Source organism: Barbus barbus (genome assembly GCF_936440315.1).
Source record: "Barbus barbus genome assembly, chromosome: 1".
NCBI lineage: Eukaryota > Metazoa > Chordata > Actinopteri > Cypriniformes > Cyprinidae > Barbus > Barbus barbus.
This window is the reverse complement of record NC_136729.1, coordinates 31,324,755-31,386,850: the sequence shown is the minus strand read 5'-3', so window position 1 is coordinate 31,386,850 and position 62,096 is coordinate 31,324,755. Positions and strand designations below refer to the sequence as shown.

The window sequence follows — 62,096 nt, the reverse complement described above, 5'->3', positions numbered from 1 at the left end:
TAATACAAATTCTGGATTAAATAATATATCAAATAAGAAACAGCAATTGAAGTTAAAAACCTCTGTCAGTCCACTGCTGTTAGGCCTACTTTCATAATATAGAATTTAATTGTGTCATTTGTTTCAGTGTTTCTTCCCCTAAATGTTCCAGAAAAATAAAAAGGGACCATCTGACTCTTCATGTTGTTGCAACCGTCCCAACATGCTGTCCCTTACCACAACATTGATACACTTGGTTAACTGCTAGTTGGTCAAACTAGTTCTTAAGACAGTGACTAAGTTCATGCAACTGGCCTTAGTTCAGTAACCTTTCACAGATGTTAACAGAAGTAGGCTATTATTAAGTTTTAGTGTCTTGATTCTGATTAAATTAATATTTTGCAGTTCAAATGTATTGTCATAATTAACCAAGACAAGGTTGTTACATGTTACTTGAATTTTTTTCTTCTTCCATTTACTATTCTTTGTTTTTATACAGACAATTTAACTTATTAAAGACCATGTCTATGCACAAATCAAAATTATATTTAAGAATGGGTTTAATTAATATTGTTGGGGGTCAGTTGCAACATTGGACTTTGTCTATTCAAGTATAAAATTGTGTGTATATAATTGTGTTGCATCTTTTACCCCATGCAACACTGAACTCTGATACTACGACCCCCACCCCCCACCAGCTCCCCAGTTCCCCAGGACCCCCCCCCCCCCCCCATACACACTTAAAAACTGTGACCTGTCACTTGTGCAGCATTGGACTGATCACTACCTCATCCAGCATTGACTGCTAACTACCTCTTCGGATAGTCTGATAAAAGACTGTTCTCTTGTCACTTTAACAGACTGCTAAGCTCTTCTTGCACTACACATATATCTGCACAGTTTTGTTTTATTTAACTGGTTTGCACTCTATCTGCCATGTGCCTTATGCCACTTTATCTATCTCTTTCTTTATTTTTCTACAATGTCCTCATTTGTATTTCTGTATAGTTGTATGTACATATGTTTAAACTGTATTTATCTGTATTTGAACGTCTACTGTCAGTGTCTTAAATGTTAACTGTATGCTCCAAGGGTCTGAGAGTAACGCAATTTCAATTCTCTGTATGTATGTTCCGTACATGTGGAAGAACTGACAATAAAGCAGACTTGACGACTTGATAATCATATGTGCACGTGTTAAAGAAATGTGGGTGAGTAGCCGACTGATGTTGCTTTATTGTATTAAAATCCTGGCTTTCTAATGCAAACAGTCTCTGAAAAACTAAAGGAAATGCAAAAAGTGTTGCAACCGTCCCCACTCTCCACTACTTTGAATCTTTAGTCTTTCGCAAACATGAGACGACGCGGGGACGCGCCGGCCCGGTGTAACGAACAGAGCTGACATCCAATCAGAAAGCAGTCTGCAGAAAACGCAACAATACGTAATTAACGCGGAAGCGGATGTGCTTCAATCCTGCACACCACCGAGCCGACAGCGTGCTGCATCTCATCTATCGGTATTTGCAGCAAACATTGTGGAAACAGTTGTGATCTGTGTTGTGATGGAGCTGCTGACAGATGCGCTGTACTGGATCGGTGCTGTCGCTGTGGCCTGGGTCTCGCTGAGCTCTCTGTGTTGTCTGCTCAGCGGGATTCGCCTGTGGATTGTGGGCAATGGAAATTTGATGCGGGCAACCAAACTCGGGAAATGGGCAGGTTGGTACACACTGCAATGACAGATGTCGAGAACACTTTTATTATTATCAGGCAGACCGCTTCAACTACCAGCCATCAGTTACTGTGTGTCATTATTGTAACATGACGGTCGTATGATGTTTCATTGTGAAGCACTTCATACAACATCTATCAAAACGAGGGCTGGAGCTTAACTCTTTTTATCTGTGTTACACTTTTTATACTGACTACCACTGAGACCGTCTAATCCGCTTGACGGATCCACCTCGCTATAATACTGTTTCCGGGTCCTCTGCTGCTTTGGTTGAAGATCTCGGTGCAGTACTCGTCCCTTGTTGTTTGAATAGAGCTTGAATGGAGGGACTAGAACCAAGTATTAAGATGTTTGATTTGCTCTCTAGGAACCACTGGTGTAATGAATGATTGCAGTACAGACATAAAGACATAACATCTTTAAAGAGTTGTTACTTTACAGTAATGTTACTTTATGGATAAATATTTAGTGGTTAAAAACAAAAGAAACCATGAAATTCACATTGAAACTTTGTGTAAGTTCATTTTTTTTTAAATACATTTGCATTTTCAAATTTTGGTCACAATTTAGTTTGGGGCTCAGTTCTCAGTAATAACCACCATCCACCAACTATGACTTTTGCCTCAATAAACTCCTAATTTGGTGTTTATTAATAGTTAGTAAGGTGGTTTTTAAGTTTAGGTATTGGGTGTGGATCTAAAATATGGTCACAGTGAACAGGCAATGTGTTAGTAATATGCATGCTAAAAAGCAACTAGTTAATAGTGAGAATTGGTCCCTAAACTAAAGTGTTATACAATATATATATATATATATGTATGTGTGTAAATATACAGGTGTATCTAAAAAAATTTGAATATCGTGAAAGTTTTATTTTTTTTAATTATTCCAAAAAGTGCAACTTTGATATATTTTCGATTCATTACATGTAAAAGTAAAACATTTCAAAAGTTTTTTGTTTTTTTAGATTATAATGATTAGAGCTTACAGCTCATGAAAGTGAAAAATTCAGCATCTCATTACATTTGAGCTTCATTAAATGACCATCCCTACAGTATAAATTCCGGGTATCTCTTGTTCTTTGAAACCACAATAATGGGGAAGACTGCTGACTTTACAGTGGTCCAGAAGACAATCATTGACGCCCTACACAAAGAGGGTAAGTCACAGAGGGTCATTACTGAAAGGTGTGGCGGTTCAAGGAGTGCTGTATCAAAGCATATTAAATGCAAAGTTGACTGGAAGGAAGAAATTGGGTAGGAAAAGGTGCACAAGCATCAGAGATGACCGCAAGCTTGAGAATACTGTCAAGCAAAGCTGATTCAAACACTTGGGAGTGTTTAACAAGGAGTGAGCTGAAGCTGGAGTCAGTGCATCAAGAGTCACCACGCTCCGACATCTTCAGGAAAAGGGCTACCAAGCCACTTCTGAAACCGAAACTATGTCCGAAGCCTCTTACCTGGGCTGAGGACAAAAAGTACTGGATTGTTGCTCAGTGCTCCAAAGTCCTCTTTTCAGATAAAAGTAAATTTTCCATTTTGTTTGGAAATCAAGGTCTGGAGTCTGGTGGAAGACTGGAGAGGCAGTGTGGCAGTGAAGTCCAGTTTGAAGTTTCCGAAGTCAGTGATGATTTGGGGTGACGTGACATCTGCTGGTGTTGGCCCATTGTGTTTTATCAAGTCCAAAGTCAATGGAGCCTGACTTTTGGCCAAGGGTTTATCATACGTGGAGTTCCAAAAGTCCATCATTCTGTAGAGTTTAGACCAGTCACCCCATCAACATGCTTTGCTCTGATTTTGACTTTAGCTCATGTTTAATCAAACGACTTTCTGGCTAATTTTTAAACTACTTTTAAATGGCAGCTGTCAATCCTCTAATAACAAGTACTGATCATATCAGAGATTATCTGATCATCTGTGAAAATCTCTTGTGTATTTGTTACAGGTACTTAAATACATTTAGATTTGACCAATTTAAATCAATGCTTCTCAATATTTTTGTCTCAAAGGACCCCGCAGCAGATATGATATGAGAGATTATTTTAATATATTAATAATGATGCAACTATCTTGAAAATTCACTGAGACCCTTTAGTGGACCACGGTCCTGGTTTGAGAACCATTGATATAAATTGGAGATGTACAGATTGCAGTTTTCTTGGCCGATTCAGATTTCCTATTTTTTTTGTGAGCGTGACCTGCCGATACCGATTTTTGCCAATTCCGATTTTCTTTCTAAAAACTATAACTGACAGCATATACAAACAAAAAACTATCCTTTTTTAATGCAACAATTGCCCCAATCTGGACAAAGTTACATATGTTCTCTCACTTAAACAACTCTCAAAATAAAGTGTTCTTTGACTAGAAAAGAGGTAGAAATAACAATTAACTGAATATAGCTGCGAGCAGCGATGACGGGCCCAAGCCGTCAGCATACGCCACCCCGGTGGCATCGATAAAACGGTGCCCAGCGAGCACAAGCATCACAGTAACCCTCTGGCAGTTTGGTTTTAAGGGATACGGCAATTAAAGGGTTAATCCAAACCATCAACTCTGTGAAACACACACACACACAGAACATATAAAACTTTAAATTCTGTGAAAATATATTTTTCATTGGTAGTTGATGTTAGTTAATGCATTTACTAATGCTAACAAATGAGAAATTATTATAGTTACCAAAGCTTTTAATGATTTATAAGCATTTTTTAATGATTTATTTTTCCATTAACTAACATGAATAATTTTTTCTAACACAAATTAATAAAGTAAAAAATATATTGTTAATATTTAATGTTATTTGTGAATTAACCAATGTTAAAAAACAACATTATTTAACTGTTGTTAATTTACATCATTAATAAATATATACCATTTAATGTTGATCAAAATCAATTCCAAAATGTGTTAATATATTATTACATTTTAAAGTTTTATCTTTTGAACATGACTATTTTTCTAATATAAAAAATATTTTGTTCATTGTTAGTTCATTGTAAGTTCATACTATCAATGAAGAATTAACATGCTGTAAAAAATATATTTTTCATTGTTAGTTCATGTTAATTAATGCATTCCCTACTGTTAACAAATGAGACTTAATTATAAAGTGTTATCAAAACCTTTAATGCTTTATAAGCATTTTTTAAGGATTTTATTGAGAAGTTTAAACAGACCCTCTCTCTCTCTCTCTCTCTCTCTCTCTCTTTCTCTCTCTCTCTTTCTCTCCCCCTCCACACTCACTGAACTCACACAGTCAGTCACCCACCCAGTCACCCACCGCAAACATTAGAAGCACAGAGACAGGAGAACTCTGATAGTTTTTAAATTTTCTCCTCCGCATAGTGTATTGTAAATTCATGAAATTAATCACATATCCTCAGACTGTATTGTTCTATGTAATTTTTTATGAAGTGTTTGGAAGCTGCTCTTAAAAGAAAAAAAAAAAGAAAAGTTTTCTCTTTTTTACTGTAACTTTAATAAATTGCCATTAAATCATCGTTCAAGATATCCTAAATCCGTCCGCAATTTAGCATCTTCAGTATTTTGGCATCATAAGAAAATATGTTTGGTGTGATTTACGTGTTTCTGTTTGGAGGAGTATGAATTTGTTTACAGCCTGTTTAAAAACAAAACCCACATTAAAATAAATATAGCCGACTTCCTGTTGGTCGTAGCTAATGACTGTAAATTAGAAAGTTGTCCGGATTAATAAGAACAATTTATGTACCGAGTTTGGTGTCTGTAGCTATCATTATATATATATAAACATTAATAATTATATACCATTTAATGTTGATCAATATTAATTCCAAAATGTGTTAATATATTATTACATTTTAAAGTTTATCTTTTGAACATGACTATTTTTCTAACATTAAAAAGATTAATAAATGCTTTAAAAAAATTGTTCTTTGTTAGTTCATACTATCATGGAAGAATTAACATGCTGTAAAAATATATTTTTCATTGTTAGTTCACGTTAATTAATGCATTTCCTAATGTTAAGAATTGAGACCTTATTTAATGATTTATAAGCATTTTTTAAAGATTTTAAAAAACAGACCCTCTCTCTCTCTTTCTCTCTCTCACCCAGCTCCTCAATCCACACAGTCACTCACACAGTCACACCCCACCCCACCCCACCCCCACCCCTCACTCAGCTGCAGGCTGACAGGGAGCTCTCACTCAGATGCAGGCTGGCAGGGAGCTCTCACTCAGCAGTCTAACAGCTTTCTGATAGTTTTTAAATTTTCTCCTAAGCATAGTGTATTGTAAATTCATGAAATTAATCACATATCCTCAGACTGTATTGTTCTGTGTATGTAATTTTTTATGAAGTGTTTGGAAGCTTCTCTTAAAAGATAAAAAAAAAAAAAAATTATCTTTTTTACTGTAACTTTAATAAATTGCCATTAAATCATCGTTCAAGATATCCTAAATACGTCCGCAATTTAGCATCTTCAGTATTTTGGCATCATGATAAAAAATGTTTGGTGTGATTTCCGTGTTTCTGTTTGGAGGAGTATTAATTTGTTTACAGCCCGTTTTTAAAAAAAACCCACATTAAAATAAATATAGCCGACTTCCTGTTGGTCGTAGCTAATGACTGTAAATTAGAAAGTTGTCCGGATTAATTAGAACAATTTATGTACCGAGTTTGGGGTCTGTAGCTAAAACTAACCCCCTCATTTTTGACAAAAGGTGGCGCTATAGAGTGTCTCTTCCACGCCCGTTTATGAGCTTTTTCCAGTGTCTAACTATCATTAATACTGATATGTGTGTTGAGTTTCATGACATTCTAAACATGTTATCTGCCTCAAAATCACCAGAAACGAATTTTCAACTTTGACACGTTGCCATGGCAACATAATTTTAGATATCAATATTCCCTTCACAGTTTTACATCGGCCGTGTTTTGACATTATTCTGGTGAAGTTTGAAGCAAATCGAGTAAAAATAAGATGCTGAATTCAAAGCATTTTGAAAACGACACACTTCCTGCAGCCAGTTGGTGGCGCTATAACTTTCAGTCATAATAGTCACATCTATCCGATCGGCATCATACAACGAACAAACCACTGGAGTTTGATCTACATCATACAATGTATGTGGACGTTATTAGGCATTTCCTGGGTCTCATTTTTCGCCATAACTTCATCGCCTCGCCACGGGCAAACCGTTCGACATATCAAAAATATCTTCGCAATTTAGCGTCCCCAATGTCTTGAGATCATGTTCACCGAGTTTGGTGGCAATCGTATGGAAATCCTCAGAGGAGTATATCAAATTCCAGAGCATGCGCTTTTTAAACAGCCCTGAATAGCCGACTTCCTGTTGGGCGGAGCCTAAGACATGCTGTGCGGAAGTTGTTCGGCTCAATGAGTTCTATATGTGTACCGAGTTTCATATGAATACGTGCAAGTATGTGTGAGCTATACATCAAGTTTTCTGACAATTTTCCAGGGGGCGCCGTAGAGCCCCTGTGCCACGCCCGGGTCCCAGCCTCAGCGGCGTCCTAATGGCCGCAGGTTCCAATGTGCGTGCCAATTTTCGAGAGTTTTCGGGCACGTTAAGGCCCCCAAAAGTGCCCGGATGATTGAAATAAAAAATAAATAATAAAAAAAAATAATAAAAAAAAAAATAAATATAGCTGCGAGCAGCGATGACGGGCCCAAGCCGTCAGCATACGCCATCCCGGTGGCATCGATAAAACGGTGCCCAGCGAGCACAAGCATCACAGTAACCCTCTGGCAGTTTGGTTTTAAGGGATACGGCAATTAAAGGGTTATTCCAAACCATCAACTCTGTGAAACACACACACACAGAACAACATATAAAACTTTAAATTCTGTGAAAATATATTTTTCATTGGTAGTTGATGTTAGTTAATGCATTTACTAATGCTAACAAATGAGAAATTATTATAGTTACCAAAGGTTTTAATGATTTATAAGCATTTTTTAATGATTTATTTTTCCATTAACTAACATGAATAATTTATTCTAACACAAATGAATAAAGTAAAACATATATTGTTAATATTTAATGTTATTTGTGAATTAACCAATGTTAAAAACAACATTATTTAACTGTTGTTAATTTACATCATTAATAAATATATACCATTTAATGTTTATCAAAATCAATTCCAAAATGTGTTAATATATTATTACATTTTAAAGTTTTATCTTTTGAACATGACTATTTTTCTAATATTAAAAATATTTTGTTCATTGTAAGTTCATTGTAAGTTCATACTATCAATGAAGAATTAACATGCTGTAAAAAATATATTTTTCATTGTTAGTTCATGTTAATTAATGCATTCCCTACTGTTAACAAAAGAGACTTAATTATAAAGTGTTATCAAAACCTTTAATGCTTTATAAGCATTTTTTAAGGATTTTATTGAGAAGTTTAAACAGACCCTCTCTCTCTCTCTCTCTCTCTCTCTCTCCCCCTCCACACTCACTGAACTCACACAGTCAGTCACCCACCCAGTCACCCACCGCACACATTAGAAGCACAGAGACAGGAGAACTCTGATAGTTTTAATTTTCTGCTCTCCATAGTGTATTGTAAATTCATGAAATTAATCACATATCTCAGACTGTCTTGTTCTGTGTATGTAATTTTTTATGAAGTGTTTGGAAGCTGCTCTTTAAAGATAAAAAAAAAAAGTGTTCTTTTTTACTGTAACTTTAATAAATTGCCATTAAATCACCGTTCAAGATATCCTAAATCAGTCCGCAATGTAGCATCTTCAGTATCTTGGAAGCATGTGAAAAAATGTTTGGTTTGAATTTTTGGTTTCTGCTTGAAGGAGTATGAATTTGTTTACAGCCCGTTTAAAAAAAAAAAAAACACATAAAAAAAAAAAATAGCCGATTTCCTGTTGGTCGTAGCTAATGACTGTAAATTAGAAAGTTGTCCGGATTAATAAGAACAATTTATGTACCGAGTTTGGTGTCTGTAGCTATCATTATATATATATATATATATATATATATATATATAATCATTAATAATTATATACCATTTAATGTTGATCAATATTAATTCCAAAATGTGTTTATATATTATTACATTTTAAAGTTTATCTTTTGAACATGACTAATTTTCTAACATTAAAAAGATTAATAAATGCTTTAAAAAAATTGTTCTTTGTTAGTTCATACTATCATGGAAGAATTAACATGCTGTAAAAATATATTTTTCATTGTTAGTTCACGTTAATTAATGCATTTCCTAATGTTAAGAATTGAGACCTTATTATAAAGTGTTATCAAAATCTTTAATGATTTATAAGCATTTTTTAAAGATTTAAAAAAACAGACCCTCTCTCTCTCTTTCTCTCTCTCACCCACTGGCTCAATCCACACAGTCACTCACACAGTCACTCACACAGTCACTCACACCCCACCCCACCCCCACCCCTCACTCAGCTGCAGGCTGACAGGGATCTCTCACTCAGAAGCAGTCTAAGTCTAACTCTCTGATAGTTTTCAAATTTTCTCCTCTGCATAGTGTATTGTAAATTCATAAAATTAATCACATATCCTCAGACTGTATTGTTCTGTGTATGTAATTTTTTATGAAGTGTTTGGAAGCTGCTCTTAAAAGATAAAAAAAAAAAAGAAATGATCTTTTTTACTGTAACTTTAATAAATTGCCATTAAATCATCGTTCAAGATATCCTAAATCCGTCCGCAATTTAGCATCTTCAGTATTTTGGCATCATGATAAAAAATGTTTGGTGTGATTTCCGTGTTTCTGCTTGGAGGAGTATTAATTTGTTTACAGCCCGTTTTTAAAAAAAACCCACATTAAAATAAATATAGCCGACTTCCTGTTGGTCGTAGCTAATGACTGTAAATTAGAAAGTTGTCCGGATTAATTAGAACAATTTATGTACCGAGTTTGGGGTCTGTAGCTAAAACTAACCCCCTCATTTTTGACAAAAGGTGGCGCTATAGAGTGCCTCTTCCACGCCCGTATATGAGCTTTTTCCAGTGTCTAACTATCATTAATACTCATATGTGTGTTGAGTTTCATGACATTCTAAACGTGTTATCTGCCTCAAAATCACCAGAAACGAATTTTCAACTTTGACACATTGCCATGGCAACATAATTTTAGATATCAATCTTCCCTTCACAGTTTTACATCGGCCGTGTTTTGACATTATTCTGGTGAAGTTTGAAGCAAATCGAGTAAAAATAAGATGCTGAATTCAAAGCATTTTGAAAACGACACACTTCCTGCAGCCAGTTGGTGGCGCTATAACTTTCAGTCATAATAGTCACATCTATCCGATCGGCATCATACAACGAACAAATCACTGAAGTTTGATCTACATCATACAATGTATGTGGACGTTATTAGGCATTTCCTGGGTCTCATTTTTCGCCATAACTTCATCGCCTCGCCACGGGCAAACCGTTCGACATATCAAAAATATCTTCGCAATTTAGCGTCCCCAATGTCTTGAGATCATGTTCACCTAGTTTGGTGGCAATCGTATGGAAATCCTCAGAGGAGTATATCAAATTCCAGAGCATGCGCTTTTTAAACAGCCCTGAATAGCCGACTTCCTGTTGGGCGGAGCCTAAGACATGCTGCGTGAAAGTTGTTCAGCTCAATGAGTTCTATATGTGTACCGAGTTTCATATGAATACGTGCAAGTATGTGTGAGCTATACATCAAGTTTTCTGACAATTTTCCAGGGGGCGCCGTAGAGCCCCTGTGCCACGCCCGGGTCCCAGCCTCAGCGGCGTCCTAATGGCCGCAGGTTCCAATGTGCGTGCCAATTTTCGAGAGTTTTCGGGCACGTTAAGGCCCCCAAAAGTGCCCGGATGATTGAAATTAAAAAAAAAAAAAAAAAAAAAAAAAATAATAATCCTTAGAAGAACAATAGGGCCCTGCGCCTTACTGGCTTGGGCCCTAATAATCCTTAGAAGAACAATAGGGCCCTGCGCCTTACTGGCTTGGGCCCTAAAAATAATAATCCTTAGAAGAACAATAGGGCCCTGCGCCTTACTGGCTTGGGCCCTAAAAAGGAGTTGCTGTATATAACAATACAGATATAATTTCCCACTATTTGTTTGTTTCTTCACTATTATTGTTTCTTAAATTGTCACTTTTTCACTAACCTTAATAAATGTGTGATCTTTCACATCTAATTCTTACATTGTTTTTAATTCATTCAGTTAGAATAATAAGAAACTGTAGGGCTGTAACCATTCAAATGAAATCAGTATCAACAAAAGAAGCTGCATCTGAAGTGGCATTAGATGTATTTTCACGGACTGTTTGTTGAAGCTGAGGTGCAATAAATGCATTTGAATGCATAAAGACTTGTGTTATAAGACTGTTTTAAATATTATTATTTTTTTTAATTTTCATCAGCGAAATTGAGCAGAAACAGTCAATATTGTGTCTAAAATGTAAGTCACTTAATTTTAACTTGTTTATTGAACTACTATTGTATAAGATCACATTGCAATCGTGTTGAAACATTTTGGTCGTGCAATGTTGGGTACCTAAATCATATATTATACATTTATTTTCTTTTCTTTTTTTACTACTGCAGTATGCATCTATAACTTCCTGTGTGTTCTGCACGAGCCTCATCTGGCACGATATAAATACATTATCAGTCGCCGTAAGTGTGACGTCACAACAGACCAGTCCGGGCTGGCCATGTGGAAAACCGGCTAATTCCAGTTCCTGGCTGGTCGATCGATGCATCTCTAATATAAATAAAACATGAGCTGTCTTGTTTCAAAAATTAGGATTTTTAATGCATTAAAAAAAAAAGTCTTCATAAATGTGCCCCTTTTAATCTTGAAAATGGGTTTCAAATATTGTATATGAATGTAAATGAAACCCATTGGCATATTCCATACCATTTGTGCACTGTATTCCAGGATTGAATTCATACAGTTGTGTGTAGAACAAATGGAATTTCAAGTTGTTTTTCGCTGCTAATCTTTTAGGGTTCTGCAATCACTGAGTAAGTGATTTTAAATGTAGGTATTATCAGGTACCATTTATGAATGAATCATTCATGACTGGATTTGTGAACCAAATCCAACTCAAAAGATTTGTTTTGAGTTGTACTCATCAGTGTACTCATTCAGGTCCACACAGACCTGAATGAGTACACTGAAACTGTGACTGCTTACATCAAAAAGTGCACTGATGATGTGACAGTCACCAAGACCATCACCACACGTGCAAACCAGAAGCCATGGATGACAGCAGAGGTTCGTGGGCTGCTAAAGACCAGAGATGAAGCATTCAGATCAGGAGATAAAGCAGCCCTCAAAACAGCAAGAGCCAATCTGTCCTGTGGCATCAAAAAAGCAAAACGGTCATATGCCCAAAAAATCAACAACCACTTCACAGACAGCAGAGACACACGGAGCCTGTGGCAAGCCATTCAGACCATCACTGACTACAAGCCCCCGCCACAGGCCTGTGATGAGGACACATCCCTCCCCGATGCACTCCACTTTTATTCACGGTTTGAAATGCAGAATGACACACCTGCACAAAAACTGCCCACACCTCCCAACGACCGGGCGCTCTGTCTGTCTCCAGCCGACGTAAGGAAGACCCTATCTAGGATTAACCCACGCAAGGCTGCGGGTCCTGACAACATACCTGGCCGTGTTCTGAGAGACTGTGCTGCACAGCTGACAGATGTCCTAACAGATATCTTCAACACCTCGCTGAGTCAGGCAGTCGTCCCCACGTGTTTCAAATCCACAACAATCATACCGGTACCAAAGAAATCACCTGTGTCCTGTCTCAATGACTACCGTCCCATAGCACTGACTCCAATCATGATGAAGTGCTTTGAGAGGCTAGTCATGCATAACATCAAAACCAGCCTCCCCAACACACTCTACCCGCTCCAGTTTGCATACCGTCCAAACCGCTCTACGGACGATGCAATTTCCTCCACCCTCCACCTGGCTCTTACCCACCTAGAAAATAAAGACTCCTATGTTAGAATGCTGTTCATTGACTTCAGCTCGGCATTCAACACAATAATCCCACAACAGCTCATAAATAAGCTAAACCTGCTGGGCCTTAACAATTCCCTTTGTAACTGGATCCTGGACTTTCTAACCGGAAGACCTCAGTCAGTCCGTGTCGGCCACAACACCTCGAGCACTACCACACTGAGCACAGGTGCCCCACAAGGCTGTGTGCTTAGCCCGCTGCTCTTCACGCTGCTGACCCACGACTGCACTGCCAAGTTCAGCTCCAACCACATCATCAAGTTTGCTGATGACACAACAGTGGTAGGTCTCATCAGCAACAACGATGAAACGCACTACAGAGAGGAAGTGGCACAAACAATCTGTCCCTCAATGTGGAGAAGACAAAGGAGGTTGTGATGGACTTCAGAAGAAACTCCGTTGACCACCCCCCACTGACCATCGACAGCTCGACTGTGGAGAGAGTCAGCAGCACTAAATTCCTGGGGGTGCACATCACAGAGGATCTCACCTGGACCACCAACAACATGTCACTCTCCAAAAAGGCACAACAGCGCCTACACTTTCTCCGCCGGCTGAAAAGAGCAAGTCTCCCTCCACCCATCCTCACCACATTCTACAGAGGCACCATTGAGAGTGTGCTGACCAGCTGCATCACTGTCTGGTACGGGAACTGCAGTGCTGCTGACCGCAAGACCCTCCAGCGGACAGTGAACACAGCTGCAAAGATCATCGGTGCCCCTCTCCCCTCCATCCTGGACATCTTTCTTACACGATGCTCCAGCAAAACCAACAGCATCGTGAAGGACTCCACCCATCCCTCCCACAGTCTCTTCCAGCTCCTACCATCAGGAAGACGGTACCGGAGCATCAGAGCCCGCTCCGCCAGACTGCTCAACAGCTTTTTCCCCCAGGCTGTGAGAGCCCTGAACTCAAACCACCCCGCCCCCCTCTGAAACCCCATGCAAACCCCTACCTCCTGAACATGGACCACCCCCCACCCCAAACCTTACCACACCAAAGAAAAACTGTATGGAACCATTTTTTTTTTATTTTATTTTTTTTATTCTTATTCTTATTTTTCTTTACACTATGGACACTCTCCTCTATGTGCACTATGGACACTTTACACTATGGACACTTACACTTTACACTATGTGCACTATGGACACTTACACACACTGCTGCGTGTGCACAATCTCACAAAAGACTCAGCAATATATGTATGTTTACATGCTCATGCACTACAAATCATCCTGCACTGTTCCCCAACCAGCTGCTGACTCAAATGTCTCTCTTTGCACATGTACAGTATTTGTAAAGCATTCGTATAGTTTGTATTTTTTATCTTCTATTTTTTAGTTTGTATAGGGTAATATTTATGTGAAGCATTCGTATAGTTGTATTTTTTATCCTTTATTCTTTTAGTTTGTATAGGGTAAATACTTATATATAGTATACTTATAGTTAATCTGTCAGTAGGCTAGTAGTGTATAGGTTTATAGTGTTTTTTACTTCATTGTTTGTATGTCTGTATTTATGTAGCACCGTGGTCCTGCGAGACACGACATTTCGTTCCACTGTATGTCCCCACATGTAGCGGAATGACAATAAAGCTCAACTTGAACTTGAACTTGTTTATAAACCCCACATTGATACTTCTCTTATTATTTAAACAAGGAGACCTTGGGAGGTTGTGAATATATTTAATGAATAACAGCTTAAAGGGGTCATCGGATGCCCATTTCCCACAAGTTGATATGATTCTTTAAATTTGAAGCCCTTTAAATTTAGGCTGCTACTTATACTTGCCCTTGAGCAAGGCACCGAACCCCAAACTGCTCCTCGGGTGCCGCAGCAAAAATAGCTGCCCACTGCTCTGGGTGTGTGTTCACTGCTGTGTGTGTGCTCTTAGGATGGGTTAAATGCAGAGCACAAATTTCGAGTATGGGTAACCATACTTGGCCACATGTCATAACACTTTCACTTTCTACACAGAGCATGTAAAGCCAAACCACAGCTTTGTGTCATTTGTTTTTCAGGTCAGGTCTTTTCAAAGAACTGCTTGATTCATTCTGCTCATGTTATTAGTAAAGGTTATCATTGAATAACAGCTTAAATTTTAGTTTGTCCCTAATATAAAGCTGTTGTATCAATTCAATAGATTTGGTGAATAGTGCATAAATCATGTGAACTATGTTCATGTTTTTTATAATGCATCTTTTTGAGATGAGAAATTTTCACTTGCATTAGTTATTCATTAGTTCAGATTAAAGCAAGTAATTTCTTCAAAATGTCAGAAGGAAGAATCCCTTGAAGGAATTTAGCCGACACACTTATATAACATAAGACAGAAATTTATAAGAAATATGCATAGACAATAAATGTGGTTGTTTTAACATTAACGTTGTTTTAAAGGGATAGTTAACCCCAAAATAAAAAATTGCTCTAATTTGCTCTTAATTTACCCTCAGGTCATCCAAGATATAGGTGACTTTATTTCTTCAGTACAACAGCGAAAAAGATTTGGAGATTATGGTCATTCATAAAATGCAAGTCCACAGCTGCCATCATTTTGAAAGTTAAACAGGCAACAAAGAAATAATACCTGTGGCTCTTGGTGATATGTTGAGGTCTTAAAGGGTTAGTTCACCCAAAAATGAAAATTGTGTCATTAATTACTCACCCTCATGTCGTTCCAAACCCGTTAAACCTCCGTTCATCAGATGAGGTCTGAGAGCTCTCCCATGTGGTGCAGCTGACACAGAAGAGCATATGCTGTTTGCGTTCAGTGGATATCCTTCAAAATGGCACTAGGGAGGAGATGAATTTGAATAAAGTCGTTTTTTTTCTTTTCTTTTGCACATAAAACGTATTCTCGTTGCTTTGTAAAATTATGGTTGAACCCCTGATGTAGTAGTAGTAGTAGCCCTTTATATCACATGGATTATTTTACCGATCTCCTTGCTACGTTTCTGGACCTTGATCTTGTTGTCTATGCAGGGTCAGAGAGCTCTCAGATTCCATCAAAATATCTTAATTTGTGTTCCGAAGATGAACGGAGGTCTTATGAGTTTGGAACAACATGAGGGTGAGTAATTCATTTTTTGGTGAACTATCCCTTTAAGAAGTTAAAATGATCAGTTTCTGCAAGACGTGTGAAATTTGTGCAAAGTGTGTGCAATGCACTGTGCATTGTTTAAGCTGGCTTTCAGTTTAATATAATAACAAAAAACTACATTTTGGATTTTTATTCAACTAAGCTGGGCACACTGTGATCTGATCTGACCTGTATTTTTACTGTAACTGACAGATTCTGGCCAAAAAAAAAAATTCTTCCAGGATTGGAACGGGACTGGATTTTCTCCCAGTTTTTTTTGTTTGGGATTGGGACGGGAGGGGTTTGAAAATCCACTCCTGTGTCACCCTTTACTCAAGACCCTTTAGATTCCCAGGCCCATGTTGGTGCTTCTTCTCTTCAGTTCACCTCACTCATTTTCTACAGGGTTCAGGTCAGAACTGGAATGGTCATAGCAGAAGCTTGGTTTTGTGCTCAGTGACCCATTTTTGTGTTGTTTTTGAGGTTTGTGTTTGGATTATTGTACGGTTGGAAGATCCAAACATGGCCCGTTATAAGATTTCTAACAGATTCAGTCACTTATTGATTTTTTTTTTATCTGTTGGCATTTGATATAATCTATGATGCCATGTGTCTAAACAAGATGTCCAGGACCTCCAGCAGAAATATAGGGCCACAACATCAAAAATACAGCAGTATATTTCATTGTACACATGGGGCACTTTTTTTATCCCTGTGTTCACCAAACCCATCTTGAGTGTTTGCTACTAAAAAGCTCATTTTTTAGTTTAATCTGACCATAGAAGCCAGTCCCATTTGAAGTTCCAGTTGTGATTGCTGGTGTTTGTTTTTTGGATGAGCTAGGAGAATTTTTCTTGAAACCCTCCCAAACAACATGTGGTGACGCAGGTGCTGTTTGACGATTTTTTATTATAATTTTTTTTTATATAAAGGTTTTCTGACCCCAAGACTGAACTATTTTCTGCAATTCTCCACCTGTGGTCCTTGGAGAGTCTTTAGCCACTCAAATCCTCCTCCTCACCGTGCATTAGGACGATATAGACACACATCCTCTTCCAGGCAGTTTCGTAACATTTTATGTTGATTGGAACTTCTTAATTATTGCCAGTAATTGTGTCCAATGTGTATTTGAGAAAAAACATTTATTTCATAATGATGTTTCCCCCCCCATTTTAAAATCTTATTATCCAATGAAATGTTAGATTTTTGTAAATTATTTAAATAAAAGATCAAAAGGATTAACAATGCAGATTAATTTTCACCGCCGCCTTTGATCATATTTACCAAGGGTGCCGATATTTTCGGCCTTGATCGTAGATAATAGGTATAGGTTTTAGGTAATAATGTTGCAAATAATGTTCAATTTCTTGCACTGACCAATCGTTTTGCTTCATAAGACCTCTATAATATATATTCAGGAGCGATTTTTGTTGCCTATATATGCTTTTTTTGACTTTCAAAGTCATGGTTGCTGTGGACTTGAATTTTTAGAATCGCCAAAGACCATGGTTTCCGATTAAAAACCTTTTTTTACTGTTCTACTGAAGAAAAATTCACCTCCTGCTTGGATGGCCAGAGGTTAAATACATTTACAGCAAATTTTCAACCAGTCAGTTGAAAGTTGCACTTTATATATGCTGTGTATATGTATGTATGTATGTATGTGTTAGGGCTGCCCTTGACTAAGGATTTTTCTGGTCGACTAGTAGTCGTTCATTTTAAGCATTAGTTAACTAATCGCACGTTTATTAATAAACCATTTAAATAATTATAATGAGCCTTTAATTGCCTATATAGCCTAATAAGCTCTCAAGCACACGCTTAAAGCTTGCCACAGCGCACCGGTAGAAGAAATGATTATGAATGTGTCAGTGAAAAACAGTAAGGAGGCTGCATTAACATTTTAATAATTTGATTAACTAGTGCTTTCTTTGTAGAAGTCGACCGATATGGGGTTTTCTCTGGCCGATGCTGATATTTAGAAATCAGGGCAGCCGATGGCCAATATATGATGCCGATTTTTTTTTTTTATATAAAAAACATTATATATACATTAATACTTTAATGTATACTTTTAATACTTTAATACATTAATAAATACACAAGTAATCAAAAATCTATTTTTTTTTTGTGCACAAACTTTCATAAATAAAATAAATAATATAATAAACAAGAGTAGTGTTACACAGTAGCACCCAGCAGCATTTCTTAATTTTTGGTCTGAAGTGAACAAAAGTATATACAACAACTGAACTTCACTTGAACACTTGTTCTGAGTCTGAACTTTTTTTTTATTGGGTTAAATTCCATATTTGCCCATATTAATATTTCCATATTTGTCTTTTGTAATATTCACTAATGTTATATGCTTATGTGAATTACAAATGCTCTCTACTTATACCCATTCAAACATATTGACAGCGCAGAGTTGAGAGCTCCATAATCCACGTGACAGCGTGTCGCAGTTCTTCGGAAACTCGCCACTGCTTTCACAGGGATGTTCAGTTTAACCGGTTAACCGTTAACCGACCGTAAGAATTTTGACCGATTAGTACGATCAGTTAAATGGTTTAAAAGTCTTTTTTTCAGTAATTTTTCAAAATATTTAAAAAAATTGGGTTTTTTAGAGAGCGAAAGATACAGAGAGAGAAAAGTCGTGTATAAGTCGCATTTTATTATTTCATTCAGAAATAGGCTTAATGCCGACGCAAAATGTTTACAAACATTATAATAAACACTGTAAACATAGCTAGGCTATTTTAGTTCTCCTCACTCCATAACAAATTCTTTCAATTAACAGTATTTAGAAAAGAACAAGATTTAAAAATATAAGAAGCTAGCTATAAACGACAAGTCAAAACGAATGAATTTTGGCTAAAATGTAACTGAAACCAACGTTGGGTCTCTCATTCGACACAAATCAAATGTTTCCGTATTCGCAATGTATTTGAATGCCAAAATATTATTTATGTACTTCACTCGCGTTCCAATATCCACGTAAAATGTTTTGCATAACATCACGGGTGCGGGGATAACGCTTAACTGCACAGATTTGACTACATATTTAAACTGAGCAGTGTGTTTTTTTCCCATATGTTTGACTGACTGTATTTTATTATGATAATGAACAGGCTGCATTATTGTCAAGGTAGCAAAGCTTAACTGTGTGCGCTCATGTGCCATCGTTAGCTGAAGTTGTGTGAGAACACCGCATGGCTGCAGAGTATGAGTGGCTCTGTCTCACACGCAGCCTCAGAGGGAGAGAAATTCTCCAGTACAGAAACAGAATTGATAACGTCGGAGCTTATCTATACAATGCAGGCTACAATAATAATTTAGCCGCTCGGATCGTTACGAGGTTTTGGTACCCGTGCTTAAATGCAGCATTAGCCTAAACTAGAGCTCATTGAGGGCTCGTTAACTATACAGTTCCAAAAAGTTACACTCATTCTTTTTCCAAATGTTATTCTCATTCTCTCTCCAAAAGTAGCGTCATATTTAACCAATGAAATACAAGACTAGATTAAGAAGGAAGGATAAGAACTTGTCTAACCATTTTCTTGGGGACCCAGACAGCAAGCAGTGTTGTCTGGGCCAACACTATGTTGCTGTCTGGGGAGTTACCAGGTAGTTCTCTCTTCAAAAAGTTAGCAGGCAGAGGGGGACATCACAGGGTTATCCGTTGTGCCAGTGGAATGGCAATCTGCTTGCCGCACAAAGCAGCGTCACAGTTGCTTGCAGACGCACCTGTATATTAATTGGCCTAATTTTGCAGCACAGTTGGCCGATGCGATTAATTAAAAAAATGCCAAAAATCCGCCGATCAATCGGTTGACCTCTATTTCTTTGTTTTCAGTTTAAGAGATGAAGTCGGCGACACTGACTCGTCATCTCCAGTCGTGGTTTCATAGGGCTACTGATTACATAATAGGAGAATAGGCTATTTGTTTTCCATTTAAATTGGTTCGTTTGAAAGTAAACATTTCACTTTCTCTAGATATATTTTTAATTTATGTAAGGCCAAGATATACATGGCGTTTCGATCTTAAGTTTACAGACAGAGACGGCAGGAAGCGCATCCTGTTTGCTTTCATTATTTTACAAAAGCGCATTTTGTTATTGTGACTGCACACAAAATAAACGTAGAGTCTTTACAGATTTAAAAGATGTATTACTCTTATCTGTATGACCAAACATGAGGGAGTATTTTAACATCAAGTGTAGGCACCGGCGCCTCCATCTATCCTTCAGTGAGCGCTAATGTACAGCTTCCACACTCCACACAGACACTTGAACAGCACACATTTATCTGTTAACATTAGATTGAGCGGCCATATAAAGTTGCTAATATTTATATTTCAGGTCGATGAATGCTAGGCGAGTGTTTGGATGTCCTGCCTGATGTAGCTACTGTATTATAGCCATTAACGATCTGTCCGTCATGAACTGCGTGACTTCACCAGTGGATTTAATTATTATTATTATTATTATAATTTTTTTTTCAGCGAATAATACAATTTTGGTCGACTAATCAGTCGACTATTAGGGGGCAGCCCTAAAATAAATAAATAAATATATATATGCCTGAACATGAACTGAGGAAGTGCAGCTTTACGTCTCATCCGCGTCCTCTGTAAATGTGTGATTCATCTTTATTCCAAGGAATTCGCATGGTACACTGGCTTGTCATTTACTGAGAATTTGAGCCAAAAATACTGAAATGGGCGTACTACACATACGTACAGTCACAGACATTTCACCACGATGACATAACATAATTATGAATAAATTAAATGCAGTATTTCAACAAGAAATGTTGTTGATTGCAAATCTCTGACATTGCTTTAATTGAATGCTCTTCTCTTGTGCACATTGTTCTGAATGCTTCATTAATAGATATTTATGAATTGCTGTAACGCTACTGTACTGCACACTCGATCGCAGAAGACATTCACATAGTTCTCCCCCTTTCTGAAAATATCTTGCCTCAGGGAAAAATAAATGCATCTCGCTCTATTTTTAGAGCAGCCGATTTTAAAACCGTCCTTTTGAACAGCGCTGCTGATGTGAAGCAAATAAAGCCGTCGAGAGAGGCACGTGGCACCCCATGCTATTTAAAGAAGCATGTTACTGGGAGTGGGGGCCCAGGAGACACTTTGAATCCTCTACTGCGGCATCCAATGAGGAGGGAGGATCCCGGTTTACGGACGGAGAGGGGTGTGCTATTACATAACGCTGCAAACATGGGAACATCCAAGGGCAGTGAGGGATAGCACTTTGTTTTTCTCAAAGTTTTCCAGGTTGCAAAGAGAGAAACTTGGTGGAGAACTGTCTGCTTGTTACAATCCCTTGAAAAAAAATTGACTTGTTATGGATTAGTAAGTAAACCGTACTGTTAATGAACATAATCGTTAATCGCTTGAGCAATGAGTTCCACAACGTATGTAGAAAATGAAAACTAAAACTGCATTGTTGACAGCTAGCACAATGCAACAGTCGGGCGTATAAATAATCGTGTACCATTCTTCATTCTTGTAGATTCATTCACTTGCTATTCATTGTGTGAACATGCAGCTGCAGTAAATGCCTCATCAAATGCATGGCTTCTCTGTATGGCTGCATGTACGGCCTGGTCCGTGAGCCCGGGGAGGAGGAGTGCAGTGCATGTGATGCCGGGGGAAGCTGAGGCTCGTTTGTATTCAAGTGCTGCAGCTGTTCCAGACGAGGCTGCAGTGCTTGCCTGGTATTTTTAATCTCCTGTTCTTTTTTTAGCCTTCAGTTCAGAATATTTAGCAGCAGCAGCATCAGTGTGCGCTGTGAGGGGGTGTCTTCTCTCTTATAAGATCATTTTTCAGTTGACCATACTCCAGCTTTTAATCTTTTGATATGTAGCTTGAGAAGGTCGACAAAAACCCCCCTTTTTTTTTCTTTCATGTTTGTGATAACTAACAGTTACTAATTTGAAATTTAACGGGGTGTTTCTCTGTTGCTGCCTCACATGTTTGCAAAACTGAAATGCTTCTAACCTTGTGGTTTAGTGAAGGTTTATATTGCATTGTTCTTTGTTGTTTTTCATGTGCCAGACAGGAAGGGGCTGTGTCTGAATAATGTACAGTTTGTGTGAGAAATTAATGAATTCACTGAGCTGTTTAACGTCATTGTTTAGCTCTATACTTTAAAAAATAACTTGAATCACACTGACCCAAATTCCTCATCACTAGGTTTGGCATCACATTCCGAAGATTTTTCTCTGACATTTTCTAACAGATGATGCTCAAAATTTGTGAATATGCAGGCTTGGAGATATAATGCAGAAAATATTGCATAAAATTGTTGGAAACCTTTTATTGGGGTAGGTTTAGTTGTTACTTTTTCAGCACAATGCAAATAAAGTGAAAATTGTGTATAAAAAAAAAAAAATAAATAATAATAAAAAAAAAAAAATATATATATATATATATATATATATATATTACACACACACACTACTGTTCAGAAGTCTGAGATCAGAACATTTGTGCAAGGATTTATTAAACTGATCAAAAGTGACAGTAAAGGCATTTATAATGTTGCAAAAGCTTTTAGGCAAGGCAAGTTTATTTATATAGCACATTTCATACACAGTGGTAATTCAAAGTGCTTTACATAAAAGAAAGTGAAATAGAACATGCAAAAAAATAAACATGGAAATAAAAATAATAAAAACAAGGAATTTTAAAATGATATAGAAATAGATTTAAAATAAATTTAAAGAAAATGATTATACTTAAAATTCATTCCAGTCAGTTCGGACATATAGCACAGTGCTCATTCAACAAATGCACAGTTAAACAGATGAGTTTTGAGTCTTGATTTAAATGTGGCTAATGTTTTAGCACATCTGATCTCTTCTGGAAGCTGGTTCCAACTGCGGGCCGCATAATAGCTAAAAGCAGACTCCCCTTGTTTTGTGTGAACCCTTGGTATTTCTAACTGACTCGATCCTAATGATCTGAGTGGTCTGTTAGGTTTATATTCAGTGAGCATATCAGCAATATATTTAGGTCCTGGGCCATTGAGTGACTTATAAACAAGTAAAAGTACTTTAAAATCAGAATCAGAATCAGAATGAGCTTTATTGGCCAAGTATGTTTACACATACAAGGAATTTGTTGTAGTGACAGAAGCTCCACAGTGCAACAGAAGGACAGTAACAGGACAGGACACAGGTAATGAAACAAAATAACAGGAAATAGCCAATGACCAATGTACAAAGCAGCAAAAAAAAAGTAAAAAATACACAATATATAATATAGGCGACTATGTATGTACAGGTCAAGTATGTGCAAATTAGAAATGAGAAAATAAAATAAGTGAGTGTGGTGAATGGATAATGTATTAGTTGTGTGTTCTACGTTTATTTATTGAGTGTTCATGAGATGTATTGACTGAGGGAAGAAACTGTTCCTGTGTCTGGTCGTTCTGGTGCTCAGAGCTCTGTAGCGTCGACCAGATGGTAAAAGTTCAAAGAGGTTGTGTGCTGGATGTGAGGGGTCCAGAGTGATTTTACCAGCCTTTTTGCTCACTCTGGATAAGTACAGTTCTTGGAGAGTGGGGAGGGTTGTACCAATGATTCGCTCAGCAGTCCGGACTACCCTCCGTAGTCTTCTGAGGTCAGATTTGGTAGCTGAGCTGAACCAGACAGTTATTGAGGTGCAGAGGATGGATTCAATGATGGCAGAGTAGAACTGTTTCAGTAAGTCCTGTGGCAGGTTGAACTTCCTCAGCTGGCGAAGAAAGTACAACCTCTGCTGGGCCTTCCTGACAATGGAGTCAATGTGAATATCCCACTTCAGGTCCTGAGAGATGGTGGTGCCCAGGAATCTGAATGACTCCACTGCAGTCACGGTGCTGTTCATGATGGTGAGTGGGGGGAGAGCAGGGGGGTTTCTCCTGAAGTCCACGATCATCTCCACCGTTTTGAGCGTGTTAAGCTCCAGGTTGTTGAGACTGCACCAGACAGCCAGCTCCATAACCTCCTGTCTGTAAGCAGACTCGTCACCGTCCTGGATGAGGCCGATCAGTGTGGTGTCGTCTGCGAACTTCAGGAGCTTGACAGAGGGGTCTTTAGATGTGCAGTCGTTGGTGTAGAGGGAGAAGAGCAGTGGGGAGAGTACGCAGCCCTGAGGAGCTCCAGTGCTGATGGTTCGAGTGCTGGATGTTAATTTGCCAAGCTTTACTAACTGCTGTCTGTCTGTCAGGAAGCGGTTGATCCACTGGCAGACGGAGGTGGGGACGGAGAGCTGAGTTAGTTTATTTTGAAGGGTTTCCGGGATAATGGTGTTAAAAGCAGAGCTGAAGTCCACAAACAGGATCCTCACATAAGTCCCTGGTCTGTCCAGATGCTGCAGGATGAAGTGCAGTCCCATGTTGACTGCATCATCCACAGACCTGTTTGCTCTGTAGGCAAACTGCAGGGGGTCCAGTAAGGGTCCAGTGATGTCCTTCAGATGAGCCAGAACCAGTCTTTCGAATGATTTCATGGCTACAGACGTTAGTGCCACAGGTCTGTAGTCATTAAGTCCAGTAATTTTGTGTTTCTTTGGGACGGGGATGATGGTGGAGCGTTTGAAGCATGAGGGGACTTCACACAGCTTCAGTGATCTATTGAAGATCTGTGTGAAGATGGGGGCCAGCTGCTCAGCACAGATTTTTAGGCAGGCTGGTGACACACCATCTGGACCAGGTGCTTTCCTTCTTTTGTTCTTCCTGAAGACCTGGCACACATCGTCTTCGCTGATTTGAATTGTAGGTGTGGGGGAGAGAGGGGTTGCTGGAGGTGTGAATGGTTGTGTGGAGGGGTGTTCTGGGCGGGTGTGGGGTGATCGTTCAAAACGACAAAAGAACTCGTTTAAGTCGTCTGCCAGGTGTTGATTCTCCAGAGTGCTGGGGGGTGGTGTTTTGTAGCTGGTGATGTCCTTTAATCCTAGCCACACTGAAGCCGGATCGCTGGAAGAGAATTTGTTCCTGAGCTTGTCAGAATAATTCCTCTTTGCCACTCTGATCTCCTTTTCCAGTGTGTATTTGGCCTGTTTGTACAAGACTTTATCCCCCTTTCTGTGAGCATCTTCTTTGGCCTGACGGAGCTGTCTGAGTTTGGCAGTGAACCATGGTTTGTCATTGTTGTAGGTTAAATGAGTGCTGGTAGGAATGCACATGTCCTCACAGAAACTGATATAAGATGTTACAGTCTCTGTGAGCTCGTCCAGGTCATTTGCCGCAGCTTCAAAAACAGACCAATCAGTCAGGTCGAAACAGGCTTGTAAATCCCGCTCTGTTTCGTTAGTCCATCTTTTAACAGATCTTAATACAGGCTTCGCAGACTTAAGTTTCTGCCTGTAGGATGGAATAAGATGAACCAAACAGTGATCAGAGAGTCCTAAAGCTGCTCGTGGAACCGAGTGATATGCGTCCTTTATTGTTGTGTAACAGTGATCCAATATATTACTGTCTCTGGTGGGACATGTAACATGCTGTCTGTATTTTGGCAGTTCACGGGAGAGATTTGCTTTATTAAAGTCCCCGAGAATTATTAAAACAGAGTCCGGGTGTTGTTGTTCACTCTCTGTGATCAGATCAGCGAGTTTCTGTAGAGCTGTGCTCACGTGCGCTTGCGGTGGAATGTAAACACTCACGAGAATGAACGAGCAGAACTCCCGCGGCGAATAGAACGGCTTGCAGTTAATGAAGAGCGTTTCTAGATCTGAACAGCACATCTTCTTTAACACAGTTACATCTGTACACCACCTCTCATTGATGTAAAAGCATGTCCCGCCGCCGCGCGATTTCCCCGTTGATTCTGTGTCCCGATCTGCTCTTATCAGCTGGTAATTAGGCAGATGGATCGCGCTGTCTGGTATGTCGCCATTCAACCAGGTTTCCGTGAAACATAGAGCAGCAGAGTTAGAAAAGTCCTTGTTTGTCCGGGAGAGCAGAAGGAGTTCGTCCGTTTTGTTGGGTAGAGAGCGGAGATTCGCCAGATGGATGCTAGGCAACGCCGTTCTAAATCCGTGCTGACGAAGTTTCACGAGCGCGCCGGCTCGCTTACCCCGTCTGCGCCTCCTGTAGCGTTTGACCAGAGCTATGGCTCCGCCAACTACAATGTCCAGCAAAACGTCCGAAAAATCAAAAACCGGTAGAAGATTTTGTGGTGTGTTCTGCTAAATGTTCAGCAGATCATCCCTGGTAAAGCTGATCTTATTTGAAAAACAAAAAACAGGAAAAACAAACAAAAACAATACAAACACTGAGTAGCAACGCACAATAGCTGCCATCAGCGGCGCCATTTTGGGTCAAAAAAAAAAAAAAGAAAATCAATAGAAAATCAATCCTAAATGTAACTGGAAGCCAGTGTAAGGACCTGAGGACTGGTGTGATATGCTCAGATTGTCTGGTTCTATTCAGAATCCTGGCAGCAGCGTTCTGGATGAGCTGCAGCTGTCTAATGGTCTTCTTGGGAAGGCCGGTGAGGAGACCATTACAGTAATCCACCCTGCTGGTGATAAAGGCATGAACAAGTTTCTCCAAGTCTTGACTGGAAACAAAACATCTAATTCTTGCAATGTTTTTGAGATGATAGTATGCTGATTTAGTTACTGCTTTGACATGACTACTGAAACTAAGGTCTGTCTCCAGAATCAGCCCAAGATTTCTGACTTGATTTTTAGTTGTTTGACCCCTAGAGTCAAGGTATGCATTCAACTTGAGAACTTCATCTTTGTTTCCAAATGCAATGATTTCAGTTTTCTCCTTGTTTAACTGAAGAAAGTTCTGGCACATCCAACTGTTAATTTCATCAATGCATTGGCAGAGGGAGTCAATGGGGCTGTAGTCATTTGGAGATGAGGCTAGGTAAATCTGGGTATCATCAGCATAGCTGTGATAGGCAATTTGGTTCTTCATCATTATCTGACTTTTAAATAAATGCTGATCTTGTGAAAAAATATTATCATGGTTTCCACAAAAATATTCATCAGTACAACTGTTTTCAACACACAATAATAATAATAATAAGACATGTTTCTTCCCTTTTGCCTTCAGAACTGCTTTAATTCTTCATGGCATAGATTCAATAATTGTGTTGGAAACAATCCTCAGAGATTTTGGTCCATACTGACATGATAGCATCACGCAGTTGCTGCAGATTTGTCCATGATGCGAATCTCCCGTTCCACCACATCTGGTGACTGTGGAGGCCATTTGTGTAAAGTGAACTCATTGTCATGTTAAAGAAACCAGTCTGAGATGATTTGAGCTTTGTGACATGGTGCATTATCCAGCTGGAAGTAGCCATCAGAAGATGGTACACTGTAGTCATAAAGGGATGGACATGGTCAACAACAATACTCAGGTAGGCTGTGGCATTTAAACGATGCTCAATTGGTACTAAGGGGCCCAAAGTGTGCCAAGAAAATATCCCCCACATCATTACACCACCACCACCAGCCTGAACCGTTGAGACAAGGCAGGATGGATCCGTGCTTTCATGTTCTTTACGCCAAATTCTGACCCTACCATCTGAATGTCGCAGCAGAAATCGAGACTCATCAGACCAGGCAACGTTTCTCCAATCTTCTATTGTCCAATTTTGGTGAGCCTGTGCGAATTGTAGTCTCCGTTTCCTGTTCTTAGCTGACAGGAGCGGCACCCGGTGTGGTCTTCTACTGCTGTTGCCCATCTGCTTCAGGGTTCGACGTGTTGTGTGTTCAGAGATGGTATTGTGTATACCTTGGTTGTAACGAGTGGTTATTTGAGTTACTGTTGCCTTTCTGTCATCTCTAACCAGTCTGCCCATTCTCCTCTGACCTCTGACATCAACAAGGCATTTTCGTCCACACAACTGCCGCTCACTGGATACTTTCTGTTTTCTGGCCCATTCTCTGTAAACCCTAGAGATGGTTGTGCGTGAAAATCCCAGTAGATCAGCAGTTTTTGAAATACTCAGACCAGCCCGTCTGGCACCAACAACCATTCCATGTTCAAAGTCACTTAAATCCCCTTTCTTCCCCATTCTGATGCTCGGATTGAACTTCAAGTCGTCTTCACCACATCTAGATGCCTAAATGCATTGAGTTGTTGCCATGTGATTGGCTGATTAGCATTTTGTTACCAAGCAATTGAACAGGTGTACCTAATAAAGTGGCCGGTGAGTGTGTATGTATATTAGGGGTGGCACGGTACACCGATGTCACGGTTCGGTACGCACCTTGGTTCGGGGGTCACGGTTCGATACGATTTCGGAACAACAGGAAAAAAGAAATCTACTATGCTTGTGTATATATAGTTGAAGTGATCGCGCGCGCACACACACTCATGTCTGGTTTGCTATACTTTTGGGGACTCTCCATAGGCGTAATGCTTTTTCTACTGTACAGACCGTATTTTCTATTGCCCTACACCAACCCTACACCTAAACTTAGCCCTCACAGGAAACTTTCTGCATTTTTAGATTTTCAAAAAACGACATTCTGTGTTTTTGTTAGCTTGTTTACTCATGGGGACCTCAGAGTAGGTGAATAGAAAAACAGGTATACACACACACACACACGCGTCACCATTGGAACGCGACTAAAGTACAAAGCCTAGAATTTACATAATAAATAATAGTTCAGCATTCAGATAAGTTGCATCGCAAATATGGAAATATTTGGATTTGTGACGATTGAGAGAGGTAGGATACACGAGCATAAAGCTCCATTTTGCAAACAGTTGAGTGCGCAAGCCTTAAAGTATACTCCTTTGTCAGTCTATGTGAGAGACGCATTCAGAATCAGCACATGGTCACTGTCTAGTGGGCTTTGCTTTCAAGTGCGCAACTCATGGTTAAAGGGATCCCCGGGTATTAAGACACATGTATAGTTTAATATAACGTAAATGATGTCTCTTATATATTTAATATTATATGACATATTTCAGTAAGATACATAATTTGTTATTGTAACGTAATAAATGTAATATTAATATGTAATTTAAAGAAATAGTTTAATTTAGCTCAAAGGGAGTCATTTATGATTTTATAGGGAATTTGAACAGAATCACGGTTTCTCGGCAGCGATTCATTGACCGAGCCATATAACATCAACTCTGCACTGGATATTAAAATCCCAAATATAGTGAAAACACTATTTAATAGTACAGTAACAAGATCAGCAGTTTAAGACATTAACTTGTAAGCGCAAAATACAAGATACTTCTCTTTTCAATATAAGGCTTTATTTGATAAATATAAGACATGTAAACTAATCTAACACATGAACATATTCACATGTTGCAGAAAGAGAAAGCGAGGAAAGGATGAGTTTAAGAGAATGAAAATGCGATATCCCAAGTTTACAGCAATATGTGCTATTGCGAAGACCTGAACAACCATCAATCACTTATTTAACCCTCGCTTTGAGTTTCTCAATGAGGCTAAAATTTGTAGTAAACTGCACCGACTCCGCAAAAGTCTGGAGGTTACTTGCTTGCTTTGCCTCTGGGATTGCCTTTTGTCGTCGTCGTCATGGGGGGTTTTCCCAAGTTTGCTGATTGGTTGGATGTTCAGTAGTCGTTGAAATGACGTCTTGGGCGTTGACTGCAAATGCGGAGTTGGTCTGTTTGAAGCGAGTGCAGTCGGAGCTGAACTTTGCAGCAAACTTACATTAGAACACGAAACTCCACGGAAAGAAAATAAACTAAAAGAATAAGAATAAAAGGACGTAACGAGACTAGGTGGTTTTTCTTCTCATCATGGTAGAGGCTGGCACGTGGGCCAGAGCACGCTCAAAGAGCAGCGTCAAAACACAGTGGCAAAAGAGAAGAGGAGAGAGAAGAGAGCTAAGAGGACCAAGAGAGAGTTTGATGGTGTCCTGAGTTTTTAAACTCTGCTTTCAGACCATCCCATCTGGACGTCTTGACCAGTTAGATACTGTCCTTGCTTGGGGTGTTGCTCTGTTCCTCCACGCAATCAATAAATCAACATGTTATCTGTTCAGTCAGAGGTCCGAACTTTACAGGCTCTTGCAAAGTATACTTTTGAACATGATTTCTATAACAAGACTGATGCATTTAACAAAGAATTGATTGGAAGAAACATTTAAAGCATGATTTTTCAAACATACCAAACACGCATCTGAATCCTTCAGCTATTCAATAGTGATAAAAAAAACGTACATAATATTTGATTAAAACATGATAATCTAATGTGTGGGTTACAAACATAATATAGGTTATTTCTATGCAGAGAAATAATTCATAAGTCCTTTTAAGTTGATTTTTAGTGCATATGAAAAGATTGTCTCTGTGTGGTTCTATGGAGAATAAGAGGCATGTTCTGTGACGACCAGAGAGAGGTTAAAAGGTATGGGGGGAGAACAGCCCAAGAGAGTCTGTAGCTCGTGATTTTCAAGTCTTGATTATAATATGTGTGTGTATATATATATATATATATATATATATATATATATATATATATATATATATATATATATATATATATATATATATATATATATATATATATATATATATATATATATATATATATATATATATAAACCAGTCTTAAGTCGATGGAGTATATTTGTAGCAATAGCCAAAAATACACTGTATGGGTCAGAATTATTGATTTTTCTTTTGTCAAAAATCATTAGGACGTTAAGTAAAGATTATGTTCCATGAAGATATTTTGTAAATTTCCTACTGTAAATATATAAAAACTTAATTTATGATTAGTAATATGCATTAAGAACTTCATTTGGACAAATTTAAAGGCGGTTTTCTCAATATTACGATTTTTTTGCATCTTCAATGTACTGTGTAATATTTCACAGTATTACTGTTTTCATGTATTTTTGATCAAATAAATGCAGCCTAGCTGAGACTTCCTTCAAAAATATGAAAAAAAATCTTACTGATCACAAACATTTGAGTGGTAGTGTAGTTTAAGATCAAGTTTAGTATGTATTTTGTTTGTTTGTCATGTTCCATTTGCATGTTGTAGTATTTTTATATTTTTTATCATTGTGTGATATTGTGATTTTTAGTTTTGAATTGGTACATTTCTTATGTATAAAAAAGCACATTATAATGCATTTACATTTCTTCATGAATTTGTCTTGGTATAAGTAAAGGACAAGGTTATTTTGCTGTTATGAAATTCTAAACCGGTTAGAGCCTTGAAAAGCAAGACAATGACATAGTTAATGTAGTTTGTTGATTGTGCATTACCCATAATAGCCATCGTGGAAGGGTGCTCTTAATTTGACTTAAATCGAGATATTTTTGCACCTTTCTGCAGACAGGATGTAAACAGATGCATCTTATTTAAACTGGATGTCTAGTTAAACTGTAAAGTAGAGATGTGATACGATACAGCTGCGTTAAATATGTGCTGTCTTTTTACCAAGCAGGGTTTTTCTGAATAAGACTCCCATTCATTCACATTTCCAGCATGTGTTTGCAGACATTGCTCCAGGTGTGTTATGAGATGGAGGCATTTGGCCATAGAGCAGCATTCATACAAATTTTCCCCATCTCTGTCCTCACCTAGCAGTACATGCTTGAAGCGTTTCGTCCCAACCAGTGTTTTTTCCTCCGCTCATGTGGAGTAATGTATTGTAAATGTGCTTAAAAATAACTGGGAAAATGGTTCCCTTGCCTCTAACTGTGTGCCGCCCCCTCCCGACTGTACTCTCCGTTAGCCGCTTGCCTTTCACTCTTCCCTTTCTATTTTTAACTGCCCCCAGGATCAGTCCTCATTCGCTCCTCCCTTGCGCTGTCTTATTGTTAGTCATCCACCCCTCCCTCGCCATACTCTCTTGTGTTACTCCAGCCGGTGTATGCGGGCTGCCCATGTAAATCTTTAATCAGTGCTGACATCTCTGACACCAAAGATGCCAGGCTAAAGGGTGGGGATGTGTGCCCCGTGTCCTTGATGCATGGTGAACAAGGAACCGAGCATGAATTCATGCTTTTCTGCTCTTTCTATAAATGGGAAGCCGTTTCCCTCTTTGCTTGCCTCCAAGCTATTTTTTGCAAAGGTGAACTGCATTTGGGGGGTGACAGGGCTTGTTGTCTAGGTGAAGCCAGGACAGCTAATCAAAAACTGTCATTTCCATGCTTTCATTGGCACCTAGGTTTAACATGTCTGAGAGTCCCTGGACTCTTCTGTTTTTTAAATGGAAAAAATAGTTAGTTTTTATAGCCGAATTTAATGACATCTTTCTTCTCTCACGAAAGTAATAGCTTGCACTGTTTATCAAAATGCGTAATTGCACCTCCTATCAGCGTGTCTTTACACATACATTGAGGTGATGTGCGTTTAGTGTGCTTGATAATTTACATTCTCCCCTCAGTAATATCCGGCTGACTCTTGTCTTTTTCCCTGTAGTTGTGACTGGGGCCACCGATGGAATCGGAAAAGCCTATGCGGAGGAGGTAAGACTCCTTAGGTTTTATTTGTGTTTTTTCCCCCCTCTCTTCACAGAAATCACTATGAGTCATCATTCTAGAGGTCTCAGTCAGAGTTCAGGGAAAACTCCGCTCTCAAAGGTTTGCCTCGTACATTCGACAAACCAGCAAGCATTTGCCACCCTGCTGCTACTCATTTCTACCATTTCATGGCCTTTATGAATTGCGCTTTTTATTATATACTATTTTGAATGATTATACTAAATGAGATCTGATTCCATAATAGTGTACTAGGATGAGTAGGAGCATTTTGATGGTAATACGAATAGAAATGGGGTGATTTGATTGTGGAGGCTAGATTACTTATGATCTGATCCTGAGCGATTTAATGTATAATCAAAGTAAAGTAATAAAATTAGAATAATAATGTATAATGTGAAATGTTTCTGATTCTGTGCAGCTTGCTCGACGAGGTTTTGCTATCGTTCTCATCAGCCGTACTCAAGAGAAGCTGGATGAAGTGTCCAAAGCTATCGGTAGGCATCTCCTTAGACTTTTTAAATAAAACTGTGTGGACCTCTTTTAATAAATGCAAGCAGAATTAATATTTTCGTAAATCATTCATACAGTTGTTCTGACAGATTTTCATGAAAGTGCTTGTATTATCAATTTTAGTTAATATAAAAAAATATACCTGCTCCCAAACATGCATTAATCATGCGTGAAACATCAGAACATTTTGTGCTCTTTTAGGGAAAATAAAGACACTACATTTATTTATATTATTTATTTATTATTATATTATCACTTTAATTCAATTTTTATTACGCATATGGACAGTTAGTCTATTTTGCGTGTAAGGAAATTACTGGCCCCAAACCTGAGAAGGGAGTCCAGAAGTTCCCACAGCATTCCTGTACACGTAATTCATACAGTTATAATTCACGGGGGATATTTTTATATTTATTGTTTGTGAATAAGCGTGGCCAGTTTACAAAATTATTGTTTCTAAGGATTAATGAAGCATTTGTAATTCAGGAGGAGTGTTTTCAGGGAAGGTCCGCATTACATGCACTATGGAAAACATAAAAATATGTGATCCTAAGTCTGTTGTTGTGTGTGCATTGTGTTGCTGTAGAACAAATATCATTAAATTAAAAAAAAAAATATTTGAATCATTAACAATTTTATACGTATAATCCATTGTTGGTTGTTCTTTATACCACTGGCACCACAAGAACAAAGCAAAAGCAGGATGTCCTAGTATGGCATCGTTGAATGAATGGAGCAGCAGTGGCTGAATCACAGATGCCCTCCCCCCATTCATTTTTTCTTTTCCTTTGGTTGGCTGACTCCTGATCTGAGGAGGATGACATGATTTAGAGCATGCACGCACATATGTGCACCCATGTGCTGGCAAATGTGCGTTTGTGTTTGCTGCAGAGGACCTGTGGGGTACCTATTCGTGTGTGTGTATGTGTGAGAGAGAGAAAGTCGTGAGCAGCGAGTGCTGCTCCTGTTTGTGAGGCAGAGTGTGTCTCCCTCTGCTAAATGAATGTGGATGTTAATGAGCTGAGTTATTTTTAGCTCTGTGTTGAAAGGCAGGCACTCTGCCAATTGAGCTGCCTGGCTGCTGCAGCAGAGCGCGACTTCACAGATGGAGGTGGATCCTGGAGATGTCATGGCGGGGATGAGAGAGAGTGAGAGAGCATCGACTGGCAGAAATCAGCCCAGTGACCTCCACTGAACACTGGCAAATACAGTCATGTGCATCTTTCATCAGATGCAGCTGGAATTATTTGACAAAAGAGATGGACGTAATCTTACCTCTCTTACATGCGTGTCATTGTCCTCCAGATGGGCGGGACTTCTGTATGGTGTATATTATATTATACTTGTGTTTTATACAGTATTTATTAGGGCTGCATGATTAGTAAAATTAAACTAAAATCACAATATGTCTTAGTGGGGTTTCAAGAAATGAACATGAAGTAAAATATGAAGCTGGGCACTGTAGAGATGTAACGTTAAAGAAAATTTAAAAATTGCTTATCATGGTTACAGAGACCAAAATGATCACGGTTATTAGTATTATCATGGTATTGTTACAATGTGCTGGAAATGTTCGGATAGTACTAACACATAAATCTTTTCACAAAGTTTAATATTTCAAGTCTAATTATCTAATAACATATGAAATGTTAAAATAAAACTTTGAAAAGGTGTCATGAAATGTTAAACCTCACATTTCAGCCTTTAATAAAGAAAAGGGTTGTCACAATGATAACTGATTAATAAATGATTTTGTGTTTTATCTGCTCCATAAATAATTCTAGATACCTATTGTTTAAATGTGTAGAATCCAAGCTTGTTTTTCATTAACCGGTCAAAATTTACAGCAGGACATGCAAATTTGGTCCGTTATTTTGACCAGACAAAAACTGCACACAGGCTGAATGTAAATTGAACACCACTCTCTGACAATAGGTGGCGCTTATGGAACAGCAGAATTACAGCTGTTTCCCATAACCTTCATGGATAAAGCAGCATTGCGAATAATGCTGCCTTCACGTGCTATCGGAATTATTGTAACTATGAGTTTCATTGTCGGAATCTGGACATGAACGGCCTTAGGGAGACCTTATGTGCAATTTCCGACCTAAGAAACTTGTATTTGCGAAAATTCCGATAGCATGTGAAGGCACCTTCAGAACATTAATTAGGTATTACATGGAGCGAAGATGAAAGCAAAATGACATTAAATCTTTTCTGACTGTTAGAGCCTTCAGAGGAATATTCATATAATTAATTAATTCCCATATTCATTTGTATAATTGCCCTAGCACTCTTTTAAAACCTCCCAGCTTTTTGCCAAGTTTTCACGCAAAATTTAACTAATTTGCTCAATCTGGAAAAAACACCGCAATGCAATCCTCTGGACTCTTTAGGTCAATACCAATTACAATTTTGGGCCAAAATGTGCAGTCTTACAAGCAACCACATCAAACCTGGAGCTTATTTTATTTTATTTCATTTTAAATCATAATTACAGCCATACAGTATTTATTTTGTATTTACATGTCAAACAGAAATTTGCAGACATCCGTTAATCAGTAAAGTGGGTTCTGACTAATGCTAATGACATCACAGTGATGGCGTATTGGCCAAAATTGTGCCAAAATGTACCATTTTCCCAAATGTGTCCAATTGATATCACTTTCAGAGCTGTTTAATGAAAATGATAATGACTGACACACACACACCAAAAAAGAAGAAAAAAAACCCGCATAACAAATTCTCATCAGGTTATGTGTAGTTTTATTAGGATATGGTATCTTTTTTTTACCTCCATTTTCCTAGTGTGACTTTCTGAGTGCAAATATACATGCCACATTTCTCTCAATGAAGCAGAGCTGTGTCTACCAGAGCGAGTATTGAATGGACTTCTTTCTTTTCTTTCATTCACTCTCCTCTCTCCCGTCCATATTCTCAGATATATTCTGTAATTAAAGTAGCCTACTTTTACAATAGAACATTTTAGTGCATTTTACAGAAATGAATCATGCTCTTGTGACTGCAGTTGTAGTTTAAGTGACATACTTGCAGTTATTTGATGATAGTTATCTTCATTTATTGGAATTTTTACATTGAAAACAGTGTCTCGCTTTCAACATTCCTAATGTTTTGCAATTGTCTGCTTTTCCTTTTTCCCCCTCCAGAGAGCAAGTATAATGTAGAGACCAAAACCATTTCTGTTGACTTTGGATCTGTGGACATCTACCCTAAGATTGAGTCTGGACTGGCCGGACTGGAAATAGGAGTTTTAGGTATATTACTTATCTGTAATTTAGATGATAGTGGGAGACTGTACAGACTTATTTGGTCTTTTTTTTTTTTTTTTATTACCTGCCCTTTAAATTTTTGGATGTCTCTTCCTCCTGCAGTTAACAATGTTGGGGTGTCTTATTCCTACCCAGAGTTCTTCCTCAACATTCCTGATATTGACAGTGTGAGTTTGTGTAGCCATTTGTGCATTATGCAAAATTACCATTTGATTAATAGAAGTGTAATTGTCTGTTGTGATCTGTTTCGTTGTTGTTTGTTTTGGTTTGTAACGTATTGACAGTTGTGATTGCAGTTCATCAACAGTATGATCAACATCAACATTACATCAGTTTGTCAGGTAAGAGAAATTTGCTTCTCACTCAAGTCTTAGAAACAGCCTTTACTCATCCACTGTGAGTCTGAAAACCAAGTCTATGTATGATGTAACAGTACAACATTTCTCCAATACCCATAGCTGATTATTCAGAATGACATCTGCCGATACTGTTAAAAATATCTTCCAGCTAATGCTGTGAACTATACTGGGACAATCGCATGGTACATTGCTATAATATTAGAGATGCTTATTTTAATGTCCTACAATGTCAGTGCTTCAGCCTGTCACAGTTAAGAGTGTCAAAACAGCATTTGTTTTCATTTGTTGATAAAATGGACGGAATTTGAGAGCCAAGTAAAAAAAAAAAAATCAAAAGTAACAAAGCTGCAATTACTGGATGGGATTCGAATTGCAAATAATGTTTGATAAAGGGTTAGTGGACCTGGCAACCCTGCCTTGAACTACTGGTGATTCATAGGTTCAAATTGACTCCATTAACTGCACAATATTTTTAAAGTGAGATTGTGTTAAAGGGGTCATATGCGATTTCAAGTTTTCCTTTCTCTTTGGAGTGTTACAAGCTGTTTGTGCATAGATATGATCCCTGAAGTTGCAAAGACTAAAGTCTCAAAACTAAAGAGGTATTCTTTATAAAAGTTAAGACTCTGCCACGCCCCCTAAAACGGCTCATTCAAACACGCCCCCACATGTCTACGTCACAGTGTGGGAAGATTTGCATAACACTGCCCAAATGTACACGCAAAGAAAAAAGGCAGAACGATTATTCTCGCTGCAGTATTGTTGCTGCCGCCGGCGCCATGTCGTGGAGACGCTGTGTTTCGTTGTGAAAGCGAAAGTACGGTGTTTGGGCTTCCAAAAGTTGTATTTACAACACTGTTCCAGAACAGTTCAACCCAAATATTAGAGTGTGTGCAGCGCATTTTACGGAGGAATGTTTCCTGAACCTGGGAGTAGCCTGCCAGCTATGCTCAAAGGCTGTTTCTATAAAGTGGGGCAATTACAACTTTGCAAGCACCGTCTGGTGCTTCTGACTCACAGCCTTTAAGTACGTTTTCTTATTTCAAACGCGAGTTTTGAGCAGTGTAGAGTAGCGTTTGTTGTTTCTCTGATCACAAATGCAGACATGGTAATGTTTAAAAAGACAGTATAAGTCATTATAATCAGTAATTATGTCCCCACTGGATGCAACAAATGCCTCATTTATAGTGGGTTTTATTGTTTTGGTCTCATCGCGCTGGGACACGGCATCACAACATGGTAAGGGGCGCAACATTTCCGTCTCACGCTTGAGGTATTCGGCCAATCGCAACGCACTGGATAGCTGGCCAATCAGAGCTTGCCTCGCTTCTCAGAACGATGAGCTTTGTAAAAATCGGCGTGTTTCAGAAAGGCGGGGCATATAGGAGCAACAATAATGTACAGTATGTGCAAAATAATGTGTTTTTTGAACCTTAAACCGCATAAACACATTGCATTACACCAAAGAAACAAAATAATGTTCTTTTTAACAACGTCATATGACCCCTTTAATGTTTTATCGACAGGCCTAAATTCTACACACAACATTTTCTGCACACACAAGTTGAATTCTGACATGTTTTTCTGCCCACTTTTGATTGACAGAATATTATTGGCCTTTATCATTTACTGATATCGGTATTGATTGGATTTTGCGGTTGTTACTAATTATTGGCCGATACATCTGTTCATCTCTAGTATAAATGACAAAAACAGTCATTGCATAGTTTTTATAATTTGTTACAAAATTATAATTTACTTTTTGTTCATTTTTTTTGCTGACATGGTTTTAAGATGCCCTCTTTGCCTACATTTTACTAACAGAAATATTGTATGTCCTGCTTCTATATTACCTTACTGTGTCTTGACAGGCCAAATTTCTGAACACAAAATAAGTGCTCTTGGCGTTTTTATGTGTATGTGTTAATTCATTCACTGATTTGCTATTAGAAATTTGCAGAATTCCTTTTTGCATTCTGATTGTAAGAGTGTTTTCATATTACAGTGAACTTTATCAAGGAAAAAATTATTCCTCATAATGTGATTAACAAATTTGACTCATTCATGAAAAAAAGTATACTTCACTTCCTATATAATGCTCAGGAAAGTTGAGTGTAGCTCACTGCCTCTTCAGTTCTATATTATACAGCCAGTCTATGCTGCCACCTTCAGGATCCAAAATGTATTATTCTGTTAGTGCAATACAATGCGTGTGGTTTGCAAAAATACATGTCCATTCATAGACATGGGATAGTTTATAGTGTGCATTTATGCATATGTGAAATATTACTGTAAAGATTGCTGGAGTTGATCAGATTTAATAAAATAACAAAATAATGTTCTTTTTAGCAACGTCATATGACCCCTTTAGTGTGTTATCGACAGGCCTAAATTCTACACAATGCTTATGCTGACAAGATGGTGCCGCACATGGCAGCCATTGTGCTTGGCTCTCCAGTTGTTTGTGTTTTTGTTAGTTTTTCCTGTTTTTTGTTTGTCAAACACGATCAGTTTCACCAGGGAAGAACTGCTGAACATTCGGAAGAACACACCACAATCTATGTTTTGCTGAGCATAGTAGTCGGCGGAGCTGTGGCGCTGTTTAGACACTTCAGGACGCGCAGACAGGGGAAGCGAGCCGGCGCGCTCGTGAAGCTCAGACAGCATGGATTTTGAATTCCGTTGCCTAGCATCCATCTGGCTAATCTCCGCTCTCTACCCAACAAAACGGACGAGCTCCTTCTGCTTTCCCAGTTAAACAAGGACTTTTCAAACTCTGCTGCTCTGTGTTTCACGGAAACCTGGCTGAATGACGCCATCCCAGACAGCGCACTTCATCTGCCGAGCTTTCAGCTGATCAGAGCAGATCGCGACGCAGAATCAACAGGGAAATCGCGCGGTGGCGGGACTTGCTTCTACATTAATGAAAGATGGTGTACAGATGTAACAGTGTTAAAGATGTGCTGTTCAGATCTAGAAACGCTTTTCATCAACTGTAAAATTTCTACTCGCCGCGGGAGTTCTACTCGTTCATTCTCGTGAGTGTCTACATTTCACCGCAAGTGAGCTCAGCTTTACAGAAACTCGCTGATCAGATCACAGCCACAGAACAACAACACCCGGACTCCGTTTTAATCATTCTAGGGGACTTTAATAAAGCAAATCTCTCCCGTGAACTGCCAAAATACAGACAGCATGTTACATGTCCCACCAGAGACAGTAATATACTGGATCACTGTTACCCAGCAATAAAGGACGCATATCAATCTGTCCCACGGGCAGCTTTAGGACTCTCTGATCATTGTTTGGTTCATCTTATTCTGACCTACAGGCAGAAACTTAAATCAGTTAAACCTTTATTAAGGACTGTAAAGAGATGGACTAATGAAACCGAGCGAGCTCACAGAGACTGTAACATCTTATATCAGTTTCTGTGAGGATATGTGCATTCCTACCAGGACTCATCTAAATTATAACAACGACAAACCATGGTTCACTGCTAAACTCAGACAGCTCCTTCAGGCCAAAGAAGATGCTTGCAGGAATGGGGGCAGAGTCTTGTATAAACAGGCCAAATACACACTGGAAAAGGAGATCAGAGTGGCAAAGAGGAATTATTCTGATAAGCTAAGGATCCAATTCTCTTCCAGTGACACGGCTTCAGTGTGGAAAGGTCTGAAAGACATCAATTACAAGACACCATCCCCCAGCACTGTGGAGAATCAACAACTGGCAGACGATCTGAATGAGTTCTACTGCAGGTTTTAAACGCCATTCACACCTCCTGCAACCCCCCTCTCCCCCACACCTGAACTGCAGTTAAGAGAAGATGACGTACGCCAGGTCTTCAAAAAGAACAACAGAAGGAAGGCACCAGGCCCAGACGGTGTGACACCAGCCTGTCTGAAATCCTGTGCTCACCAGCTGACCCCCATCTTCACACAGATCTTCAACAGATCACTGGAGCTGTGTGAAGTCCCCTCATGCTTCAAACGCTCCACCATCATCCCCGTCCCAAAGAAACCAAAGATAACAGGACTTAATGACTACAGACCTGTGGCTCTAATATCTGTGGTCATAAAGTCATTTGAAAAACTGGTTTTGCCTTATCTGAAGGACATCACTGGACCCTTACTGGACCCCCTGCAGTTTGCCTACAAAGCAAACAGGTCTGTGGATGATGCTGTCAATATGGGACTGCATTACATACTGCAACACCTGGACAGACCAGGGACTTATGTGAGGATCCTGTTTGTGGACTTCAGCTCGGCCTTTAACACTATCATTCCAGACCTCCTCCTGCCCAAACTAACTCAGCTCTCCATCCCCACCTCTGTCTGTCAGTGGATCACCAGCTTCCTGACAGACAGGCAGCAGCTAGTGAGGCTGGGAAAATACACATCCAGCACCCGTACGATCAGCACAGGAGCTCCTCAGGGCTGTGTTCTCTCCCCACTGCTCTTCTCCCTCTACACCAACGACTGCACATCTAAAGACCTCTCTGTCAAGCTCCTGAAGTTTGCAGATGACAACCCACTGATCGGCCTCATCCAGGACGGTGACGAGTCTGCTTACAGACATGAGGTTAAGGAGCTGGCTATCTGGTGCAGTCTTAACAACCTGGAGCTCAACACGCTCAAAACTGTGGAGATGATCGTGGACTTCAGGAGAAACCCCTCTGCACTCCCCCCACTCACCATCATGAACAGCACTGTAACAACAGTGGAGTCATTCAGGTTCCTGGGCAGCACCATTTCTCAGGACCTGAAGTGGGACAATCACATTGACTCTATTGTGAAAAAGGCCCACCAGACAGTTAATGAAGTGCAGAGGACGGATTCAATGATGGCAGAGTAGAACTTTTTCAGCAGCTCCTGTGGCAGGTTGAACTTCCTCAGCTGGCGAAGGAAGTTCAACATTTGAACTCTTAACAGCATGAGAAACACAACACTATCATACTTTTTATTTTTTATTTAACGCATACTTATTACATTTCAAATTTGCACCAAACATACCTGTACATACTGAATTGTCTATTTTGCATATTGTCCATTTTGTATATTTGTACATTATTATTATTATTTTATTTTCTCTAAAACAAATTCCTCGTATGTGCAAACATACCTGGCAATAAAGCTAATTCTGATTTTAATTTATTGTGCAATAGATTTTAATCTGATTCAAATGCTCTATCCCTGTTCTATTGCAGTTGACACGACTGATACTGCCCAGGATGGTAGAGAGGTAAGCTCAGAAATCACCAAACCATGATTTTTTGTTGATGTTCAAAGTAGTGTTTGGTTAAGCAGAAGGAATTATTCTTATACTTGTAGCATTATGACTAACTACTAGAAGGCCCTGTCCTACAGGAGTGTGTGTCATGCACATTTTTTTGTGGTTATTTTTGTACAGTTTGGTCATCACATGCTTACGCAGTGGTTTTGGCCTTTACTTCTTGCACACTTCAGTCCAGTAATCATGAACAAATGTTCCGCTTTCACATTTTGATCTGTCAGACTGGCAATTATAAATATTGCATGTTGATAATAAGCTGTTAAAGGGATAGTTCACCTCCCCCAAATTATTTATTTTGCTGAATACAAAAGTAGATATTTCGAAGAATGTGGGTAACCAGACATTTCTGATCCCCATTGACTTCCATAACATTTATTTTTTTTCCATGCTATGGAAGTCATTGGGGACCAGCAATTATTTGGTTATCCACATTCTTCAAAATATCTCATTTTTTGTTCAACAGAAATTCATACATGTTTGGAACAACATGAGGGTCAGTAAGTGCTGATAAAATTTTAATTTCAGGTGAACTATCCCTTATGGCACAGGCTGAATGTGTCAAGCTGAATTTAATCGCAGATTTAATGGAAATTTTCCCAACCAATGTATTTAGTTAAGGTCTTCCTTTAGTTTGGAGAATAAAAATCATGCTAAAAGTATTTGTAGCTCCTCCCATCTAGAGCCCTAGAGTCTGGTGTGCACTAGTGGCACACAACTGGCATGGGCACTGGTTGCCATAGCAACAGGGATGCAAGAATCCATTAGCAGGTACCAGTGTGTTAGAAGGGATAATTCTGTGCTGTCAAAAGAGTCAAGTGAAAATGGAACGAATACATGATACATTTTAAGCACTGTTGTCTGTGTAAATCATGCTTATGTGCTGTTCTGCGACAGTTTGAACATTAATGGGTGAAACAACACGACTTTTTCCAGGTCTAAAGGAGTGATCTTGAATGTTGCTTCAGCGAGTGGCATGTACCCAGTTCCTCTTCTCACCCTCTATTCCTCCTCAAAGGCAAGTCGTCTTTCTTTTATTCTCTCTACCATTGATCAGTTTTTCGATATCTTTGTGAGAAAGGTCTGTCTTGTCTTTTGTTGCTAAGGTTCTCAGAGGACATTGCTGTATTGAAAGTGTTTAGCAGCACTATTTTGAGCAAATTAGTTGTTGATGTTAGAACGCTACTGCAGCTTAATGCTCTTGGTTATTTTTTTTATTTTTTTTAACTTTCATAATGCTAAATAACACACATTACATGATTATTCTCATACCTCCAGGCCTTTGTGGACTTCTTCTCCCGTGGACTTGAGGCTGAATACAAAAGCAAAGGGATTATTATACAGGTCAGTGACAATTTATTAACAGTAGTTTAAAGTCAACCATGAATTCAGACATCAGCGTTTTGTTGTCATTTCAATATGCTGAGATGATTTTAAGTGTAATGCCATTTGAGAGAGATAGCGTTAATGGTTTTTTTCTATATTCTATTTCAAATGTTTATACTGATAAAGTGTCTTGTGTATTGCCTTGAAGAGTGTGCTGCCGTTTTATGTGACGACAAAACTGAGCAAGATCAGGAGGGCCACTCTTGACATTCCCACTCCGGAACGCTACGTTAAAGCCCAGCTGAGCACTGTAGGCCTGCAGACTCAGTCAAATGGTTACTTTCCTCATGCCGTCATGGTGAGACCCTCTTTAAATACATTCATCTTTAAGTGTTCCGGTTTACAGTGAATTCGTCATAGTACCGTTCAAAAGTTTGGGGTCAGAAAGATTTCACTTATGCTTAGCAAGACTGCTTTTATTTAATCAAAAATACAGTTAAAAACAGTGAAATTGCAAAATATACAAATATTTTATTTATATTAAATATTATATTATACCTATATTATACACAGTAGTTTATTCCTGTGATGGGAAAGCTGAATTATACTCCAGCCATTACTTCAGTGTCACATGATCCTACAGAAATTATTCTAATATGCTGATTTGCTGCTCAAGATTTTTGTAAAAATGTCAGTATATATTTTTTTCAGTATTTTTTGATATATAGAAAGTCCAAAAGAACAGCATTTATTTGTCGTTTATTTAAAATATTAACCTTTTGTAACATTATAAATGTCTTTGCTGTCACTTTTGATCAATTTAATGATTGACCGCTGAATAAGGGTATTCATTTCAATTCTTTAAAAAAAAAAAAGGAAAAGAAAGAAGAAATGCTCTGACTCCAAACTTTCGAACAGTAGTGTACATCCTACAAACTATACTTAAAAGGACAATTTTGAAAGATGGCTTGTAAATGATATAAACTATAGTACTAAAGTGGATTATTTTCTTATCCTGTATTTTGACAATCTAACAAGTCTGTCATTATGTCACTGCTGCAGGGTTGGGTGACTACTGCTCTGCTTCCTGCGAAACTGCTCAACAAATATGTAATGAGCATGGGTTTGTCCCAGCGTGCACGCTATCTGAAGAAACAGAAGCAAGGTTAGAGTCAGAAAAAGGACAGACAGAGGGATGAAGGGATGATGTGATTAAACGAAGAGGGACCAACCAAAAAAACAAAAACAAAACACCAATCTCTCTGCCGTTTTGCTGTCAGGGGCCAAGAGCAATCCCACCCAACTGCTTCTGAGATGGTACAAAACAAGCAATGTAATTTCCAGACATTAGAGTGGTTTGAGTCATAGCTAACCAAAACATGATTCGCTTGAACGGCCTTTGCTGACCAACACAATTCTTATTAGCTGGGTAAGACAGCCCCAGAATACCTGAAGTTCTTTTGTATCCTAACAGTCACTAACAGCATTGATCAGTACAGTTTGTTTGGTTTTCTTTAATGTTTAATGAGAGTAAATTAGTAGTTCTCTGGGAATAGTGATCTGATGAATAATGAAAAAAAATTCTCAACCTGAATGCAATGTCTATTTGTGTAACAACACGTCCATTAACATAATCAAAAGATTTACAAGTGATATGACTGAAATTAGGCAGGTTGCCTGCAATCATTTAAAAATTGCATCTGCAGCATCTACAAAATGGTGCACTTATAATTCTTGGTCCATATTTGCTTTTTTTCCATCTGACTCAGAAGTTGTTTACTAAATGCTAAATGCACTACATGAACTATTTGTGCCCATCACAGATGGCACTATGCATTCTATCTTTAGAGCATCTTTTTGAAAGGAGATGTGATTTGCATTGCACTAAAGTGGAACGTTTGTGTACGTCCTGTATGGTTTACTTTGTGCTGCTGGTGACAGTAAGCAAATTTCAATTCTTACAACAGTTTATTTGAAAGCTAAGGCTGTTGTTCCGTTATTGTCTGGTCTATGACAATGCAGTATTTCCTCCAAAACAGTTATTAGAATTCCTGAATTCATTATGAATGAAACAGTCATGAATAACGTTTACAAGACAAATTTCTAAAGTCTGCAATAGCAGATTTAATGCATTCAGTATGCCTGCTTGTGAATTGATTCTGCAAATAAAATCATCTTTCTAATAATGCTTCTAACTCTTATGTTTGATTCATTTTTAGTGCACAAATAGGGAGCTGTTAATTGACCTTAATATATATATTATATTATATTATTTTATTGCACACGTGTTTGTGGTAAAATGCTAAAGATGGACTGTGAAGGTTTAGACATTATTCAGTAAGACTATGTTGTCATGATTTTGGCATGGCTTAATTCCCTAATAGATGAAAACCATTAATAGAAGAATAATCATGTTCTGAAGTAGCATGGTTTCTGAATCATAAAAACATAATTATGTGCTTCAGTGGAAGCAAGGATATCTTAATTTATGTATAAAGAGTTGCACAATCATTGCCACATTTAAAATACTGTTCAAAAGTTTGTGTGGGGTCAGTAATTGTTTTTATATATATTTTTTGGCTAAGATTTAAATGAGTATTATGCTCCTCTAGGCTGCATTTGTTTGATAAAAATACAGTATATTGTGTAATATTATTTCTATTTAAACATACTGTTTTCTGTATATTTTAAAATGTAATTTATTCCTGTGATGGCCAAGCTGAATTTTCAGCAGCCATTACCCCAATCTTCAGTGTCACATGAACCTTCACAAATCATTGTAATATGCTGATTTTGGGGATCAAGAAACATTTCTTAATATTATCGATATTGAAGACCGCTAAGCTGCTTAATATTTTTATGAAAGCTTTATTTTTTTAGGATTCTATGATGAATAGAAAGTCATCATTTATTGGAAATATAATTTCCTTTAAACAATGTAAATGCTGTTACTCTCACTTTTGATCAATTGAATGTATCCTTGAGTAAAAGTATTTATTTCTTACCTAATCCTTACTGACCCCAAATTTTTGAACAATAGTGTATACCTATTTGATTAGTGACCTGTAGTTTAGACTCTCTCCATTTCATCTCTAAATTGTTTTTTTCTTTCATTTTTCTAAATCCTTTTTTTTTTTTTTTTTTTTTTTTTTTTTTTTTTTTGTTTAAGTTGAGTTCAAAATCTAAGATTTCCAATCTGATAAGCAGTCTGTTTTCATCCCATCTGGGTTTGTCTGCTTGGGCTGTCTTAGTTACGATCAATCAAGACAGCATTCCTGAGTCCTGAGCTCACTAGATTTCACACCAGACTTTCCCCCATGCCTCTATTTCTCCCCTGCAGGCAAGAACCATCTGTGTCCAACCAACCCATGTACATGCCCTTTGCATTTAAATGCTACCAAAATCGTATTCTTTGGGCCTTGATACAAGTGAATTTTGTAGCTTTGTAGCGGCATTTAAAAGGCCATCTGCCGGGTGTCATGTCCATCTCCTCAGATAGATGTGCATGATCTCTCTCATTTTGTGTCTGAGTGCCAAATCCTCGAGTGCTGTCCCTCAGCCCCTCCCTGTTGCACACCGCATGCGTGTTTGTTCCAAGCAGTAGTGGGGGGTGATTCCGGAGGATAGGAATGGAAGTCGGAAGCATGACAGTCCTGTGATGGAGGAGGAGCCGTGAGGAGTGTGTGGGAAGAGAAGGCCTATATAAAGCCTCACAGCAGCTCTGGGTTACAAACACTTGAGGCGGATACAGAACAGGAGCAGCAAACCGACTGAAGAGCTTCTCTCCAGTTTCTTCACCTACTTCTACCAGCACTCTGGCTTGCTGCTTTAAAAGTGTGGCATTGGAAGATTGACTCAACTTGCAAGAACTACATCTACAAGAGAAATTTGAAAGAAACCTTCCTCATTCATCCAAACTTCCAGGATGTCCACACATGCAATGGAGATGGGCCACTTGAATGCCTTGGCCGTTCACCGAATGTCCTTGGCTATGGAGGAATTCCCCCAGATGGTGGGCTTGTCCAGGACCCAAGACTGCGACAGGGCCCGCTCCGTCCTGCAGTGGAAGAAGCAGTTCAGCTGCGACAAGATTGCTGAGGAGGTGGATGAGGAAGGACAGCTCACAGTGGAGGAAGACCAAGCACGGCGCACCTTCTTGCAGTCGCTTGAGAGTCTGCGCAGATGCACGCAAGGACGTCAGTAAATCTAGGAGACTGCAGGCCGGTTTGGACCTCACCTTGAACCTGAATGGACTGAGAGACTGAGATTCAGTGTTGAATGGAGATTATTATTATAAGGGAACAGTCAGGGTAGATGCTTCACAATGAAGCCAAACTGACTGACCTAAACTGTTTATATCTACCAAAGATGGGTAATTTGCTGGTTGAGTAGTACTGTACAGTACATTTCTGTTCTGATTTTTCTCTGCACTAGTAAATGGCTAATGTGTAGCATGTTGAATTTAACGTTAACTGGAAATGTGTTGCATGCCTGTCCATCTGGCTTAGAAAAGCTGTGGAGTTACTGGGCCACACATTAGCACTGTTATGGTTTTGTCAAAGGCAAAATCTCTCTCGAGACTGTTTTCTCACAGATGCATATGAAAATAATTGCTTTCTTTTTTGTCTTTATATGATCTGCGCAATAAAGTTTTGAATATGAAATGTAGATACAGTGACAGAGTCCTTGATTCTTTAGAGTAATCCAGATTTATGCAAACTGATGAAGTTTGTCTTTAACGAGTTCACCCAAAGTGAAAATTCTGTCATTTACTCACCCTCATGTCATTCCAAACCTGCATGACTTCTGTGGAACATAAAAGACGGTAATTTGAGAATTGTCTTTGCTTTTTGTCCATACAGTGGAGGTCAAATTGTTTGGTTACCAACATTCTTTAAAATGTATTTTTTTTAATGTTCCACAGAAGGAGGAAAAGCAAACTTGTTTGGAACTAAAGGGTGATGACAATTTTCATTTTCGGTTCACTTTCAATGTTACCTGGTGATATACAGTGTTCTTGGAGTCCTAGAAATGTCCTTTTCTGTGATATTCTTAAAAACAGAAATTAATGTAATGTGACCATCAGTTTTTGAGGTATGTATGTAGCAGCTTCTCACACTGTTCAAGTATGATTTTTGTTTTTCTAAGTTAGTTGGATGATGTTTGTGTACTGCATTTTTTACAGATTCTCAAATGGTTGGAAATAAGGACTTCTTGGCAGGCTTTACCAAGCATATCTTAATTTAATCTCCTCTTGGGATCAGAACACTGAGTGTAGACTTCTTCCAATTTTCAGTTTTTAGCAGTCAGAAGTAATTTGCTGTATGTTCTGTCCCCATTTACAGGCTTTAATGGACTAGCTTGCCTCCAAATGTTGCAAACACTTCTACAAAAACAAAATAAGTAATTTAGCAGAATGCCCAAGTTGCTCTCTTTCATACAAAATCCTGTTCCATACAAATGCTGTCAGTTTCAAAAATAGGCTCAAACTACTTTGATTTTCCACCATGCTATCTGATGGTTAGGTGGCAGTCTAGTTTAAAAAAACACAAACAAACAAAAACAAAATAATCCTTTTACCAAATGTAATAACTTGCTCCCCTTCTGAAACATTGTTTTTAGTTGAAGTCATAAATGTCTCTTGCTTTTCAACTCTTTCCCTCCACTCAGCCTGGATCCATTCTGGTAATGCTTACTACCGTTTCACTTTTTTTTTAGTTTTTTTTTGTTACATTACTGAAGAAAACTGATTGTAGACACAGCTTCATGTTGATTTTAAAGCGCTAGACAATTTAGCTTTCCATCAGAAGTTTTATAATCTCATTCTCCCTGTTCTGTCCTGGCAATGTGTAGCAAATTTTGTATAATAATTGATGTGTTAATGTTTATTTAAAGGCTCACAAGGTTATATTGACAGAATAATTAGAAATCATTGTGTTTTCTTTCCTTAGTTTCACTCGAATTAATTCTGGAATTGGCATGAATTGAAGTTCTGATATCAATACACTTTATCAGGGCCAGGAGGCTCTCTTCATGATGCCTTTGATTGGGGATGTCCAAACTCAGTCCTGGAGAGTCCTTGTCCTGCTGAGTTTAGCTCCAACCCCAATTAAACACACCTGGACCAGCTACTCTAACTAACGTCTAACTAAGCATACTAGAAGCTTCCCGGCAGGTGTTTTGAAGATGGCTGGGGCTAAACTCTTCAGGACAGTGGCCCTCGAGGACCGAGTTGGACACACCTGCCTTTGATGAATAGAGTTTGGCTTATGGTGAAGCACAACTGCATGGTTAAAGACCAGGACGTTCAAATCATAATTCAAGCCTCTCGATCTTTTGGTAACCCAAAGCTTGTAAATATAGAGAGAACTATTACAGTTGTGCTCTTGAGCAAAGGGATCCTAGTTTTATTCCAGTGAGACAGTCCTTCCTTTTAGTTAAACTGTTCTGTAAGTCATCTAAAAAGTAGTAGTATACACAGAGTTAAATATAAGATATTTAATGGTTGGCATTACTGGGACAAGTATTCACAGAGGGTCAACAAAATAAATTCTGTGCAACAATGGTGGGAATTTATTTATTTGTTTTTGCAAAAAATGATTCAACAAACAATATTCATCAACATTATTCCTCAGGTTTGTTGTTGAACAATGTTATCCATCCATCCGTCTGTCTGTCCCTCTATCTGTCGATCTGTCAATCTTTTATTTTGTTTTAGTTTTTGTACGGCTTTTGTAAACAAATGCATTTTTGAAAGTGTTCAGAAATGTGCCATTAGTTCTTATGATGTTGAGTATCTCAGTGCATGTGTGTGCATGTTATACACACACACACACACACACACACACACACACACACGTACGTGTGTGTTTCACTATCCTTGTGGGGAGTCTCCATAGGCGTAATGGTTTTTGTACCGTACAGACCGTATATTCTATTGCCCTACACCAACCCTACACCTAAACTTAGCCCTCACAGGAGACTTTGTGCATTTTTAGATTTTCAAAAAACCTAATTCTGTGTGATTTATAAGCTTTTGTACCCGTGGGGACCTCAATTTAGGTCCCCACCGTGACACAAGTCCCCATGAGTCTGTGTGTATTCAGGTTTAAGTCCCCACCGGTATATAAAAACAGGTACACACACAAACAAATATACATACATATTGGTCAAGACCTGCAAATGTTTTCATATATCTGATACTGTATCTTTGTTTTCCAGGACAAATAAATCATGGCAATAGTTAATCAAGACTAATTATTATTTTATTTTTTATTTTTTAGAACTCAATGCTGCTGAGGGGTGAAGGATTTCTTTCCTCCATTAGGGGTCTCTGTTGTCACATCATAATTCCTGTCTCACACCTCCTCAAGTCCTCAAACATACAAAGATATTTTTGTAGACATTCAGCATCAGCAGAGCTTGACTGTCTCCCTGAAATATATGACAGCAGCTTGCAGACCTTATCTGTGCACAGGGTCCGTCACTGTACTTCTCTGACTGCTCCGAGCCCTTCGAAATGGAAATACAGTCACTGTAATATGGTGAACCCCAAACATCAGCCGCTGAAATCAGCAGCCCCAGTCTGTCTGTCTGTAAAAGGGCGCTTTGATAGACTTTAATGACGGTGACACCAGTGCCAGCTCTTTGACCTAAGTGTAAAGTCCCATATGGCCTCCTGGTGCCTAATTTGCATGTAATTTTGATAGATGGTTTAGATTCAAGGCATGCGTCTTTTGGGGGTGGTTGGAGAGGTTAATTTGTTCATCATAATGGTTCAGTTTTTTTCTCCTCGAATGCCAGTCTCATCATTCACTTGCCCGCCCACTGGAATTAATGCTAAAACATTTGCATGCTGATAAACAGTATTGATAAACGGTGCAATTAATGTTCTCTAATCACAGCAGCATTATTGACTGGACTCATATATTCAAAAACACCTGATCTCTCAGTATGTGGAATGAAGAGCTAAAGCAAATGAACAGTATATCAGGTCCATTCAAGGGATATGGCTGCTGAGAAAATACAAACTTGCTATAAATTGGACAGTTTTGTACTTCTGCAAGTTATTCATGAATTCCACCCTTCTTTTTGTAAAGGATGCTGGCATAGAAAATAGCCTTTAACAAAATACCCAAAGCGTAACTAAAAGACCTAATTATTTGAGCTCTTTGCTATTTATGGTTCATTTCATTGGTTTCCATTCCTCCATTGACCGCTTATATCCTCAGGGAAGAAGGAACATATTTCATAATACAAGACTCCCCACACGAAGCTATGGTGTATGATTAAGTTTTTTCTTTCTTCAATTCTTTCGTTACCGTATAATTCACCGCCACTAATTTAGATGACCAAGCATATCAGCAGGGACATTTGAGAATAAATTGAGTGTGAAGATTGAAAGGAATTAATGTCTACTTGACTGAGAAGAATGCCCCTACCACATGAAAAAGAAGCAAAATAGTGGTGAGGATAGTATTTCTACGCTGATTTGTACATTAAAGGTTGACTTAGTAAAGTTAATTAATGTTCCTTACTCTAGAGAATATTCTTTCTCCGAGCCACAATCCCCTTTGTGCAATAAAAAGACCAGTAGACAATTTCCAATATAAAAAGCTCTTTCTATATCACTTTTTTTTAATCACGTTTCACACTATATAACCAGCAAAAGTAATATACTTACCCCTTACTGGTGTATTCAGGTCTCTCTTCATATCAGAGTGGAGGGCTATTTTTTTAAATAGAATATGTACAGATTTAATGACTTTTAGTCTACATGTTACACTGCAGATTAGTTTAGTGCTAAATGTGAAGTAACAGTAAAACAATTTAATCGTTACACAAGAAATAATTGTAAGTCAGGCCTTGGAAAAAAAAAAGAATCTGTGGACTGTTAGTCATGTTGCTAAATCAATATCATGGTTATGCATTTAATTTTTTACATAAGGAAAATGCATTTTGTGCCAGAATATTTTTTATTTTTCATTTTACAGCTGTAGACAAAGGGATATATGATAATGTCAGTACAGGGAAAGACTGATAAGAGAGGTTTTGATAAGAACCAACCAGGAAATTAGGAATGGGGCTATTCAGATATTTGTTTCTATCGCTTCAAATTATAGCCCATCACAATGGATTCTTATTAACAACAACCTTAAAAGTTTAATGAAATTGTTTAAAAGAAATGTTCCCCCTTCACAAACATTAGCATGAATGTTTTCAGCTCATTGACTCACGGTAGTGGAGAGAATGAGGTAAGTTCATAGTGGCTTTTCAAATGCATTTCGGTTGGTGAGAAAACATAACACTGAATATATAATTACAATATCTGCATGCTATATTATAGTAGCATACACAACCATCCGTTTATTGTAGAGACACTGGTGATCTTTTATTTCTACACATACTGTTTAAAGGTTTGAAGTCAGACTTTTTTTTTTTTTGAATGGAATGAATACTTGTATTCAGCAAGGACACTGAAGGATCTAAGGATCCTCAAATGCAGCGTGTGTGTTTTGCTTCAAGAGAGCATCCGTCCGTCCGTCCATCCGTCCGTCCGTCCATCCATTCATCCATTCATCCATGGTATCTCATCCACATATACACACACATACATATACACACATACACACACACACACACACACACACACACACACACACACAGACAGACAGACAGACAGACACCCATTTAATTGATTTATTGGTCATTTATATTGTTATTGTTTTTTTAATATTATTTTTCCATTGTTGTTTAGATTTAAGATGGTGGTAAGGGATGTTTGTGGAATCTTCATGGAAATTCAAGGTTTTTGGGATGATGTTGTGAAACAATAATTTCCCATTTCTATGGCATTCTTGTATTTTTATTAATTTTATTGCCATGAAAAAGCCTAAGATGCTGACATGGAATTCAATAAAAATATACTACTACACTCCCAGAAATAAAGGTACAAAAGCTGTCACTGGGGCGGTACCTTTTCAAAAGTTACATGTTTGTACCTAAAGGGTCCATTTTGGTACCTTTAAAAGTACATATTAGTACTTAAATTGTACATATTTTAACCTAATAAGTGCAAAAGTGTACCTTTAGAAAAGGTACCGACCCAGTGACAGCTTTTGTATCTTTATTTCTGATAGATGTACTACTCTATTTCTATGGCTTGTGGTATAATAACACTTGTTGGATTTGTATTGAAGTACTGAAACAACTAAGATTATTTAATAAACTCCGCTTTTCTGATCTGGTGTCTGGGGCTTGATGGAGGACACAACACATTAACTTGAAGGAAAATGACTAACAACATTTATAATGTTAGAAAAAATTAATTGAAAATAAATGTTCTTTTGAACTTTCTATTCATCCTGAAAAAATGCTAGGGATTCACAAAAATATTTTCATCATTCTTGTGCATCAAATCAGCATAAAATGATTTCTGAAGAATCATGTGATGCTGAATGGCTGCTGAAATTTCAGCTTTGCCATTGCGGGAATAAATTTCATTTTTAAAATATATTAAAATATAAAAGCCATCGTTGAAATTGTACTAATATTTCACACTACTGTTTTACTGTATTTTGATCAATTAAATGCAACCTTCTTTCAAAAACATTTACAAATCACACCAACCCCAAATATTTAAACGGTGGTAAATCTACCATCTATGAAGTTTTAAAGACGCCCACTTCCACCGAAACTAGGCTGGTGCCCTGCTCTTACTTGTCTCTGTAGTTTACCCCTGAGCTTCAGGCCTTGAAACAGATTCTCTCATCCTCTGTCAGAGAGTTAATTATAAAATCTAACTCATCATCCTGCCACCTAGACTCTTCCCTCACCCCGTTTTAAAAAACTGCTCTCATTTCACATTTGATAAAATACTCTCTCTTCTGCTTCTGTGCCAATACACCTGAAAACGGATGCTGTCACCCCTATAATTAAGAAACGTGGCTTGGATCCATCTGCACGGAACAATTTCAGATCTATCTCAAATCTTCTTTATCTAAACTGCTTTTTGCTTTACAACTATAATCACACCTGCTTACTCACAGTCTCTATGACCCTTTTCAATCTGTTTCACACATTCCACGGCACAGACGCTGGTCTCTTGAGGAATATCAATGACCTTCTTTTAGCTGCTGACTCTTGGTATCCTCATCCTGCTCGATCTTAGCGTTTGAGTTCAGTACACTCCTCTCTTGACTTTCTTCTAAAGGAAACAGATTTTGCTCCTTCGTGGTTTAAATAGTATTCCACTGACAGACTTTGCTTTTTAATATTTGCATGCTTCCTCTTGGTCATGTTGTCAGCCATCATGGTCTCAGCTTCCATTGTTCCGCTCATGACTTTCAGATCTGTCCTCCCACTCTGTTCTTTTAATGCCTGCATTGGTGATTTGAAAGCATGGTTGCTTTAATTTTCTCACATCCAGCACGGATTGATGTTATGCTGTTTTAGCTCTTCTCTCTTGGTTGGCCTGCAGTACCTGCTGAAATTCACTGCAATATGTTCAAACTTCTGCAGCAAAAGTCACCCACACCAAACAATGTGCCCACATCCTTTGTAAATTACATTGGCTGCCTGTCTCTTCTTTGTATCCATTACAAGATGCTTCTCCTAAACTTTAAATGTCTCAACGGCCTCTTGATACATCTGTGAGTTACTTCATCCCTAGATTTCGTCTTTCTTTTTGTGAATGGAAGTTAATTTTGTATCATGGCACCAAAACTCTAAATCTCACTCCTGTACGTTTCTCTAACTCTGAATGTTTTTGTGTATTTCTCTCTCTCTTTATGCGTAGTTATGTGGGAAGTCGTGGCCTAATGGTTAGAGAGTCGGACTCGTAATCGAAAGGTTGTGAGTTCGAGCCCCCGGCTGGCAGGAATTGTAGGTGGGGGGAGGGAATATCCAGCGCTCTCTCCACCATCAATACCACGACTGAGGTGCCCTTGAGCAAGGCACCGAACCCCCAACTGCTCCCCGGGCGCTGCAGCATGGCTGCCCACTGCTCCGGGTGTGTGTTCACGGTGTGTGTGTGTGTGTGTGTGTGTGTGTGCATTTGTTCACTACTCACTGCTGTGTGTGTGCACTTGGATGGGTTAAACGCAGAGCACCAATTTCGAGTATGGGTAACCATACTTGACAATACGTCACGACGACTAGTTACTTTACTTTTGCTTTACTTTTGTCATTTAGCAGACGCTTTTGTCCAAAGCGACTTACAAATAAGAAAAAGTAACTAAAACTAAAAAGTTACAACTCTATAAATACTATCTACCCACATATTTAAGAAAATAAAGAAATTAAATAAAATTAACACATGCATATAACAACAACATTTCAATAATAAACATATCAATGAAAAAATTTAATAAAAAGCTACTACTATCCCTTGCCGGTGTCCCTGCCCGGTGGAGTCGCACGGTAGAGTCGATGGTCTGACTCTTTACACTCTTTGGTCTTCACACTAAGAGGGCTTCACACGACGACTGCCACGGTATAATAACCTTTATTATACCAAACCAACAAATGATCATTTCAATTCAGCTGGACCCACTTTCCTGTTTATCAACTACAAATGGCCAAGCAAGTGCACACACTGACAAGATACACGATACAGTACGAGACCAAACGCGATTTCAGCAACTCTCATCCTAGTAAACAAAATAAGCGTTTCCTAGCAACGGCTAGGAACTTATGAGTTACATGTTATGAGTAACATGAGTTACTCATGTCTCTCAGTTGCATCTTTCTCATAAAAGTTCACGCTTTGTTGTGACGCGACCTTGAGCTGTGGGAAAGGAGCTTAATAATAAAACGTATTGCTGTTTATTATTATTATATGAGACTGAGACTGTCTGAGTGAGGCTAATCCATTGTGTCTTTCTATACTGGTTTTCATAATCTTTGGGCCTAAACAATTGGAGAAAAACATAGCTGCAACCTCTTTACTAATGTGAAATGTAAATGTGACATTCTATGTTATGTCAACACCTTGCAGAGCCATTTTCCTTTTTCTGTCTTTGTTTTCCCCGAAGACCCTCCTTTCCACGACAATAGCTCAACACAACTCTTCTTTTTCCATCAGGTTTTCATTGATTACCTTGAGGGTTCCCAGACGGCACATTATGCTGTGCAAAATGAAATCACAACATCTCTGTGTGATTAGTTTTTTTTCCCACACACCTGAGGAAGGAGCTACACAGGAAAAACATTCATCTACATAAATACACATTGAGGATGTGCCTATACAAGTATCAATCTAAAGTAATATGGACTTAAATCATGGTTGGACCGTTTGTTTTCATTGACCTTTAACATGACACTTAATCCTATAAGATATGGTATAGCTATACGGTACATTCTCCTTCACTTTCTCACCTTTTAGAGAAACCTGGAAATATATTATGCATTGCTGGAAATAAAAGGGCAGGCTTTAAAGTAACCAATTATATGTAGTTTTTATGCCAATTTTTATGCCAATTTTTTCAAGACTCCTTTCCCGTACAAGAGATATAACCAGCTGAAGTGCTTCAAAACTGCTCTATTAAACAATCAGTTCACCCAAAAATGAAAATGTGTTGAAAATGTACTCCCCGCACAGGCCATACAGGATGTAGGCGAGTTTGTTTCTTCATCAAAACAGATTCTGAGAAATTTAGCATTACACCACTTGTTCACCAGTGGATCCTCTCCAGTGAATGGGTGCCGTCATCTTAGATGGCCTGAGGGTGAGTAAACTTTCAGCAAATTTACATTTTTGGGTGAACTATTCAATTTGTTTTTACAAAAAACTGAGAAAATATGAATATTGCCAACACTGACAACTATATATAACAGCACTGTACCACAATGGAAAATTGCTGTGTTGCCATATGACAACTCTGTAGTGGAATTGTTCTCATGCATTTTCTCATTGGGAATGTATATAGGTAGTATCATCAGATATATTATTGCATTTATTCATTTATTATTGTATAGAGTGTATAGAAAGGGCAAGAATGCATAGTCAGCTTTTCCAAGCGACAATAGTGAGAAAGTTCAGTTTTTATGCTTCTAGGAACACTATTGAAGAACCCATTATAATGATGCACTCCATTTTAGTTTGTAAGATTTTGAAGTTTATAAATATTTGTTCAATTAATTAAGTAAATATTGATTTAATTCAATGAGAAATTGATCCGAAAAACTTTTTACATAAGGCAATATTTCCTGTAATATTTTAGTTATTATAATTATAAAAAAATAAAATGGGAAAATATTCCACTGTTACAATGTAAAGTGTACCATACCAGGATAGAATATACAGCATCATACATAAACATATAAATAAATTGTGAAAAGTTTGACAGATTCTCATTTTCCATAGTTTAACATTTACCTACAGCATAGTTGAAACCATAAACAAAATTCATATTTCCTTGTGTCTTGTAAAAGGTGTTCTTTTTTTTTTTTTTTTGTTGTAAAGTTTGTTACTTTAACAATGCACAGCTAATATATTACATATATTCTAATTCATGTGTATGTTAGATGACGGACCTATGATGAAAATGATTGACGGGGAGAGGGTCTCAGCACAAGGTAATCCATCTTCAAATTACTGGCATTAAGTTCACATTGTGAGAGATAATGTCATTTTACGGCTAATCAGCTAATGGAGCCAAAATCCATTTTCACCTAAATAGGAGATTCATGCACACACTCATATTAACTTAATGGCATTGCAGAGACAAGGGATGAAACTAATGAATGCAAATGCAATTTACAGCCACCTCTCACTCAAACCACCTGAAACACAAGACTAAATTCAAGAGTGGTATGAAGTGTGTTCCCAGCTCATACATAACCCAAATATAGTTATAAAAAAAGAAAATCAATTTTCCTTGAAGAAAGGAAGTCTGAATGCCAGCTATTCCATTTTTCTTAGCTGTTAGCGCTCTCTAATTATGAGGTAGCTGACTTCCACCCTTGAGGACCTCAGAAGAAGCTATATTTTTGTTCCAGAATGAACACACCTGTAATGCACCTGATTCAGTTAATCAATGTAGCTCTTGAGCGAGGTATTATGCTTTTGGTTCTGAATAAGTACACACTGTCAAGTTGTCCTTCAAGAAAGTCATTTTAGGCCTTTGACATTTAATATTTACTGGAGGATAAGATGGGGTAAGATGCTCCCAGGTACGATGACCCTCCTCCAACCCTATTTGTTTTTCTGAACCATAGACAGCATAAAATCTCATCTCAACATTTTTGATGAAGGGCTACACTATTTTAAAATGTGTAATTTCATCTGAAAATCAACATTTGTGAGATTTAGTTTAATAGAAATCGATGACACTGATGTTGGATATTAATGTTCTATTTGTTAACGAGGGACTTGTGGAGACATAGATGTTTTTACTTCGAAGTGAAAGAGAAAATTTGATCTTTGGGGTAAGTTGACCCCCCCTGAATTGGCAGAGATGGCCCCAAGTGGCATGTTGTTACAAGTTTGTTGTTTTTAAATGTAATACCTATTAATTTAAATGTAATCCAAATGTATTCAGAATTGTATCATTCAAAATTTTTACACTTTTTTATTATTAAAGTCTATAGGATAATTGAGTGAAATCAATTAATTTGAATTAATAATGTTACTATTATGACATACAGTGCCCTCCATAAGTATTGGAACAGTAAAGACAAAATTGCTCTACAAATATGTTTTACCAAATAAAAAAGAACAGCACTTTTAGAGGGACAGTATTGGGACAGTTGAAAATAAGGCAGATATAAAAGATTAAAAGCTATTATTTAGTTGCAGATCCCTTGCGCACAATCACAGCAGTGAGTCTGTGACCCATAGACGTCACCAGACTCTTGGTCTCATCCTTTGAAATACTTTTCCCAGCCTTTAATGCAGCCAATTCCAATTGTTGCTTGTTTTGGGGAGTTTCTGCCTTTACTCTCCTCTCCAGCTGGTGAAATTCATGTTTAATTGGATTTAAATCTGGAGATTGACTTGGGCAATCTAAGACTTTCCATTTCTTTGCCCTTATAAATTCCTTGACTGAACTGGCAGGGTGTTTTGGGTCATTGTCTTGATGCAATATGAAGCACTTCCCAATTAATCTGGTGGCATTTTCTTGAATATTGGTAGGCAAGATGGTTTTGTACCCTTCCAAATTAATTTTGCTACTGTCATCATACATTAAGTCATCAGTAAAGTTGAGAGGGCCTTGTTCCAGAGGCAGCCATGCATGCCCAGGCCACGACACCACCTCCGCCATGCTTTACAGATGAGGCTGTATGCTTGGGATCATTGCAGTTCCCTTTTTTCCTCCACATTTTTGCTTTCCCATCACTTAGATCAGCGGTTCTCAATTCCAGTCCTCGTACCCCCCCGCTCTGCATATTTTGCATGTCTCTTTTAGTTAACACACCTGATTCAGATAATCTGCTTGTTAGAAGTGAGTTCCGTGCATGATTTGTATTCTGAATAACATGGTTCATACACAGTGTCCATTGCTCCCTACTCCCTGAGCAGGGAAAATCCGTTGAAGTTTACTTCACTTTTTGCAATCTCTAATCTTGCCTTTCTATTTTTGGTGCTGGTCAGAGGTTTGCATCTTGCTGTGTAGCATCTGTAATTCTGTGTTAAAGTCTCCTGAGGACAGTAAATTGTCAGAGCATCACCCCAGCTTTCTGGAAGTTGTTGGTGATTTTACAGACACGTCTTTTAGGGTTCATTTTCACAGCTTTTATGATTTGTCTGTCATCAGCTACTGTTGTTTTCTCAGCCGATCAGGTCGTTGTTGGTTGCTGGTGTCGCTGGTGGTTTCCAAACACTTAATTTCTCCATGCCCTTTGTTTTTGTTAGAGCTCTAACTGACTTCCTCTTTTCTTTTAGCATCCAAATTGCTTGCTTTTCTCTCAAAGTCAGCTCCCTCGTCTTCATCCTGGTTTGTGTGCGTCATCATCAAATGCAAGATTCAGAATGAAGAAGTAATGGATATAACTGATACGACACATTCCCTGCTTTTAATATCTGAGGAATTAATGCAGCAGGACACAGCTGATCACTTAGAAAGACCTGTAACTGTTCCAATACTTCTGCTCACATCAGATAGAGGGATGAAACTCTAAAAGTGCTGAACTTATATCTTAGCTGGTTCAACATCTATGTGTTGAATCACCCAATAATAAAATGTGACATTCTGTAGTTTTGTCTCATATTAATCTTTTAATCATATTTGTAAATGTCTTGACTCCACAGCCAACAGAGCAATTTTGTCTTTACTGTTCCAATACTTTTGGAGGGCACTGTATCTTCAACTAAAATATGGCCAATTAAATATGTGATTTAAATATACCTGTGTAAGTCATAAAATAAATGTTCCTTTCAGATAAATCTCTTTTACAGGGATTCTGTAAGATGACCTATTTGATTAATTTTACATTCTGTCCTAAAATTTCTATTTATTTTCCTTAACACACTGGCTGATGCATCATGATCCTGCACATGATAAATGTACATTTAAATATGTTACAATTTAAATGTAAATGCACATTGTTCTTAAGGAGGCATCTTTCTCCATCTTACCCTGATGCAAATGTCATCAAATGCATTTATATATATATATATATATATACATACACAGTCATGGCCAAAAATATCGGCACCCTTGGTAAATATCATCAAAGGCGGCTGTGAAAATTAATCTGCATTGTTAATCCTTTTGATCTTTTATTTAAAAAATTACCGAAAATCTAACCTTTCATTGGATAATAAGAATTTAAATTGGGGGGGAAATATCATTATGAAATAAATGTTTTTCTCCAATAAACATTGGCCACAATTAACGGCACCCTTTTATTCAATACTTTTTGAAACCTCCATTTGCCAGTTTAACAGCTCTACATTTTCTCCTATAATGCCTGATGAGGTTAGAGAACACCTGACAAGAGATCAGAGACCATTTCTTCATCCAGAATCACTCCAGATCCTTCAGATTCCCAGCTCCATGTTGGTGCTTCTTCTCTTCAGTTCACCTCACTCATTTTCTACAGGGTTCAGGTCAGAGGACTGGAATGGTCATAGCAGAAGCTTGATTTTGTGCTCAGTGACCCATTTTTGTGTTGTTTTTGAGGTTTGTGTTTGGATTATTGTATGTTTGGAAGATTCAAACATGGCCCATTATAAGATTTATAACAGTCAGTCACTTATTGATTTTTTTATCTGTTGGCATTTGATAGAATCCATGATGCCATGTGTCTAAACAAGATGTCCAGGACCTCCAGCAGAAATATAGGCTCACAACATCAAAAATACAGCAGCATGGAGTCACGTGACGTGCTCATGAACCTAGTCGCACTTGAGTAGAGCTCTGTACGTTTGGCCTCTTTTTGCAGATTTTTTCGTTTTGTTTTAAGTTTTATTCATTGGTGGTGCTTTACCTGATGGCATGCAGTCATAAACAGCAGGAGTTGTCTCCATCGGCCTCTCCGATTAAGAAGAAATCCAATACACCGACTGCGAGCGATATGATGGACAAGATGTCGAACACTGTTACACACTTTGAGGACATTCTAAGAACAGAGTTGACAGTGATGTGGAACGAGTTCGCTTCTCACATGTCAGTTGTTCAGTCGCTATGCTCTAAACTGGATCTTCTTACAGGGGAGATGAGAGAACAAAAGAAAGTTGTTGCAGATCATGATAGGCGAGTAGCCGCGCTCGAGCAACATGTGTACACAAGGCTCTCCTCAGATCGCGCTAAACCACGGGTTTTCATCTTTAAACTGCTGCGGTACACGGACAGGGAGCTCATTCTGCGGGCCGCCAGACTTCATGCCCCGGTGAAATCTTCAGACGGAGCAACGCTGTCTTTCTTTCTAGATTTTTCTTCGGTCACCGCAAAAAGAAGAATTGCATTTGCGCCAATTAGGAAGGAGATGAGAGACGCTGGCATCCAGAATTTTCTCCTTTATCCTGCAACGCTGAAGGCCATTCTCAATCAAGAACCTAAAATGCTACACTCCCTAGAAG

The 62,096-nt window shown here is 38.3% G+C and overlaps 1 protein-coding gene across 1 annotated transcript; it reads left to right on the top strand.

The window, feature by feature from the left end:
- Positions 1–1,399: 1,399 nt before the first annotated feature.
- LOC306874040 (very-long-chain 3-oxoacyl-CoA reductase-B) lies at positions 1,400–44,662 on the top strand. The gene is made up of 11 exons (XM_079423755.1): positions 1,400–1,695; positions 32,234–32,280; positions 32,714–32,789; positions 35,973–36,080; positions 36,198–36,262; positions 36,392–36,436; positions 41,664–41,698; positions 42,683–42,764; positions 43,025–43,090; positions 43,281–43,430; positions 44,135–44,662. The coding sequence occupies exons 1-11, from the start codon at positions 1,542–1,544 to the stop codon at positions 44,240–44,242; spliced, it is 936 nt and encodes a 311-aa protein (XP_079279881.1). The 5' UTR covers positions 1,400–1,541; the 3' UTR covers positions 44,243–44,662.
- The last annotated feature ends 17,434 nt before the right edge of the window (positions 44,663–62,096 follow it).

Bases quoted from the DNA above. Each gene is read 5' to 3' on its own strand.
- LOC306874040 (XM_079423755.1), top strand. From the start codon at position 1,542: ATGGAGCTGCTGACAGATGCGCTGTACTGGATCGGTGCTGTCGCTGTG. The intron at 43,091-43,280 runs GTCAGTGACAAT...ATTGCCTTGAAG, and splicing joins GCAAAGGGATTATTATACAG to AGTGTGCTGCCGTTTTATGT. The intron at 43,431-44,134 runs GTGAGACCCTCT...TCACTGCTGCAG, and splicing joins ACTTTCCTCATGCCGTCATG to GGTTGGGTGACTACTGCTCT.